We start from the raw sequence: 66,706 nt of genomic DNA, 5'->3' as shown, positions 1-66,706 counted from the left end.
TTCCACAAAAGCATCCACCTGTGGGGAAACATGGACAGTCCAAACTAGCATTGGTCGGTGATGTCGCAGATGAGCCCACCCCGCCTGTCAGTGAGGATACGGACTGGTCCGCAATACCAATTTTGTTTCCTTTGCAGGACTTTGTTCGAGACCAACTTAATGATGCCACTTTGGAACATGCCTTTAAAAGTGTGACTGAGGTAAATGGGGTAGCAAAAGCCGCCCAGCCTGCAGAAGGTATACCATATTTTATTGTTAAAAATAATTTCTTGTAAAGAGTTGCTACTGTACATGGGGAAAAAGTAGAACAATTAATGGTTCCTCAGGTCCATGTACCCCTAGTGTTAAAAGCAGCACATACACATGTCTGTGGGGGACACCTAAGGGAGGATAAAACACGGGAACGAGTTCTGCTTAGGTTTTACTGGCCCGGTGTACACATGGCAGTGAAAAAGTATTGCCGGTCCTGTCCCATTTGTCAGTAAATCTGTTCCAAACCCATGTACAGGGCACCTCTCATTCCAATTCCAATAGTACAAGTTCCCTTTGAATAGATAGCTATGGACCTTGTGGGGCCACTGGAAAAATCAGCATGTGGGCACCAATATATACTAGTGGTAATTGACTATGCAACCAGGTATCCAGAGGCAATTCCCCTGCGAAACATAAAGTCCAGCACCATAGCTAAAGAACTTGTATTGATGTTTACACGCTTGGGAATACCCAAAGAAATTCTCACAGACCAGGGTACTCCATTCATGTCTAAACTGATGATTGACATGTGCCAGTTGCTAGGAGTTACGGCTCTTCACACCTCTGTATACCATCCACAAACAGATGGCTTGGTGGAACGCTTTAACCGCACATTAAAGCACATGCTCAGGAAAGCAGTGGCTCAAGAGAAAAAAGATTGGGACACTCTTATTCCCTATTTGATGTTTGCCATCTGTGAGGTACCTCAAGCTTCAACAGGGTTTAGTCCCTTTGAGTTATTGTTTGGGAGACAGCCCAGGGGTATCTTAGATATGTTAAAAGAAGGCTGGGAGCAGCAAGGTCCCAGGGAGCCAAATCTGGTACAATTTGTGTCCCAAATGTATGAGAGGCTAGGGAAGATAGGACCCATTGTGCAGCAACATGTAAAAGAGGCTCAGGAACGACAGAAGAAAAGTTATGACAAAAGTGCTGTTGTTCAATCTTTCAAGCCTGGGGACAAGGTCCTAGTCCTGGTTCCTACCCAGGAAAGCAAACTTTTTGCCCATTGGCAGGGTCCATATGAAGTTCTAGAGGCTGTCGGTCCTGTCAATTACAGAGTCCGCCAGTTAGGTAGGAGAAGGGAGGAGCAAATATATCATGTGAACCTCCTTAAACCCTGGCATGATGAGGAAACCTCTCCTCAGGTAGTGAGTACTGCCATTGAAAATTCTGAAGTGCCCATAGAGCCAGCCTTGTCCATTCAGCAGAGACAACAGACTGAAGAAATGATTCGCCGGAACAGTGATGTCTTCTCTTCCATTCCTGGGCGCACTACCTTAATCGAACACGACATTGTCACTGCGCCAGGAGTCATTGTAGAGCAGAAGCCGTATCGTATTCCAGAAGCCAGATGGGTGGACGTGAGAAAGGAGGTCAAGAAGATGCTCCAGTTAGATGTAATTGAAGAGTCCACGAGTGAATGGAATAGTCCCATTGTGCTTGTCCCGAAACCCAATGGGACAATTAGGTTCTGGAATGAATTTAGGCGCCTAAACAGTATGTCGCAGTTTAATGCCTATCCGATGCCACGTGTGGATGAACTAGTGGAAAATCTTGCTGGTAGCAATTATTTGACAACCCTTGATCTAACAAAGGGTTATTGGCAAGTTCCCCTGACTTCCACGGCCAAGCCAAAGACTGCATTTTCCACCCCTTATGGTCTCTATCAATATAAAGTCCTACCCTTTGGGTTGCATGGGGCACCTGCCACCTTCCAAAGGGCCATGTATAAATTGCTACGACCTCACACAGCTTATGCAGCCGCTTACTTGGACGACATAGTTATTTATACCCCAGACTGGGTATCACATTTAGCCAAAGTTGAGGCGGTCTTAGCTTCATTAAGGTCAACAGGGTTAACAGCTAACCCAGAGAAATGTGCCATAGCCATGAGAGTAGCCAAATATTTGGGGTACATTGTTGGCTGAGGGCATGTAAAACCACAGCTAGACAAAGTGGAGGCAGTCAAAAATTGGGCAAGACCAGAAAATAAGTCGCAGTTAAGAACCTTTCTAGGCTTAGTAGGTTACTACAGGCGGTTTGTAAGCCACTTCGCCACTAGAGCTGCTCCACTTACGGAGGTTCTTCCTCCAAACTGATGCTTCTGGTGTTGGCTTAGGTGCAGTCTTGTCACAGGAGAAGAATGGAGTAGAAAATCCTGTCCTGTACCTAAGTCGTAAGTTGCTTCCAAGGGAACAAAAATATGCCACTGTGGAGAAAGAATGTCTCGCCATAAAATGGGCTACAGAAGCTCTGCGCTATTATCTCCTAGGCAGAGAGTTCACCCTAATAACAGACCATGCACCATTAAGATGGATGCAAAACAACCGGGAGGTAAATGCCAAGGTAACCCACTGTTTCTTGGCACTACAACCTTTCAAGTTCTCAGTAGAACATAGACCTGGGATTCTACACAAAAATGCTGATGCGTTGTCACGGAAATATGCGCTCCTCGCGAAGTCCGCGTCCCCCTACTTGGAGATGCTAGGGGGAGGGATATGTAACAAAAGGAGGCATTTAGCTGGCAATATGCAGAGAAGGCAGGGAAGTAGAGTAAAACATTGGCACAGTTATGTACCTAGGTGGAGATTAAACCAGGAAAAACATATGTGTAGTAAAAGTTGGTTTACTTACAAGATTTAAAAAGCTGCTTCCTCTCAGCAAACAGACAGGGTGTATCTGAAAGTCTAAACAGAGACAGGGATGGGCGTGTCCTTTTTAAAGAGAAGGTGAGTGTGTCACCTGTCCATCAAGCTAGGCCTGTGGGAGGAGTGTCAGGTATAAAACCCTGCTTGTTTTATTGTTCAGGAAGTGTCAAACAATTATTACCATCCTGACAATAAAGAACCATAAAAAGGAAGAAGTTGTACACGTGTGCTTCACCAGTAGCGGGCTCTTGCCACAATATATATATATATATATATATATATATATATATATATATATATATATATATATATATATATATATATATATATATATATATATATCTATATATATATTATAAGAACACAGTCGTGCCCTTATATTAAGGTTACATCTAAAAAACTACATTCTGCCATTGGAAATCTGTGAGAGGGGGGGCATGGTGTTTGAGGGTCTACATTTTAAAACGTATTAAAGCTATTAAGCTGAAATTTGGCATGCGAATGGAGAACTGTCCACAGATGCTGCTTGCCAAATTTCAGAAAAAAAGAATACAAAATGACAAATTAGGAATAATGTAAAATTCAAAATCTCGCCGTTTTTTCTACTTCCTGTTTCACAAAAGTCACAGTTTTTCTGGGTTTTTTGGGAGAGCGTAACTTGGTGTACAGTGCGTTCAAAGACATGCAGTAAGTTTTGTTAGAAAGCTATTAGGGCTGAGGAGTGCCTTTGAGGGTTCACAAAGTTACAGTTTTTTTACAATTTGGTAAAATATGCCCCATTATAAGGATTTCAGAAATGTTCATAACGTTGCGCATGTCAGATAGAGGCTTCTGCTGGGTGTAGTATATGTGGCTTCACTTAGGAGCACAAATATGGCTGTGCTTTACTCGCATACTGATTTTCTTTTGTAAACAGCAGACAAATTAGAGATATTTATTGGCTGTAGATGGGCTGGTTAGTGTTTTGGGTATGAAGGGGGGCACATTGAATCATTTTTAGCCCTGGCACCGCTCTTATTTCAAAATTTAATCTCTTTGTGCAGTGCCAGAGGCGGCTGTTAGGGAATCCATGTTAAACTTCCTGAACCCTCAGTGATGTCAGATAATTTATTCACTGCACTGAGGGGGGAGGCGGGAAGTTTAAAACTGCTCTGGGCTTCACCAGCCCAGTAAGAAGTAGTAACTGTGCTGAATTAGCAGCATTAGTTATAAGTGGGCAAATGGTGGTGTCGTTGGCATAGAAGGTTTCTGGTGCCACTAGAGCTACTTGTCCTCATCCCCCGGGAACCCTCACTCGCGGCCGGTGCTTGCACTATAAGGCTTTGTACAATAGTCCTACAGGGGGGCAGTTGTCGGTCAGTACCCAGTAATAGCAGGGTGAAGGCTTCAGGGCCCAGTGTCGGAGATCGGAGGAGATGAGAAGAGCCTGATAACAGAGCGCTGGACACAGGAGGGGGGGGGCGAAAGGTTGGACACACGGTAACCGAGGCTGGAAGAAAGCACCATGGCAAGGGTTGCAGCTGTATCATAGAGTTACACTGAAATACTCAGAGTGATCCCGGGGCAGATAGACTAAGTTTTCCTCCCCTGGGTTTGATGATGAATCCGCAGCAGGAATCTGAACCTTCCCCGGCAGCGCCTCTCACCAGCAGCTGAGCAACAGCCTGTCTAGACTGCTCTCTGTACCCGCATCTCGTCTCCTATCTGACCCGGGCATGCAGTGTGCCAGAAGTAATAATTACACTTAATTATTAATTAACTTTTTATTATTTAAACAAATCCTCCAATAAGGAAAAAGCTAACAAAGTGTGTGTTAAGGTAAACCTAGAAGTTCTGTACCATTCTGGAAAGAGATTCTGGAAAATGTAAATATGCAGCCAGCAATTAGTGTTCATACTAAGCCAACAAGTGAACACACAAATCTGTGAATTAGCAGCTCCACCATTTTGTGAGTGACAGCAATCTCACTCCATGATAGTGCTGAATCTGCAGCTATCCACAGGATGTGTTGGCATACCATGTCTGTATTGCGCAAGTAACACGACCATTAAGGCTTCTGCCTTGATAGTTGTAATTTCATTGCTTTTTGGAGTTTGAGTTCAAGAGTGTCAATGGTTTTCTTACATTTTAAATGGTGTATAAGGTTTTTTGTCTATGTAATATATATATATATATATATATATATATATATATATATATATATCTATCATGAACCAATTGGGATGAGTTCAACGTGAGGTGGTCCAATTGAATTCTGGCCAGGTTTTAAGGGGATTAGAGTCCCAGACGAATCTCCCATTTGTGTACGCTGGGCAGAACTTTAACCCGGGGAGCCTGTTCTGAGCCTTCCACTGGATGGATTTGGCATGTTTGTCTGTCTGGTTACACCCCTGCAACGATTGGGATAAAACTAAGGTGAGCTGGTCCAGATGGATCCTGGCCAGGTTTTAGGCTGATTAGGGTCCCAGTCGGACCTCCTGTTGGTTTACATTGGCCAGAACTTTTGACCGAGGAGCTTGATCTAAGCCTTCCACTGGATGGATTTGGATGAAAATTTCAAAACCCATTAACATTGGATCCTAGAAGATATACTAGCGGTTGTAGGTTTCATTTGGACCTCCCATTGGTGGACGCTGGCCAGAACTTTGACACAGGGAACCTGTTCTGAGAGTTTGGTTTGTTTGCATGCGGAATCTCCTACACTGATTGGGATTAAACCAACGCGAGATGGTCCAAATGATTCTTGGGAAGGTTTAAAGGGGGTTAGAGTCCCGGTCAAAGCTTCTGTTGGTGTGCGCTGGGCAGAACTTTGACCCGGGGAGCCTGCTCTGAGCCTTCCACTGGATGGATTGAATGAAAACTTCATAGATTGGTAACATAGAATCCCAGAAGATATAACAGGGGATTGAAAACCCAGACAGATCTCCTGTTGGTGTACTCTGGCCAGAATTTTGTTCCAGAGAGCCTGTTCTGGGCCTTCCACTGAATGGATTTGGTTTGTTTGTCTGTACAGTTATTCACTCGGACTCCCTTGCACCGATTGGACCACAATGCAATGGTTTCATCCCAGTTGGATCCAGGGCAGGTTTAAAGGGGTCAAGGGTCCCAGTCGGACTTCCCATTGGAAAACGCTGGGCAGAACTTTGACCCGCGAATCCTGTTCTGAACCTTCCACTCGATGGATTTGGATGAAAACTTCACAGGCTGGTAACATTGGATCCCAGAAGACATACCAGGGGATTGAGGTCCCAGTCAGACCTCCCATTGGTGTACGTTGGCCTGAACTTAGACTCGGGGAGCCTTTTATGGGCATTCCAATGCATGAAACCTAATCTGAGCTTTCCAATGGATGAATTTTGGCGAAAATTTCAGAAGACTTTTAACATTGGATCCCAAAAAACATACTAGGGGGTGTGGGTCTCAGTCAGACCTCCTGTTGGTGTATGCTCGGCAGAACTTTGACCCGGTGAGCGTGTCCTGAGCTTTCCACTTGAGGGATTTGGATAAAAACTTCACAGACTGGTAACATTGGATCCCAGAAGTTCATATTAGGTGGTTAAGATCCCGGTCGAACCTCCCATTGGTGTATGCGGGGAAGAACTTTGACCCAGAGAGCCTGTTCTGGGCACTTCACTGGATAGATTTGGTTTATTTGACTGTCCTGTCAGACACCCCTGCACTGATTGGGATGAAACCAATGCGAGGTGGTCCAGTTCTTTTTTTTGGCAGGTTTTAAGGGGGTTAAGGTCCCGGTCGGACCTCCTTGTGGTGTTCTCTGGGCTGAATTTTGACCCGGGGAGCCTATTCTGAGACTTCCACTGGATGGATTGGATCAAAACTTCACATACTGGTAACATTTGATCCCAGAAGACATATTAGGGGGATAAGGTCCCGATTGGACCTCTCGTTGGTGTACGCTGGGCAGAACTTTGACCCTGGGCCTTCAACAGGATGGATTTGAATGACATTTAAAATAAAAACAAAAAAGACACTGGGCAGCCACCTAATGGGTGTGTTGGAAGAGCTGCTAAGCTGCTATTTTTTTTTTAAATGTGGACAGTTACATCCAACTCATTGATAGCTTAATAGCTTCAAGATTTAAAACTGGGCAACACTGGGGATTTCAACTAGTATATAGATAATCTTTATTGTGTTGTCAGAATCAGTTGAAGTTCAGCATAAACCAACTATTCACTTTAAAAATTTTATTCTTTTTCTTTTATTTTTTGGCATGGTACCTTTACGAAATTTTTTCAATTAATAAATTAGAATATATTTGATTATTCTGATAATTTGGCTGTTGCTGTTCATTTTCTGGTAAAACTACTGATTATTTTTTGTTGTTTCTCAATAACCCATTCATAGTGTGAAACATTATATGTCTTATCTTGATACTATTATTAATGACATATTCCCTGATACTAAGTACAGTATCCATTATCATTGTGTAATACATCACTTATATATTTCTCTATCTGTAGTCAGATACAGAGCTTTGGTTACCAGGATACATTTTAGCACTACCTACAACTGGGAAATTACATCTGCACAATTATGTATTTTTTTTCCCACTAAACTATAATAGACCGCTGAGAATTCTACAAACTTATCTCATTATGATAAGTGAATGTTTCTATGAATAGAATGAGTCACTTATAGATCAGATCATTACATATAATTACAGCTATCTCTATAAAGCTGGGTGGCTGCAGTGACTAGGAAATAGAGATACTTGTGGGTATGTAAGTATAGCACATCTATTATAAGAATGCTATTGCAACAAAATGACATACTGTCTTAACTCATATCCCTATATATCACTATACCTCCACCACCCATCCTCAACTATACACATATCACTGTCACTAGAACTCAGTATTCAACTCATATATGCACATAACTGTCACTACACCTCTATCATACACTCTCATCTATATATACATTACTGTCACTACACCTCTAGCATTCACTCTCATCTATACATATATTACTGTCACTATACCTCTATCACACATCTCATCTATACACACATCACTGTCACTACACCTCCAGCATTCACCTGGTATATGCACATTATTGTCACTACACCTCTATAACACACTCTCAACTGTTCACACAACAATGTCACTATACCTCCATCATATCCCTCATATATACACATCACTGTCACCATATCTGCATCACACATCCTCATCTATACACACATCACTGTCACTACACCTCCAGCATTCACCTGATATAAGCACATTGCTGTTATTACACCTCTATCATACACTCTCATCTATACACATCACTGTCACTATACCTCCATCATACACCCTCATCTATATACATCACTGTCACTACACCTCTAGCATTCACTCTCATCTATACATATTTTACTGTCACTATACCTCTATCACACATCTAATCTATACACACATCACTGTCACTACACCTCCAGCATTCACCTGATATATGCACATTATTGTCACTACACCTCTATAACACACTCTCAACTGTTCACACAACAATGTCACTATACCTCCATCATATCCCTCATATATACACATCACTGTCACCATATCTGCATCACACATCCTCATCTATACACACATCACTGTCACTACACCTCCAGCATTCACCTGATATAAGCACATTGCTGTTATTACACCTCTATCATACACTCTCATCTATACACATCACTGTCACTATACCTCCATCATACACTTCATATATACACATCTATGTCATTATACCTCCAGAATTCACCTCATATATGCACATTACAGTCACCAATCCTCTATCATACACTCTCATCTATACACACAGATACACAAGTTAAATACTGGCTGTTTTTTTAATCTACCACACAAAATACTTGATAGTTTTATTTTTACACTAAAACTTAAAGTTGATCTAGGACATGCCCTACCCCAACTATAACTATGTCCCCACATTTTAAATTTACCTCCCCCTCTAATGCAGTGCACAGTTACCCCTTTTTTATTATTTACTCTCCTTAATGACTCAGGCCCATAGAAAACAGAGAAGGAACTTTTTTTATTTCTACGTAGTCTTCTGTGTTGTTGCTAATACGTTAATGAAAAATAAACGTTTCACCTAAAATTTTACTTAAGTATCTTTGAAAATTAAAACAATACAAAAACAAAATCAGTCTTACAACTAATCAGTTTCACCCATCTTATCACTACAATCGCTGCAATATGAAATCATGTGTTCAGGACACATAAATTTGTAGCACGCATGACATGTATGATTGTCTTATGATCTTTTTTGCTGGATGCACTTGACATCTTTTTCAAACTCCTGGTACTTTTGCTATTGGTTTCAGTGAAATCTCTAATTATTTTGCGCATTTCTATTGGTAAATGAAATACATCTTTGCCGATGCTCAAGTGTCCAATTAAGAGAGCAAGACCCAAGTTTTTGATGAATATATGTTGTTTTTGTGACACAATATTAATATTACACCAATATATCACATTGATTCCAGTCATATTTAGCATGGTATAAAAAGTAGTCAGGGGCCATTTTCTCAAATTGCGGCTCACATTATATGTTGAATAAAGTCCATTCTTCAACATCTACTCAAAGGAATAAATAGAACATCACATTCTAAAAGGGCACAAAATTGCTACAACAACCTTGAGGTTGGGTCATAATAACCTTTTTGGAGTTTGCGCCCATCTAGTGCACTGACGCTGGCTGACTGAGTGGTAGTGGGAGACAAACTACTGAGAGGTTTGGCAATGTTGCATAACTAAGTAAAAATATACACATAATTTAAATTGCTCTTGATCATTATGACCAACCTCAATGATGCCGGGTAAAGCTTGTTGTATACATTGTATAGTGCATGTCATTAGGTTCGGGTTGGGTAATATATTGTCTACCATGAAATATAGGAGAGACCAATTCTGAGTCATAATTAAAATTTGAAACACAGAACACACAGTATGTACAATAAAACACAAGAGATAGTTTAGGGGGAAAAATTACTTTAACATTGTTGCTATGCATTTGGGAGACTATTGTGGGTCACTTAGCGCTGTATAACACCAGTGTATAACCAGGTAACTTTAATTACCAGTCCAAGCCTATAAGTCACTGATTTCACAACAATCCTATAAGCACATTTCTAATACCTGACATCTGCACACATACACCCAGTACACAGCTGATGGCAGGTAATCATGACATTGTAAAGTAGGACTTAAACAGTGAAACATGTTTTTTTTTTACAGGTTATCTACTGGCTAATACACATAATATGGACCATACATATATTAATTGTTTGTACGTCATTATGTTCCTCATATTTATTGACTGTTCCATGGATCAGAGATGCAGACTGTCACCTCTGCCAGCGCTGGGGACGATAACACAACCTGGAGATATCATGATAGGAGTCCTATTAGGAATTCATACGGACAAAATCTACCAAAAACTTACATTCAATGTGAGACCACCCAAGACCTTGTGTACAGTGTAAGTGAATCTTATGATATAAGTGATGTTATTTTATAATTTGTTTATAATAATGAGTGAATCCAACTAGAAGGTGAAAAATGTTGGCAAATTTAAGATGTGCGGACAGATTTAGAATTGGTAGGGGGGGGGGGGGGGGTGTGCTAGCTGAAATCTAAATTCCAGTGTTAAAATAAAGTTGCACAATATTTGTGTCCTGCATTGTCCAAATGGGAATTTGAACCTTTTGCTGGTTTTGCTCTTAGCTCTAAATGAGGACTTTAGTTTCTGATATTTACCTGAATATACAGTGTATATATGCTATAGTTCAGTATGTTAGTCCTGTACTGTTGCATAATACAAGTAGGTGCTCTTCTACAGTACTGATGCGATGCTCATGCATCTAGATATATCAGTGTTTCTGGCTACATATCATCTTCTGCTCCCACAGCATTTAGAATTTAGCTGTGTGACTGCTAGATTATCTGACCAAGGGTTAATATCACTACACCCACAACACTCTATTTCAATGTTTGTTCAATCTGGTTTCATTAAGAAAATACCTCTCTCTACGCTCTCCGGTTTCTAAGTCTTCTTGACTTCACTGCCCAGCATGTTGTACTGATACATGCACCTTGCTCTCTATACTAATCTATATGTACAGTGTACTGCTCGGTCTGTGTACACAGAGTTTAACACCGTTCTATTTAAAGGGAATAACTGAGTGCAATTGTTTAATTTTTGTAATTTTAATTACGCAAACTGTGATAGTTTTCTCTTCCCGTTCAGGCAGAAATTAATATTAATTTTTTTTATTAAAAAATATCAATGTTAGTGGTTCCAATTACTACAAAATCATATACCAATCGCATCTGTTCAGTTAAACAAATATTGCAATAAGTGACTGTTATTATTTTAATATTTTTCTCTGGTTAACCAACTCTCTTAAGTGTCATATTCTGCAGTGCATGGTATTCTGGCCACCTTTGTTATTAGACTGCAGATTAGAGTTAAGATGGAAAGTCCATTCCTCCTAAATCTGCCCACACATTGTGCGGGTAAATAAAAGAAAAGTGTATCACAACAAATTCAAATTGCACATGGAGCAGGGTTTATTATAGTTTATGTCCCATGCACAACTCTTGTAATAAACTCACCAATCCCGAGGTAATCACTGCAAAACTATTTATAGACTCCCTGTCGAAGGCACACACTATAACGCTCACTTAAACCAGTGGAGGGCTGGCAAATTTTAGCCCAGGTTGCAAGACTCGACTGAGCAGCCTATTTAGAATATTTTAAAGGAAAAAAAATGCAAAAAGTAGCTCACTATGGGACCAGCCATGGGTGCAGATGCCCCCCCCCCCTGCCCCCCTGCCGAGCCTGCCCCTGGGTTACCCTAATACTAAAGGGATTTGCACAAAAGCTCATTTGAATTGCTACTTACCTACTGTTATATAATTTCTTCTAATTTTATGGAAATCACTTAATTAGGCATCCAAATGGTGAGTGTGAATCTGTGGAGTTGGACTCTTGTGTATAAAAACAAATAAATTGTTTTGTCGATTGGAACTATTTAAATTAACTGGATAGGGTGGAGAAGTTCCCTTTTGTGAGGCGTTCTCAGTTTTAACTGTGCGGCCACAACATTTTTCTCCCTACATAAGGATGAGGAGCGGTGGTAGTCATATTAATGACTACCACTATACCGACATCGACTAAACCTAGCAAAAAATGGTGATTTGAAGAATGCCTACAAGAGAAAATGATGACTAACATACTGATGCCTGTCAATGTTGGCACTTTCAATTTACGTCAGTGTTCATAGCCATAGTGATATCTCTGTATTTAAAGCAGCAATGCCAGGACCCCATGACTTTAAGATGTTATTTACAAATTAGGCTTAGGCATGGCCGCTTTAAATACAAAGATTTCACTGTTGCTATGAACACTGACGTAAATTGAAAATTTCGGCATTGACAGGAATCGGTATGTAGCGGAAGAATGCCGAGCATGTATAGTGTAATTTTTATTGTAAGTCATCATTTTCTCTTTGTAGGCATTCTTCAAATCGCCTCTTTTTTGTAGGTATGCACAGTGTCGCTATTACTATCAGCATAAAATGGTACCCAACCCATGAGGTGTAAACCAAGCCTTGACAATGGGATGGATTTTGCAACTTCCAGGTTCTCTTTGTCAGATTTCTAACCTCACTTTGAACATTGAATGTACAAAATTCATAAAGGTTAAAGTGACTCATGTAATTATGACAGTCCTGATGCCCTCTCACTTTCATGATCAATTGAAGCCATCAATAAGAATTTGGGGCCTGATTCATTAAGGATCTTAACTTGAGGAACTTCTTATTTCAGTCTCCTGGACAAAACCATGTTACAATGCAAGGGGTGCAATTTAGTATTCTGTTTTGCACATAGGTTAAATACTGACTATTAATTCATGTAACACACACATATCAACTTTAAATTTCAGTGTACAAATAAGCTATTGAGTATTTGTGTGCTACATGAATAAAACAGTCAGTATTTAACTTATGGGCAAAACAGAATACTAATTTGCACCCCTTGCATTGTAACATGGTTTTGTCCAGGAGACTGAAATAAGAAGTTTGTCAAGTTAAGATCCTTAATGAATCAGGCCCTTGGTGAGCAGTATTTTAAGCAAAAAAAGAAACACTTTAAATTAATGAAGTGGTTAATCCTAAATGGAAGTAGCTTAGACTTTAATCTGATGTTTTTACTGTTCTCACCCTCCACATTTTCTGGAGAATTAAAAACATGCAAGTATAATATAGGTGCACCAATCTTTTATGGGGTTGCTCATGGACCAGAATGTCAGCATGAACTTTGTAATTAGCCAGATGGGTATGTGTGCTCTTGTACAGGTGGAGAAGATGAATAGCATTACCAGCACCGATTTATGCCCCAAAAGTTAAATTATTTTTAAGAACTATGATTATTTTTGTTAGCCAATAGTGTTCAAGCTATTTAATGTAATGTAAATGAAAATTAACGAACAAAGAAAAATCAGAATAATCTATTATATATCCTAAAGGTTCAGTTTGGACTTCTTCCATCAAATTCACACTCTGATATACTCAATTGAAGGGATCAACAAGGATCTGAATATTCTCTCAAATGTCACATTAGGTTTCCAGTTGTATGATACATGTGATATACCACATTATGAATTACAAGGAGCTTTACAATTCCTAACCGAGATAACCACACTCACCTCCAACACCCGGTGTAACACTAGATCATCTTTCTCTGCAGTTATTGGCTCCACAATTTCTGCAAACTCAATCATCTTGGCTCATGTTTTGGGGACTTTCAGATACCCACAGGTAAGAATTTTTAATGAACATTTATTTAATAACCATAAAATGATCTTTACTATGTTAAAAAAAATCCCAAATATACTCAACAAGTAAATGTGATTACTACAATGTGGACAGGTATTCAGTGCAGTAAAATAAAACTATGTGTTGGTAACATATTTCCTGGCTTTGTTTCTGAGGTTCTTATGGATATGATTTTGATCTGTTTCTTTTTTAGCAACTTTGTGTCAATGAGCTAGTCAGTTATATTTAGAGATGAGCGGGCTCGGATATCTGAAATCCGAGCCCAACCGAACGTTGCCGATCCGAGCCGGATCCGAGACAGATCCGGGTATTCCCGCCAATTGCAAAACTGAAACCGAGGCTCTGAGTCATAATCCCGCTGTCGGATCTCGCGATACTCGGATCCTTTACATTCCCCGCTAGTCGTCGCCATCTTCACTCGGGCATTGATCAGGGTAGAGGGAGGTTGTGTTAGGTGGTCCTCTGTCCTGCTATATCTCGTGCTGTGCTGTGCTGTGCTGTTCAGTTCTGTGCTGTGCTGTGCTGTGTTGTGCTGTTCAGTTCTGTGCTGTGCTGTGCTGTGTTCTGCTCAGTCCAGTGGTGCTGTGTCCTGTGCTCTGTCCTTCTGAGTTCAGTGGTGCTGCTGGGTCCTGTGCTGTGTCCTGTTCAGTCCAGTGGTGCTGTGTCCTGTGCTCTGTCCTTCTGAGTTCAGTGGTGCTGCTGGGTCCTGTGCTGTGTCCTGTTCAGTCCAGTGGTGCTGTGTCCTGTGCTCTGTCCTTCTAAGGGCATTGTTATTTCCCCATTATTTCCAAATTATAAAAAATTTCAAAAAAAGTTATAAAAAAAATTACAAAAAAGTAATTATAAAAAAAAAAAATATCCCAAAACAATCCTGCAGTATAAGTCCATTGGTACTGCTATATTACAAAGTTCACTGATTCTGCAGTATAAGTCCAGTGGTATTGCTATATTACAAAGTTCACTGATTCAGCAGTATAAGTCCAGTGGTACTGCTATATTACAAAGTTCACTGATTCAGCAGTATAATTCCAGTGGTACTGCTATATTACAAAGTTCACTGATTCTGCAGTATAAGTCCAGTGGTACTGCTATTACAAAGTTCACTGATTCAGCAGTATAAGTCCAGTGGTATTGCTATTACAAAGTTCACAGATTCAGCAGTATAAGTCCAGTGGTACTGATATATTACAAAGTTCACTGATTCAGCAGTATAAGTCCAGTGGTACTGCTATTACAAAGTTCACTGATTCAGCAGTATAAGTCCAGTGGTACTGATATATTACAAAGTTCACTGATTCAGCAGTATAAGTCCAGTGGTACTGCTATATTACAAAGTTCACTGATTCAGCAGTATAAGTCCAGTGGTACTGATATATTACAAAGTTCACTGATTCAGCAGTATAAGTCCAGTGGTACTCTCCTGTGCCGCATATCATTTTTAAAGGCTTTGCAGAGTGTGTGTGGCTTCGGGGTACGCTCTCTTGTGCTACATATAATGTAAAACAAAAATTTGGAGAATAAAGTAGGGAAAGATCAAGACCCACTTCCTCCTAATGCTGAAGCTGCTCCCACTAGTCATGACATAGACGATGAAATGCCATCAACGTCGTCTGGCAAGCCCGATGCCCAATCTCCTAGTACAGGGCATGTAAAATCCAAAAAGCCCAAGTTCTCAAAAAGTAGCAAAAAGAGAAACTTAAAATCATCTGAGGAGAAACGTAAAGTTGGCAATATGCCATTCACGACACGTAGTGGCAAGGAACGGATTAGGCCCTGGCCCGTGTTCATGAATAGTGGTCCAGCTTCACCCAAGGATCTAAGCCCTCCTCCTCCCCCCCTACAAAAAATTTAAGAGAGTTATGCTGTCAGCAACAACAACAAAACAGCAAAGAACTCTGCCTTCGAAACAGATGACATCACAAATCCCCAAGGCGAGTCCAAGGGTGTTGGTGGTTGTGAAGCCTGACCTTTCCATCACTGTACGGGAAGAGGTGACTCCATCCAGCATTTGCAGCACACCCTCTGCATATGCTGGAAGGATCACCCACAGTCCAGTTACAGATTTGGCTAATGAAGGTGTGAATGTTGTACACCGGGAGGAGGATATTGTTGTAGCTGGCGCTGAGGAGGATGTTGATGATTATGATGCAGACAGATACCAAATTGCCTTTCTCAATTTCTATTTATATTCTAGATTATATAACGGCTGAATAGTTTTCTATTTTACTCCTAGTGGAGAGGGGATCTGATGCAGACAGATACCAAACTGCCTTTGTCCATTTCTTTGTATATTTGTTGAGTTTCTAGTTCTACAGTCTATGCAGGCTGCTTTTTTTATATTCAACTACAAGTGTAGGGCGGGGGGGGGGCATAGATAGCCACCAAAGTAACGTGGTGAATTTAATTTCACTTTCTAGCTCCACAGTCTGTGCAGCCTGCTTTTTTTATCTTCAAAGTATTTACAAGCCTTGCAATCTAAATTAACAAGAGGTAGTGACGTGCTAGAACTCCACCCTCTATATGCTGCAGAGGATGGAGGAGCATCAAAAGGCCATTCAAGCCTACACAGCCACCTACGACATAGGAAAAGGAGTGGGGATGCGCCTGAGTCAAGCGCACTGAAGAATGATTTCCGTGTTGTGCAAGGTTCTGCAGCCATTTGAACTTGCCACACGAGAAGTCAGTTCCGACACTGCCAGCTTGAGTCAGATGATTCCCCTGATCAGGCTTTTGCAGAAGCAGCTGGAGAAAGTGAGGGAGGAGCTGGTACACCATTGTGATTCCACCAAGCATGTAGCTCTTGTAGATGAAGCCCTTCGTACGCTTTGCCAGGATCCGAGGGTGGTCAGTCTTTTAAAGTCAGAGGAATACATTCTGCCCACCGTTCTCGATCCTTGGTTTAAAGCGTATGTTGTGTCTCTGTTTCCGGCGAACACAAGTCATCACTGTTTTGTGCAGTTACAAAAAAGAGGAACTGCCATTTCTATTGCTACCTTCTTTCTTTCTGTATTTCCTGTGTCCTGTGGTCTGTTCTGCTAAGGGCATTGTTATTTCCAAGTTATCCAAAAGTTAAATAAATATATATATATTTTTATGAAAAAAAATTATAAAAAATTAATTTTAAAAAAATAAATACAATTTTTTCCAAAAATAATTGGAAAAAATTATTACAAAATTTTAAAAAATCTAGCTTGTACTGCTATTTTAAAGTCTAACTACGATTATTCACTGTTGCTGTACCCAAAAATAATAGGTACTGCTATTAAAGTACAGTCCAGTGGTACTCTCCTGTGCCGCAGATAATTTGTAAAAGCTTTGCCGAGTGTGTGTAGTTATGTATCACAGGTTTTAAGAAGAGGCACAACACTGACAACCTGTTAGAGAAACTGAGGGAAATAATCTCTCTGTGGCTCACCCCACTTAGACTCTCCTGGGGATTCGAATAACTGCCATTTCTATTACTACCTTCTTTCTTTCTCTATTTAAAACAAAAAAAAACCTGTCATTTCTATTACTACGTTAATTGTTTGTGCAGTCACAAAAAAGAGGAACTGCGCCCTTAACTGCTATGTTGGTTTTAGATGTCCATCCGGTGTCCGCCATCTGTTCCCTGGAATTCAGACCAGTTGAGGTTTTTTTTTATTATATTGTGGGGACCACTCCACTACGTAGTCCAGATACTTTTTTGGTAAAATTCAGACCAGTTGAGGGTTTTTTTATTATATTGTGGCCCCGGTATCAAATTGGGTACCGGGACCACTCCACTACGCAGTCCAGATACTTGTTTGGTGGAATTCAGACCAGTTGAGGTTTTTTTTATTATATTGTGGGGACCACTCCACTACGCAGTCCAGATACTTTTTTGGTAAAATTCAGACCAGTTGAGGGTTTTTTTATTATATTGTGGCCCCGGTATCAAATTGGGTACCGGGGCCACTCCACTACGCAGTCCAGATACTTTTTTGGTAAAATTCAGACCAGTTGAGGGTTTTTTTATTTTATTGTGGCCCCGGTATCAAATTGGGTTCCGGGGCCACTCCACTACGCAGTCCAGATACTTTTTTGGTGGAATTCAGACCAGTTGAGGTTTTTCTTATTATATTGTGGGGACCACTCCACTACGCAGTCCAGATACTTTTTTGGTAAAATTCAGACCAGTTGAGGTTTTTTTTATTATATTGTGGCCCCGGTATCAAATTGGGTACCGGGGCCACTCCACTACGCAGTCCAGATACTTGTTTGGTGGAATTCAGACCAGTTGAGGTTTTTTTTATTATATTGTGGGGACCACTCCACTACGCAGTCCAGATACTTTTTTGGTAAAATTCAGACCAGTTGAGTTTTTTTTTATTATATTGTGGCCCCGCTATCAAATTGGGTACCAGGGCCACTCCACTACGCAGTCCAGATACTTGTTTGGTGGAATTCAGACCAGTTGAGGGTTTTTTTATTATATTGTGGGGACCACTCCACTACGCAGTCCAGATACTTGTTTGGTGGAATTTAGACCAGTTGAGGGTTTTTTTATTATATTGTGGGGACCACTCTACTACGCAGTCCAGATACTTTTTTGGTAAAATTCAGACTAGTTGAGGTTTTTTTTATTATATTGTGGCCCCGGTATCAAATTGGGTACCGGGGCCACTCCACTACGCAGTCCAGATACTTGTTTGGTGGAATTCAGACCAGTTGAGGGTTTTTTTATTATATTGTGGTGACCACTCCACTACGCAGTCCAGATACTTGTTTGGTAAAATTCAGACTAGTTGCGGGTTTTTTTTATTATATTGTGGCCCCGGTATCAAATTGGGTACCGGGGCCACTCCACTACGCAGTCCAGATACTTGTTTGGTGGAATTCAGACCAGTTGAGGGTTTTTTTATTATATTGTGGGGACCACTCCACTACGCAGTCCAGATACTTGTTTGGTGGAATTCAGACCAGTTGAGGTTTTTTTTATTATATTGTAGGGACCACTCCACTACGCAGCCCAGATACTTTTTTGGTGGAATTCAGACCAGTTGAGGGTTTTTTTATTATATTGTGGGGACCACTCCACTACGCAGCCCAGATACTTTTTTGGTGGAATTCAGACCATTTGAGGGTTTTTTTATTATATTGTGGGGACCACTCCACTGCGCAGTCCAGATACTTTTTTGGTGGAATTGAGACCAGTTGAGGGTGATATATTGTGGCCCCGGTACCACATTGTGTACCGGGACCACTGCACTATGCAGTCCAGAAAGCTACCTCTGTGAAACTTTTTGGACTAAAAACAATATTGTGAGGTGTAAAGTATTCAGAATAGACTGGGAATTAGTGGAAATGATTGCTTATGAATGTTATTGAGGTTAATAATAGCGTAGGAGTGAAAATAAACCAAAAAAACTTGATTTTAATACTTTTTATGTTTTTTTCAAAATAAATTTGAATCCAAAACCTTAAATCCGAACCAAAACCTTTCGTCAGGTGTTTTGCGAAACAAATCCGAACCCAAAACCTCAAGCAAATCCGAATCCAAAACACAAAACACGAGACACCAAAAGTGGCCGGTGCACATCCCTAGTTATATTATGTACAGGATATAAGTCATAATATTCTTTCTTAGCAGAACACAATAGTTATACAAAGCTTCTCCATTGGAATAATATTCTAAAAGGCGATGCCACCAAAAACTTAAATTTAAATTTGAATGGAAAGTGAAAGTGCCACCTGGACTCTAGACTTCGGGATATGTGGTGTGCACAAACCTGCGTCTGCTCCGTTCACTCCTGCATACTCCTGTTGGTAGGGTGTAATTTGCACCTTAGCTAAGTAAACTTTTTGGACCGAGTTATACTTAGGATATTCCACCCTAAACTGAATTATCATTCAATCCCAAAATTGTTTATGATTTATTTTGACTGAATGTGGCCCAAATGCAACAGGCATGTATGTGTCCCAAATTCAACAGGCATGTGTTCTACTTGTTTACATAAGATAAGATAAATAATGATAACAGAGTATAATGAAAAGAAAAGTATAAATACAGGCCTGAGACCACCTTGTACTCTGCTTCTGATGTCTTCAGGATTCTTGACAACCTAGTATGGTAGTAGTGTTTAGATCTTCTGCAACAAGCAGATTTTTCAGTCAATCTGACAGCTACAGTACACTCTGTGTCCCCAATATATATGACTGCCTTATGTTTTCTTTAAATTAATTTCTTCTTTTCCATTTAAAATATTGTCCATCTTCTTCACTACAATAAATATAGAGGCACATTTAATAGGAGCTTCAGCTGCTGATACATCTAAGAGATTTTCTTTGATATGGAAGACTCCGCTATTCTCCTGCTCTCTCTCCACCTGGAGCACTTGAGGAAGCCCTGGTTTCTGGAGTCCTGTGAATGTGTTATTTATGTGCACACAGCTATTATCTAAGGGGCAGCACAGTGGCCTAGTGATTAGCACTTCTGTCTCACAGCACTAGGGTCATGAGTTCGATTCTCATCTAGCAAAATGAAAACATGAGGTATTAGTTCATATTTGATCAAAACATTTAAGCCTGCATCCCAACGTCAAGGGCACCTCATTATATGCAGGTCAGAGTGCATATAATTTTAACTGCATTTTAATGGTGCTTAATGCATATAGGTCAGTGAAGGACCTGCATATAATGAGGTGCCCTTGAAGCTGAGATGCAGACTGAAATCTTTTGATCAAAATATGAACTAATACCTCATGTTTTCATTTTGCTAGACCCACAAAGATATGCAGTGTAAAGGATAAGCGCTGACAATTGTCTTTTTGTTTTGTATACATTCATGGGCATTTATATTGCCACAAAACTGGTACCATATTCAATATGGGATATAGCGAGCGCGGGCTTACTGCCAAGCAGCTGGTACCATATACAATATGGGATATACCGAGTGCGGGCTTACTGCCAAGCAGTTGTTACCATATATAATGTGGGATATACCGAGCGTGGGCTTGTTTTTTCTCTTGTTAACCCATGTATACTTGTTAGACCTGGCGGATGTATAATAGTTTAGTAAAGTATTGAACAGTATTGAAATGTAATTCACTAGTTGGCTGAAAATAAACATATTAAACTCTTTTGGTAGTTTTACAAGGCCTGCAACATAAGGCACAACACCCAAGGTAAATGTACACTCTCTAGCAACCGTGGGTGTTAATCTCTAATGTTCCTTAATGGAAATAAATGTCATGTGTGTGTGCAAGTGTCTGTATGGCTCATTCTCTATAACTATCACCTGACACTGTATAACACAAAGGATCAAACTCATCTGTCTGTAATGGTTTCAGCAAAAGTTCAAGGGAGCAGTACAAGGGATCTTGACTGTAGCCCAGCTCACATGCCATTCATCCAGGATAGGAGAATCCCCTTTCTGACCAGGGACTCACTTTAGACTAGAGATGGGCGGGTCCGGTTCTCCGAGAACCGAACCCACCCGAACTTTGGGTATCCGAGTACCGAGCTGAGCAGCTCGGTACTCTCCCGCCCATTCCGAATCCAAATCGAGGCCGAACGTCATTGTGACGTCGTCGGATCTCGGGGCTCGGTTCTCCCGATACTTCAACTTTATAAATACACGCCTCCACAGCAATCCATCGCCATTTGACAGAGGGAGAGAGCAGGGTGTAGTCATAGGCTAATTAGAGCAGGGACAGAGAATACAATATTGTTCTTGCAATTGCTCTAACCAAAATCGCTAGTGCAGAGAGGAGGATAGAGGTTTATTATTTTTTCTTCATATTTGGCACTCCCCAGCGCTTTTGGGGTGTCCCCCATAATTGTGCATAAATATTTCTGGCTGTCAAAAGTCATATCTGTCAGCAGTATCTACTAAATTTTTTTTTGGCACTCCTCAGTGCTTTTGGGGTGTCCTCCCTAATTGTGCATTAATATTTCTGGCTGTCAAAAGTCATATCTGTCAGCAGTATCTACTAAATAATTTGTAGCACTCCTCAGTGCTTTTGGGGTGTCCTCCCTAATTGTGCATTAATATTTCTGGCTGTCAAAAGTCATATCTGTCAGCAGTATCTACTAAATAATTTTTAGCACTCCTCAGTGCTTTTGGGGTGTCCTCCCTAATTGTGCATTAATATTTCTGGCTGTCAAAAGTCATATCTGTCAGCAGTATCTACTAAATAATTTTTAGCACTCCTCAGTGCTTTTGGGGTGTCCTCCCTAATTGTGCATTAAGATTTCTGGCTGTCAAAAGTCATATCTGTCAGCAGTATCTACTAAATAATTTTTAGCACTCCTCAGTGCTTTTGGGGTGTCCTCCCTAATTGTGCATTAATATTTCTGGCTGTCAAAAGTCATATCTGTCAGCAGTATCTACTAAATAATTTGTAGCACTCCTCAGTGCTTTTGGGGTGTCCTCCCTAATTGTGCATTAATATTTCTGGCTGTCAAAAGTCATAACTGTCAGCAGAATCTACTAAATAATTTTTAGCACTCCCCAGTGGTTTGCGCTCAGAATGGATTCAAAGCAGTCCACATATGATCTGAATGAGCAACCAGGTTCTGTCACCAGTCCTGATGTCAGTGTTCCCAGTACGTCATCTGGCCAAGGCGATGTCAAACAACAGAGTGTTTTCAAATTAGTGCAAAAAACAAAAACCAAAAAAAAATTTACTGTATTGAAGCGAAAAAGAAGTGTAACTGAGCAAAAGTTAAGTGACGATAAAAAAAAAAATTGCAAGCATGCCATTCTACACACGCAGTGGCAAAGAGAGAATGAGGCCTTCACCTTTGGCTATTAGTGGCAGATCCCAAAAAGTTACCCAGCCTACAATTGGTGCACAACTACTGTTACGCGTCAAAGCCGAGCTGCAAGATAACAGAGAGGCATTACAGGAGAATATTTGCTCTGATTCACAAATGACAACAATCCCTGTGGAGAGTCCATCCAACAGTGGGATGTCTAATCGTGAGCATTCTGCTGATGTGTGCCTTAATAGCCCGAGTGTAGCCGGTGATACCCAAATTGAGGATGCCACTTTGGAATTAGAAGAGGATGAGGGGGAGATTTGTGTAGGCGACGAGGGCGCTAATGATGATGTTGATGATTATGATGCAGACAGATACCAAATTGCCTTTCTCAATTTCTATTTATATTCTAGATTATATAACGGCTGAATAGTTTTCTATTTTACTCCTAGTGGAGAGAGGATCTGATGCACACAGATACCAAACTGCCTTTGTCCATTTCAATTTATATTGTACAGTCTATAATGGCTGAATTTTTTAGTATTTTATACAAGTGGAGGGGGGCCTTGAGAGACAGAAACCAAACTGGCTTTTTCCATTTCTTTACATATTTAACTATAAGTGTAGGGTGTAATATACATTCAAAGACGATGGCTGCATTGCCAATATGCATAGATGGAGAGGAAGACAATCTGTTTTGTGTGTAGAATAGGCCTACCAACGAAGAATTAAACTGTTTTTTTGGATGATTTATTACCTCAACAATTAGATTACTTGTCTCTAAAACAGTTGGAGCACTAAATTGGGTTAATTTAGGCCCAAAAACATGGATTTTCCCAAAAAATAGCAGAACAAAACCAAACAAAACCAAAACCAAAATCAAAGCACGCAATGGCGGTTTTGCAAAACCAAAACCAAAACCAAAACACGACGGTAATCCAGATCCAAAACCGAATTAAAAACCAAAACACGGGGGTCAGTGACCATCTCTACTTTAGACACACATTAGAAATACTCACAGGCTCTTCAGTGCAGGGAAGATGCAGTTAATACATTTCCAATGTCCAGAGCAAGGGTGCAATCACTTCCTTCTCTGACACTTTCTCAGTCTATAGTATTCTTCACTCACTAACTAGACATGTGCAGTCTTGTTCCACTGCATGCTGGACTGGGCACTGTCCTCTCTCTTGGCCATTTGATTCTCTCTCTCTACAATACGGCATCTAGCGATGGCTCTACCCGTTACTCTCCAGTCCTCTCTTCTCCAGGCCAGTCTCTGTTAAAATCTACTACTTACACTTGGCTGTTATGGGTATGGGTGTATGTGTGCTGCAGATACAGGTTCCACCTCGTAGTAAAACTAGAAAAGAGTAATACTTATCTGTATGCAGCTGTTGAGCGCAGGCTGTAGTTGGCTGACAGTGTGTAGTGTCTTGGTTGTTGTCTGTGCGGTCTAGTTTTGGTCATTTGGTCCTAGTCTGTGGAACAGGGTTGTTCCTTATGCGTCAAACTCTGGTTAAAAGAGTACAGTTAGTTCCTGTTTATGCCGAGGAAAAGGATGTGTGGGTATTAGTGGGCCGGGGTTAAGGTTATGGGAGTTTGAAATGTGGGTGTAGGTGGGAGAGAAGGGTTGTTTAATTGGCTTGTAGTTTATGGAGCAGAGAGTGGATGTGTAGGCACAGATATGAGGGATTCTTATATTTGAATTGTGTCAAAGTCATTCAATTTAAATAGGCAGCTGTGACATGTGGGGGATGGCAGGATAGATATTCAGAAGAGGGGATAACAAGTGAGAGGTTCAACGATCTGTGACAGTGGGTGAGAAAGTGGGTGTATAGGTAAGACATATATAGGGGATAATATATGAATGCTATACAAGGATAAATAAATGAAATGAAATAAAACAGAATGAGATATAAATAACAGACTTCTTCTTGGGGTGTACAGTAGGTAGGTGCAAACACGTTAGACCACATGTAGTGGCTTCCTCAGTGGGTTCTGCAGAAAGAATGGCCGCCTAGCTTGAAACACAGCCTATTTGAATGTTCTGGACTATTTTTGCGCCAAATTCTGCTTTTGTTATTGGTTGTTAAAATTGTGGGTGGTGTAGTGGTCAGTGATTGGTCCAGTTATAGTTTCAATAATTTATTTTTCGTTAGTGGTGTAGTGGGCGATTAGAGCATTTTAAGTAAGTTGCTGAACATGTACTTTACATGTCTGGTTATGTGGGATACTAGCGCAAGTGGTATAGTGTGCTGGGCATGCACGCCAGACAGATAGGGGAGATGCAAGCGCATCTCTCACCAAAAACACTGCACCTGCATCCAGTCTAAGTGATGCGCGCACACATCAATCATTACCAAAATAGTGCCCGCGTCTCCAGCTTGGAAGACGCGTGCACATCCATCTGTTCCACGTGCCCAGTTGGGCATATGTGTAGGGGAACATTTTGGATGTGGGTGAATGAATGTGGGCATGATTGTGATAATAAAGTGGATGTATGTGTGTATGGATGTGATGGTCATGAGAATGTATAGGTGATTGTGGAGAGTATATATACGTGAGACAGAAGATTGAAGTGGGAATGAGTGAATGTAATAATGGGTAGTAGAAATAAGGATATGAAACCTCACATATGTGGAAATAAGATATATGTATTAAGGAGTAGGGAGATGAATATTATATATATATATATATATATATATATATATATATATATATATAGAGGGAAGTAGGGGAACATATATAAAAATCAGTGTATATTTGTCACGGGCACTAGGAGTCTTTACCCAGGGATCACCAGGTGATAGGCTTACCAGAGCAGTATAGGTGGTAATATGGTACTCTGGTAGCAGGGTGATCACGGAACAGGAAATAGCAGATGATGAGATGCTCAGGAAAGTCTATGACTAGCAGCACTGGCAATATGGAGGTAGTAATACACGAGGAACTGTATGGACAAAGGACACGTGAAGGTAGTCAGTGGTCTGCGGTAGCAAGTTGTACCACTGCTATAGTGAGGAGGAATGTCCAACAGAAACGAGGAGGTGATGAGAGTCAGCGGTCTGCGGATAGCAAGTTGTACCGCTGTCTGAGTGAAGGAATGGAATCCAAGTGGAGGTATCCGGGGAGTCAGTGGTCTGCGTTAGCAAGTTGTACCACTGCTATGTGAGAGGATACTGGAACAGGTGAAACTGTAAACAGGAGTCAGTGGTCTGCCACTAGCAAGTTGTACTACTGAATATATATGTGAGGAGGTGCACGGGGAGAGACTGCAACACAATATATACACGGGCACCTTGACTTTGATCCACAGTAATATGCACAATATAAATGTATAAATGACTGAACAACACTGCCAATATAGAAAGTCTCTTGAAGTAATCCGGCATGAGATAACACAGTCAATGATGGCAGTAGAGTCAGCAGATAGTACACTCCAGAGGAGAACCAACACAGTCAATGATGGCAATAGACTCAGCGGATAGTACACTCCAGAGGAGAACCAACACAGTCCAGCAAGGTATGCAATACACAGCACAGTCAATGGGAAGTATGCATACCGTGGTTCAGGAGAAGGCAGTCAGACAGGAGTGCAGAGATACCTGAAGGGCAGGAGGCCAGCAGGATACAAGTCCCTGGATGGGTGAAGCAGGGGTCTAGCAGGTGCAGCGCACAGGTAGGTAGACCAGCAGGGAACACAGGAAGGCGTGGAGAGCGGATCAGCAGTAGATGGATGAGTAGCGCTGAGAAGTAACAGCAGCGGGTCTCTGCGGGAACACGGAGGTAACCAATAGCAACCAGCAGGTGCAGTAACGATGGGACACCGGAGCAGAGTTGAACTGGAACAGATGATCACGGAGAGTAGCGGGTAGCAATAGTGGCAGCAGACTCAAGGAAACACGGTAGAGTAGACAAGGACTGAAGACTGAAGCGCACAGAGGCCGCGGATAGGAATCAGCTAAACAGTCACGATGAAACACAGACGGGTTGCAGGTTGAAGACTGTAGTGCACGGAGGCAGCGGGTAGGAATCAGCTAGCAGTCACGATGATGAAACACAGACGAGTTGTAGGTTGAAGACTGTAGTGCACGGAGGCAGCGGATAGGAATCAGCCAAACAGTCACGATGATGAAACACAGACGAGTTGCAGGTTGAAGCCTGTAGTGCACGGAGGCAGCGGATAGGAATCAGCTGGCAGTCACAATCATGAACAGGTGAGTGGATGTGGTTGAAGCCTGTAATGCACGGAGGCAGCGGATAGGCATCAGCTAACAGTCCCAATGATACATGGTAGAGTTGAAGTGATTAGAAGACTGTAGTGCACGGAGGCAGCGGATAGGAATCAGCTCACAGTCACGATGATACAGTAGATGGTAGAAGTGGTATGGGAACCACAGTAGCAGAAGTGGTTTGGAAACCACAGAGGTAGAAGTGGTTTGGAAACCACAGGAATCAGCAGGGCTGAATAAACAAGGAAACACAGGAACACCTTCAGAGACTCATGGGGAATGAGACTCCAAGATCAGGCCACGTGGTGTTGACCACAGGTGCTTAATATAGGGAGGTTGCCTGATCTGCCAATTAAGTTAAAGGAACATACACTGGAGGTATAGAAAGGGCTGCGCATGCGCAGTCCCTCAGGATGGAGGACGGCCACGGTTCCTAAATGTCCGGGAAGAAGCACTCACAGTCCGGTGAGTGACAGTACCCCCCCTTTTAAAGGTGGGCACAGAACGCCTGGAACCGGGCTTGTCCGGATTTTTGGAATAAAACTTCTTCAGAAGGGCAGGAGCATTAAGATCTTCAGCTTTGATCCATGAACGCTCTTCAGGACCAAAGCCCTTCCAATGAACGAGGAAACGGAGGACTCCTCGCGAAATTTTTGCATCCAATACCTCAGTAATCTCGAAATCCTCCTCCTGATGAACTTGAACTGGCTGCGGTGCTGAGGAAGGAGTCGAGAAACGGTTGATGATGAGAGGTTTGAGCAAGGACACATGGAAGGCATTGGAGATCCGAAGATTCTTAGGAAGAAGAAGTTTAACACATACTGGATTGATAACTTGAATGATCCTATATGGACCAATAAAACGAGGGGCGAATTTCATAGATGGAACCTTCAAACGAATATTTTTGGTAGATAACCAGACACGATCTCCAATTTTTAGTGGTGGAATAGCCCGCCTCTTCTTATCTGCGAAAGACTTATATTTGTTAGATGTCTTCTTTAAACAGGTTTTGACCTGAGACCAGATATTTTTGAAGGTCTGACAAGCAGTCTCCACAGCAGGAACTTGGGTGGGCGGGAGGGCAGGAAATTCCGGAAAAGACGGATGGTGACCGTAGACCACAAAGAATGGAGTTTTGGATGATGACTCATGGTACATGTTGTTATGGGCGAATTCAGCCCAAGGGAGCAATTCTACCCAGTTGTCTTGGTTGGCTGAAGAGAACATCCTAATAAAAGTCTCAAGATCTTGATTGACTCGTTCCGTTTGTCCGTTAGATTGCGGATGGTAAGACGATGAGAGTGCTAATCGTATGCCCAAGGTTTTACAAAGGGCCCGCCAGAATCTGGAAACGAATTGTACTCCTCTATCTGACACAATCTCAAACGGACATCCATGGATGCGGAAGATTTCTTTAATGAAATGTTCAGCCAGAGTAGACGAGGAAGGTAAACCGGACAGAGGGACGAAATGAGCCATCTTCGAAAATCTGTCTACCACTACCCAAATAGTATTGTGATTCTTACTTGGTGGCAAATCAGTAACGAAATCCATACTAATATGGGTCCAAGGTTTGGACGGAATGGGTAGTGGTCGCAGCAACCCTGCTGGAGTTCTGCGGGAGGATTTGAACTGAGAACATAAATCACAGGAAGCAATAAACTCTTTGACGTCTCTCCTCATTGAAGGCCACCAGTAACTTCGAGAGAGAATCTCAAAGGTCTTGTGTTCACCGGCGTGTCCGGAAAAACGAGAGGCATGGAACCACGAAAGGATTTTCCTCCTCAGAGTAGGAGGCACGAGGGTCTTCCCAAATGGTAGCATTTTGGTGGATGAAGCAGCCAGAGAAATACATTTGGGGTCTAGAATAGCATGGTTGGGAACCTCTTCTACATCAGAGGACGTCACCAAAGCTCGAGATAGAGCGTCAGCTTTCTTGTTCTTAGCGGCTGGTTTGAAGGTTATAATTAATTCAAAACGGGAAAAGAAAAGAGACCATCTTGCTTGACGAGGGTTCAAGCATTGAGCAGATTGCAAATATGACAAGTTCTTATGATCCGTGAAGATCGTCACCGGATGGCGAGCTCCTTCCAACAAGTATCTCCATTCCTCCAATGCAGCTTTGATGGCCAGCAACTCCTTGTCCCCGATAGTATAGTTTTTCTCTGCGGGCAGAAGACCCCAAAAATAGAAGGCACAAGGATGTAATTTTTGTTGCTCCGAGCGTTGGGAGAGAATGGCTCCTAAGCCCACATTAGAGGCATCTACTTCTAGGAAGAAGGGAAGTGTCACATCAGGCTGTCGAAGAATGGGAGCAGACGAGAAGGACTCTTTGAGAATTTGAAAGGCTTGGAGAGCCTCAGATGACCATTGCTTAGTATTAGCCCCTTTCCGAGTTAGGGCCACAATAGGAGATGCAATGGATGAAAAGTCTTGAATGAAGCGTCTATAGTAATTGGCAAAACCTAAAAAACGCTGGATGGCACGAAGAGTAGTTGGCTGAGGCCAATGTAGTACAGCATTTACTTTGTCTGGATCCATCTTCAGGCCAACTCCGGAAACTATATACCCCAAGAATGGAATCTGGGGTAACTCGAATGAACATTTTTCCAATTTACAGAACAACGAGTTTTTCCGTAGTCTGGAGAGGACCTCTGCCACATGTTGGTGATGAGAAGGCAGGTCCTGTGAGAAGATCAATATGTCGTCCAGGTAGACAACGACACATACATATAATAAGTCCCGAAAGATCTCATTGATGAAACCCTGGAAAACCGCGGGGGCATTACACAGCCCGAAGGGCATTACTAAATATTCGTAATGCCCATCTCTGGTGTTAAACGCGGTCTTCCATTCGTCACCGGAACGGATTCTAATTAAATTGTAGGCACCACGAAGATCCAACTTAGTAAATATCCGAGCTCCCTTGATGCGATCAAATAGCTCAGTGATCAGCGGAATGGGATACCGATTCTTGATAGTAATGGCGTTGAGTCCACGAAAATCTATACAAGGGCGTAATGATCCATCCTTCTTTTTGACGAAGAAGAACCCAGCTCCAGCGGGAGAGGTGGAAGGTCGAATGAACCCACGCTGGAGATTCTCCTGTATGTACTCAGATGTGGCTTGAGTTTCAGGTAACGAGAGAGGATAGACCCGACCCCTGGGAGGAGTCTTGCCAGGTAGAAGGTCGATCGGACAATCCCAAGAACGATGAGGAGGAAGACGTTCAGACTGAGCTTTATCAAACACATCGGCAAATGAAGCATACTGAGGAGGGAGTCCCGGGGAGGACGATGAGATGGAAGATTGCTGTACTTTAAGAGGAATAACTTGAGAGAGACAACGATGGTGACATTCAGGCCCCCAAGACGTAACTTGAGGGGTGCGCCAGTCAATCTGGGGAGAGTGACATTGAAGCCATGGAAGGCCTAAAACAATCGGACTTGTCGTAACAGGAAGAATTAAAAACGAAATTTCTTCATGGTGTAGTACACCAATCTGAAGGGTTACTGAAGACGTACTCTGGGTGATGAGACCATTGATGAGACGTGATCCATCTATAGCCGTCACAGTAATGGGTGTTTTTAAAGTGATCACTGGTAGGGACCATTGATTCACTAGTGATTTAGAAATGAAATTTCCTGCTGCTCCGGAATCAATCAATGCCTGTGACTCAAAGGATTTGGTAGCAAAGGAAATCGTAACATCGAAAGCGCAGACTTTAGATTTCATAGACAATGGAGAGGACTCCAGGGACCCTAACTTCACCTCTCCAGAACTAGTTAGGGCCTGGCATTTCCCGATTTCTTAGGGCAAGAACTGAGCATATGTGTGGAATCAGCACAATAGATACAGAGTCTATTCTTTACTCTTCGTTTCCTCTCTTCTAAAGATAATTTGGAACGTCCTATCTCCATGGGAATCACAGAAGGTGAAACTGGACGAAATTGAGGGTTTAAACGAAGAGGTGCTTTAGCAGAAGTTGTTTTCTCAGATTCTCTTTCACGAAATCTCATGTCTACACGATGGCAAAGAGAGATCAAATCTTCTAGTGACGAAGGAAGCTCTTGGGTAGTCAGTGCATCTTTAATTTTATCGGAGAGCCCCTGCCAGAAGGCGGCAACTAATGCTTCAGTGTTCCACTGAAGTTCAGAGGCTAAGATCCTAAATTGAATGACATACTGTCCTACTGTATGGGAGCCTTGTCGCAAACGAAGAATGCTGGAAGCAGCGGAGGTCACACGACCTGGTTCATCGAACACACTTCGGAACGTGGAAATGAATTTGGCACTATCTTGTAGAATTGGATCGTTTCTTTCCCACAGAGGGGAGGCCCAAGCCAGGGCTTGTCCAGAAAACAATGAGATAAGATAGGCCACTCTGGAACGATGGGTAGAAAAATTTTGAGGTTGGAGTTCAAAATGGACTGAACATTGGTTAAGGAAACCTCTACAAGTTTTGGGGTCCCCGTCATATTTTGACGGAGTAGGCAGGTGAAGCGTAGGAGCTGTAGACACCTGGGATGGCACTGGGGAAACGGAGGAAAGCACAGGAGCTTCAATACTAGCTGTAACAGTCTGTCCAGATGTTCCTTGGGAGGTTAACGATTGGTAACATTGAAGTAACAGCTGTTGGCGAGCATCCTGTTGCTCCACACGGCTGACCAGATGCTGCAGCATCTCTTTAGCAGTAGGTTCCGTATCTGGGTCTGTCATGGCCTGATCTTACTGTCACGGGCACTAGGAGTCTTTACCCAGGGATCACCAGGTGATAGGCTTACCAGAGCAGTATAGGTGGTAATATGGTACTCTGGTAGCAGGGTGATCACGGAACAGGAAATAGCAGATGATGAGATGCTCAGGAAAGTCTATGACTAGCAGCACTGGCAATATGGAGGTAGTAATACACGAGGAACTGTATGGACAAAGGACACGTGAAGGTAGTCAGTGGTCTGCGGTAGCAAGTTGTACCACTGCTATAGTGAGGAGGAATGTCCAACAGAAACGAGGAGGTGATGAGAGTCAGCGGTCTGCGGATAGCAAGTTGTACCGCTGTCTGAGTGAAGGAATGGAATCCAAGTGGAGGTATCCGGGGAGTCAGTGGTCTGCGTTAGCAAGTTGTACCACTGCTATGTGAGAGGATACTGGAACAGGTGAAACTGTAAACAGGAGTCAGTGGTCTGCCACTAGCAAGTTGTACTACTGAATATATATGTGAGGAGGTGCACGGGGAGAGACTGCAACACAATATATACACGGGCACCTTGACTTTGATCCACAGTAATATGCACAATATAAATGTATAAATGACTGAACAACACTGCCAATATAGAAAGTCTCTTGAAGTAATCCGGCATGAGATAACACAGTCAATGATGGCAGTAGAGTCAGCAGATAGTACACTCCAGAGGAGAACCAACACAGTCAATGATGGCAATAGACTCAGCGGATAGTACACTCCAGAGGAGAACCAACACAGTCCAGCAAGGTATGCAATACACAGCACAGTCAATGGGAAGTATGCATACCGTGGTTCAGGAGAAGGCAGTCAGACAGGAGTGCAGAGATACCTGAAGGGCAGGAGGCCAGCAGGATACAAGTCCCTGGATGGGTGAAGCAGGGGTCTAGCAGGTGCAGCGCACAGGTAGGTAGACCAGCAGGGAACACAGGAAGGCGTGGAGAGCGGATCAGCAGTAGATGGATGAGTAGCGCTGAGAAGTAACAGCAGCGGGTCTCTGCGGGAACACGGAGGTAACCAATAGCAACCAGCAGGTGCAGTAACGATGGGACACCGGAGCAGAGTTGAACTGGAACAGATGATCACGGAGAGTAGCGGGTAGCAATAGTGGCAGCAGACTCAAGGAAACACGGTAGAGTAGACAAGGACTGAAGACTGAAGCGCACAGAGGCCGCGGATAGGAATCAGCTAAACAGTCACGATGAAACACAGACGGGTTGCAGGTTGAAGACTGTAGTGCACGGAGGCAGCGGGTAGGAATCAGCTAGCAGTCACGATGATGAAACACAGACGAGTTGTAGGTTGAAGACTGTAGTGCACGGAGGCAGCGGATAGGAATCAGCCAAACAGTCACGATGATGAAACACAGACGAGTTGCAGGTTGAAGCCTGTAGTGCACGGAGGCAGCGGATAGGAATCAGCTGGCAGTCACAATCATGAACAGGTGAGTGGATGTGGTTGAAGCCTGTAATGCACGGAGGCAGCGGATAGGCATCAGCTAACAGTCCCAATGATACATGGTAGAGTTGAAGTGATTAGAAGACTGTAGTGCACGGAGGCAGCGGATAGGAATCAGCTCACAGTCACGATGATACAGTAGATGGTAGAAGTGGTATGGGAACCACAGTAGCAGAAGTGGTTTGGAAACCACAGAGGTAGAAGTGGTTTGGAAACCACAGGAATCAGCAGGGCTGAATAAACAAGGAAACACAGGAACACCTTCAGAGACTCATGGGGAATGAGACTCCAAGATCAGGCCACGTGGTGTTGACCACAGGTGCTTAATATAGGGAGGTTGCCTGATCTGCCAATTAAGTTAAAGGAACATACACTGGAGGTATAGAAAGGGCTGCGCATGCGCAGTCCCTCAGGATGGAGGACGGCCACGGTTCCTAAATGTCCGGGAAGAAGCACTCACAGTCCGGTGAGTGACAATATTATATATAATGTGACTGTAGGGGGATGGAGATGCGATGTGGAAGGGTAAAAGTAAAGGTTAAAGATGATGTTAAGTATCTCTTAATTGTGATAATATGGTTGGTGGAAGGGGAGAAGTGGAAGGCCAAGGGGAGGGGTACGGGGAATTAAGGTACTGTAAGTGGGAAAGTAGATGGGAGTCTACGCAGGTAAAACTAGATTGATGGTGGGAGAAAGGAGGGGTGAATTATGGTAGTTGTAGTAAGAAGGAGGGTTCATGTTAGATGTTAAATATTAGATAATATAGTTTCAGATATTCTTGGAAGTTCTAAAGATCTATTTCCATTATTCAGAATGTTTGGTGTTAATGTTTTAATCTGTATATCCATTTGGTCTCTAGTCTTGACAGAACCTTCTGAATATCCGTTTCTTTAAGGCGTTTTGATAGTGTCTATTCCTACAAATTGGAAGTTGTCAATTTTTCTACTGTGCGCTGTTTGGAAGTGTTTGACTAGATTTTGAGTTGTTATATTTTTTTGGATGTTCTTCATGTGTTTTACCATCCTAACATTTAGAGGTCTTGCTGTGTGTCCAACATATTGTAAGTGGCAGGGGCATCAGGTAGACCACATTTGTGGATTTGCAGTTTATGTTTTTCGTGATATGGATTAATTCTCCGGTTGTTGTGGAGGTGAAAGTGTTACATTTTTCAAAGATGTTGTTGCAGTTTCTGCAGTTTCTATATGCTTTGGGGGCAGCCGTGTTTACCTTGTTTTTAGCAGTTTTATGGGTTTTAGGTGGCTGACTACTAGTAGATTTTGTAGGTCCCTGGCTTTTTCTTTGTGTTATGTGTGGTCTATCTGGTAGCAGAGGGCCTATGTATTGGGCAGTTTTTAGGATGTTCCAGTGTGCCTGGTGTACCTTTTTAATTTTGAAGCTGTTATTGTTGCATTGGGTGATGGATTGGATGGTGCTGTCTTTTGGTTGTTTTAAGGTAGAGAGGGTCCAGTTTTATAAGGTCTAAACTATCTATTTGTTCAAGTCTAGTTTTAGTTTCTGTTAATGTTGGGGAGCTATAACCTCTCTCATTGAAACTAATTCTCATATCATAGTCTTGATTTGAATACATGGGGGTATATTTACCAAACTGCGGGTTTGAAAAAGTGGAGATGTTGCCTATAGCAACCAATCAGTGTCTAGTTGTCATTTTGTAGATTGCACTAAATAAATGTCAGCTAGAACCTGAGGCAGCATCTCCACTTTTTCAAACCCGCAGTTTAGTAAATCTAGCCCATGGTGTTTATTGTGTAGTTATTTTTTATGTGTCTGTATTGGATAAAGGGGATGTAAACTAATCATGTATCATTGAGGTAACAACTGCTTCTGAAGATGTAGTTGTTGCTCTCTATTTGTTTGTAGAAAAGTTTTACAGTTGATCTCTGAGGTTTCAATGTATAGTGTTAGATATAGGAAGTTTATTCTCCTATTGCTCTGTTCTTCTGTGAAATTTAGATTAAGTCTGTTTTGGTTTGTGTGTTTTAGGAATTTGTTCATATATATATATATATATATATATATATATATATATATATATATACATACATATATATATATATACATATATGGCTTGTCATAACCCAGCGCCAACCCTCAGCCTTCAGTTTCTATTGGGAAAGAATACACTTGTAATGTGTGTGAGTGCGTTAAAGGATGACATCTGTATAGAACATGCAACCGTAAAAGGGGTTTGCATAGTGTCCAGTCTGGATGATCGCTGTTTCTCCTGTGGGCATTTATAACCGAAGTTACCTACTCAACTATATTTGGAAGATGGAGTGTTGTCCACGGATATGCATCATTTCTCTGTGTGTTTAATTTGATTTTAATTTTATGTCAGCACAGCCATCTACTAGCTTGGTTGTGACATAGGAATTGCCTGATCTCTTATATATGGTCTAAGAAAATCCATGGTCTTCTGACTATTTGGTACGCAGTTTTTATATATTTAGGGATGCACTCTGCACCTGTGTGCTACATTATTCACCTTTGGGTCCACTTCCTGATTTAGCACTCTTTCTCCTGGTGGAGGACCTTTTCCAGATTCGGTGCAGTTTAGCACATAACAATATCACACCATGTTAGTTTTTGTTCTGTTTTTTCTGCATTGTCGCTACATCTGATGGATATCGAGAGGGATTACCTCTGAAGAGGAACCTCCATATGACCATTTACTTCCTGATTACATCTTTACGGTACGCAGTTATTACATCTTCCCAAATTTCATATTTGATAATACACACTGGGGCGCCCTACTTGTTTTTCTGTTGCAGTATTATCGTTATCCGGACTAACCATCTGGTCACAAGTTCTCTGAGGCTGCCGCTCTCAACCGAGCTAAGTGTTGTTCTGGGACTGATCCCTCAAAACTGGACTTTATATATTATCTATACCAGTTGTCTATTTAAATTATATTTACATTGTAATTAGTGCCATTATATATATGTTTTTTGTTTGCTAATATATATATATATATATATATATATATATATATATGTTTATATATAAATATATGTATATATATATATATATATATATATATATATATATATATATATATATATATATATGTATATATATATATATATATATATATATATATATATATATATATATATATATATATATATATTTAATGTAATCAATGTACATACAATTCTGGGTCCCCACAAATTCTGGGCCTGCAGTCATTCCAAATAAAATTGGTACAGGAGGCCTGAAGAGCTGAGAGAGTGTCACACGCCGCTCTTCCGCAGCTGCCACCCGGTAACCTGAGCATCTACTCATTTCCAGATTCCCGCTTTCTCCTCCAGCTGTCAGGTCGGCAACAGCTCTGTGCATGCGCGAGTGACCGTCTCACTTGTTCTCACCTGCTCCACTCATCCATTGGTTGCCTCTCATTTATAAGGCCCCTCCCAGTACCTCTTAGAAGTGGTTCTTCTCGTCAGACTCCTGGCCTGGAAGCAGCTTATGCACCCCCGTTTGGATCTCAGCTCTCCTAGCGTGCTGCCATGGATCATCGCTTACCTCCTCTTCAAGCGTGCTGTCGCGGATCACCTATTACCTGCACCACTCATTAGTGGTAACTATTGCAGATCATCGCTTTCATCTCTCCAAGCGTGCTGTTGCGGATCACCTATTACATGCGCCACTCATTATTGGTATCTACTACAGATCATCGCTCTCATCTCTCCAAGTGTGCTGCTGCAAATCACCCATTACCTGCGCCACTCATTAGTGGTAACTACCACAGACCATCACATCTAACTCTCTATGAACTATCGCAGAGCATAGCTTGGCACTCCCACTCATTAGTGGCTATCTAGTGCCCACCTACTTCTCTGTACTCGGTTCTCTATCACTGCTCACTGGGAACTCCCCTAAAGGGCCGTGACCTGCAGGGTGGAAGCTGCAAAGCCCAAATTCCCTTGTGGGAATCCCTGGTAAAAACCTTCCACTTTGTTCGATTCCGCGACTCTGGGTGGAGTACCGCCAATCCCAGCTGAGACCAGAAGGATCCCACTGATCCTAGTGAGAGTCTGGGGTTTTACCACGATGGCCAGGATCTGAAAACGTAGAGAAATTTAGGTTGTACAGTCATCTTAATAGTATTAACTCTGCCGATCCATGATATGAAATGTTTCCGCCAATGGAGGAGGTCTTGATTAACTTATGGACTAAGGGTGGGAAATTTGCTTCATATAATAGGTCATACAACTTAATAATCTTTACCCCCAGATTCGTTATTGAGTTCGTTCTCCATTGGAAGTTAAAATTGAGCTTAAGAAGCTTTTTTAGAGAGCCGGGTAGATGGAAAGGCAGCGTTTCAGATTTGCTGTGTTACTCTTGTCTTTCGAGACCGTCCCAAAGTCGGACAGTACCTGAAATAGGTTCGGGACTGAGGCCAAGGGTTTAGGAAGTGTAGTCAGATAACCCAGTAATTCACTAGGTGCCGAGAATCAGAAAGCACACTGGGAGCCAGAAGCAAGGGTTAGCAATCTGTTGCTCTGACACAGATAGTGTGTTTTATGTAGTGCAGGGAGTTTTAAACTCCCCAACCAGAGTTGCATGATCGCAGCACAAAGCAGGATGGAAACAAGTGAGTGCTGTGATTAGGAGCATTGAGCAGCTAAATTCTTATAGGGCCGAGGTGAAGGGGTTGCGATAAAGGGCTCCAAAGCCTTCAAAAATCTTCCTGTGAAACTGCATCTCTGGAGGGTGAGAGCCATATAGAACCAGGAGACCCTATCAGAGGCCTTCTCTGCATCTAGAGCATGCAGCAAAGATTGGACCTTCAATTTGCTGATAAGATGAATCGAGTCAATGACCCGTCGGGTGTTGTCTAGTGCCTGCCTGGATGGGACAAAGCCCACCTGATTGGGGTGGATGTGACTTGGGAGGAGCGGATTCAGCAAATATTTTGAGATCTATGTTCAATAAAGTATAGGGTGATAATTAGAACAGTTTGGTTTGGGGATTACAATTATTGTGGCATTGGAGGTGTCTGGATGGAAATGTTCAACGTCCAGGACTCGTTTGAACAGGGAGCAAAGGTGAGGGGTTAAGTTAAGCGTGAACGACTAATAAGACATCGGATAGCCATCCAGTTCCGGGACCTTGGAAAGCTTTTGGGACTTGATGGCCGCTTCCATCTCCTTGTCAGTTACGTTTTCGCTCAAAGATGCTGCCGCCATAGAGGTGAGTTTAGGAAGTCAACAATAGGATACATATTGACGTATGGTGGGGCAGTGTTTGTTCCCCTAGGGCTCGGCCGTTTGAAGGTTGTAGAGTGTTGCGCAAAATGTTTTGGCTGCAGGGCCGTATTGTGGAGTTTATGAGCAGGATAGCTTGTAGTGCAGCGTGCTTTAAGTTTGTTGGCAAACAGGGTGTCTGCCTTTTATTTGTTGTATAATAAGTTCAGCGCTTTGAAAAATTTCAATACTTGTTGGTTGTAGTGTAGTAGGTAGAGTTCCTGCCATTATGAGAGCTGCAGATCTATTGGGCACCAATTATTATTGATATTAACAATATTTATATCCACAAGTGCCTGAAATATTTTCTTTATTTGATCTACTAAACCCATATTCTTCACTTTGTCAGCTTGAATGTAACTTGAATGTACCTCCGGATCAATCAGCATCACATCGAAGGAAGCAGAAAGTCCCAACTACAGGAAACAATCATAGGATTTAGTAACATGAACAGCTAACACACATGTACATAAAGCTCCAGCTCCAGTCTTGGTACCATACAGTCAGGGACTGAGGATACAGTGACTGAGAAACATGCCAGTCCTCTTCAGCATTCAGCGAGTAACCTGCTCTGACATAGAATATAATGGGAGTCAGTGCAACTTTTTACCCTCTACAGATATCTACGTATGTACGTTCCATTATGACACTTGTGGGAGCAGCCATTAAGCCTACTCAGCAGATGTGGAATAACATCTCTCATATTTCAGTGAAACATTCTCAAGACACGTCCAATCTCTCGTCACCCTGATACCTGTCCTCTTGCCGAGCTTGGTCAGCTCTCAGATGCTGGCCTGACATGGCCAGACCAATCCCATCAGCTTTTCTCTTACGTCTCACCCACTGCTTACTAGCTTTCTGACATATGCCCCTCCGTGTCCACCAGCTTTATTCTCACAAACCACCCCCTTGCAAACCAACTTTACTCTCACATGCCACATCTTGCCCACCAGTGATTATTTTACATTACACCCCCAACACACCAGATTATCTTTCACATCACCCCCTGCGCACTAGCTTCACAATTGCATGACACCCACTTACCAATAGCTCTTCTATCACATGTTGACCCACCCCTACCCACAAGATCTTCTTTCACATGCCCCCCTGCATACCATGTTTCCTCTCACATGCCACCACCTGCCCACAATCTTTTCTCTCTATGGCCAACCCCAGCCCATTAGATTTTTTCTGACATGACACACTCTGCCCACTAAATTTACTATCACATAACACTATCTACCTTCCAGCTTTTGTATATCATGCCACCCTCTGCCCACCAACTTTTCTCTCTCGCATACCACCACCTGCCTACCAACATTACTATCACATGCCCACTATCTTCTCTCACATGCCATCCTCTACCTACAAGCTTTACTGTCACTTGGCTTTCCCTGCCTACTCTCTGACACCTTGCATCTAGTGAGCAGCTCATCACATTGCTCCCCGTTTTTGGCCACGAGTGAAACGCGTTGGAAATTACACCGACATTTATCCATTCAGCACTGCCAAGTGCTCAACATTTCCACTCTTTTCACTCTAGCATGCTAGATCGCTCATTTCAGCTCACCGAACCACTGTTTGTGAGGGATACCTAGAGCGTGCATACGCTACCTCCGTTACACACAGGCTGTGTGTCTGCGCCTTGCACCACTGTATAAACTGAAGGCAGGAGAAGCTGTCAGTCTGTAGGAGGGACCCCCGCCCAGCGTACATCCACTACCAAGTGACATCAAGTAAGTTGCCCTGGATTTCCAAACAGACTGTTTTGGGACATTTCTCTACATACAAATTTTCTTTCAACATTGCCTCCATGAACATGACCTCTAGGTCCGCTTAGTGCACTCATTCAAATGTCAGTACTGTTTTTGGGACATTTGGGATATTTGATCCATTTTTTCCAACAGGGTTGAAAGGGCATCTGTCTATATTGACGAATTGGACATTTTATAACACGGGTTACACCACCCAGTGGACATTGATGTGTACGGACTGATACCATTTCATCATTTGTCTATATATGTACATTTTTGTTTGATTCATAAATTGTGTACATAGTGTCTTCTTTGGTTCCGGCCGGAACACTGATTCTATACATTATGTTAAATAAATAACATCAACCACCCCCTTTTTTTGCCACACATGCTTTACCTTCTTACAAAAAACAACTAGCCTTAAAACACCCGGTTTACAGAGTTATGCTTTCCACCAAATAAATGTAAAAACTGTGTCATTTTGCAAGACAGGAAGTGGTGGAAAAGGTATGACTTTGAATTTGAACTCAATACTTGCAATTATTTATTTTTTTGTCCTGAAGTTTGGCCCCCACAGGCAGCCTTCTGTAAACATACCACATTTCAGTTTAATAGCTTCAACACTTTTTGAGATATAGTCCTGCAAACACCAAAGCCACATCCCAAAAGCTTAACATGGTGGAAAGAGATTTGTGCTCTTAAGGGCACAAAAAAATGTGCCCTTATATTAATTACAAATGCGTGTACAACTTTAAGGGGTATATTTACTAAACTGCGGGTTTGAAAAAGTGGAGATGTTACCTTTAGCAACCAATCAGATTCTAGTTAGCACTTATTTAGTACATTCTACAAAATGACAGCTAGAATCTGATTGATTGCTATAGGCCACATCTCCACTTCTTCAAGCCAGTAGTTTAGTAAATATACCCCTAAGTGTTTCTGCAATAAGTCTAATATAATGTTATGACTTATATAATATCACTTTTCTTTTACTTTCAGATCAGTCCATATTCAAGTGTTTCTCTACTAAGCAATCAGAAAATGTTTCCATCTTTCTTCAGGACGGTTTCAAGTGATAAATTTCAATCTATGGGACTGGCTCAGCTTGTTTTGAGATTTGGTTGGACCTGGATTGGTCTTGTGGCAACAGACAATGATTATGGTTTTCTAGGAATTCAGATAATAAAGCAAGAGATAATCAACGCAGGAGCATGTGTAGCTTTTACCGAATATATTCGTTTAGGTCAACCAAATCGCAATGCTCCACATATAGTAAATGCTATTAAAGGGTCAACCGTTAAGGTTATCGTTGTATTCTCTGTTGATGTTGAATTTGTTCCTCTTGTGAATGAAATGTTGAAACAGAACATAATAGGAAGGATATTTATTGGAAATGCAGGATGGTCCAGGTCTCCCTTATTATCAATAAAAAACTATATTCAGATTTTAAATGGTGCTCTTGGTTTAAATGGAGATGATTATCAAGTTCCAGGATTAAGTCAGCTCCTCAGCAAGATACGTCCTTCTGAGTCAATGGGGGAGAGCTGGGTGAATGTGTATTGGGAGACAATTTTCAATTGCAAATTTCTGTATGGGAAAAATCTTACTGGTTCTTTGGAGACCCCAGGAAAAATATGCACAGGAGAAGAAAGCTTAGATGATGTGAAGAACAGCTCCATCTATATCAGCAGCTTAAGATATTCTCATTATATATACATGTCTGTAAATGTTTTGGCTAAAGCTTTGCAAGATCTGAAGAGCTGCAAGGAGGTTGAAGGATCTTTTTCTCATGGAACCTGTGCAGACATTTGGAATTTCAAACCATGGCAGGTAATAAAATGTCTAAGGTTTAGGTGGAAATATAATTATGTATTATACTGTGTCAGGGATAAGCCCCTCTAGCTACTCCCTGATTAAATATCTTATCATATATTCCAACAGTCATACAATATATCACCTCTATTTTGTCAGGAAACCACACCTGAACCCCTTTATTTGTCGCAAACCGCCCTCTGCGCACTTGTGACTTGGAAGCTTACTGTAAGGGAACACACAGGATTCCAATGCAAATCTCCCACTTACCTCTCTCTAAGGCTACAGATTTCACTGGTCCCTTTTCTCAACACAGATGCACGATTCCCACCACTCAGCAACTGAAACCAGCTACGAATAAGGCCCGTAGCAAGCCTATGACTTAATCACTCAATTGCGCACCCTCTGTGCTCTGGTAGCTAAATAGTTAAACCTTCACAAACTGGTTTCTAAAGAGTTAATCCAGCCAAGCAATCTGTCTCTTCTAAATTGGCAATGGATTCTTTTAGAGCAATAAGGGCAGAACTATTACATTTTAGATTTAATATACAAAAAGTACAATGCTTACAGATAATAAAAACAGTTAGATAAAGATTTGACATACAAATAAAAAATGGCAAACAGTATAAAGACAAAAGGGATAAAAGTACAGAGCATAACCTACTTATAATAATCTGTATGCCTGGGGGTAGGCAGAAAAGATGGACAGTCCTTCAATTAGATTGATTCCCCGAGAAGGTTACCCTTTGTCCCTTCAGAACACAGGTTTTTAAGCAACATGAAATGGGATGGTTCTCACAGGGGCAGCGTTTAATGCTAATCGGGTGTTGTGGCCTTTGACACTTTTTCAATCACCATTTACATGTTGCCTGATTTACTAACCAATTCTACTATGTGATCTTTTTTTCTGTAGAGCGTTACATTGATCCAATTTTATCATTAATAAATCCCCTATGACTCTATTCACATTTGTTATCAAACACGCCTAACTACAGTGTATTCGCAGAGCTTACACTCATTTACTTCCTTTCTCTGTGGGGCAGAATTCTTAATTTAACATATGAGCTGCCCTTCATCATGCTTTTGTGGAATATGTGGTTGATCACTACTTTTATTGATTTTAAGGGGCATATTTTAAAACTGAATTCTTTTGGTCTATATTGCATATAGTCTATGTCAGCACATGGCCTCTTTGAGCCAGACCACATGCTGAGTGGTACCTAAATGTCTATTCAGGTGTCACAAATAGGCTATATCTCACCTCAGGAGCTCTTTGAAGCTGCCCCCAGGTGACACTTCTATCTTCTCACACTGGCATGTGCAAAGCCATCCAATAAATTTACATCAGACTCTCTGACTTGACATTTTACACTTTAACTAAACTTATCAATGGACTAATTTGATATAACCTATTTACACTGCAGTTATGATTTACCCCTTATATATAACTGCAAGCTCTCTATGTTCACGACATGCTGTATAAACATTGTGGGCCTGATTAATCTTTGATTGCAATGTGAAGCCAACTTGCATTTAAAATAATGCACCTATCTTGTACACATGTATGCCCATATCCAAATACAAGCAGAACTCAAGAAATGTTTCCATTTCAACATGGGAATAAGTATCCTCAGACTATACTGTCACAAATCAATGTAGAAATACAGCTAAGCCATGGATAAGGTGAAAAAACAAACAATGTTTTTTGCTGGAGAGTATGAACAGATGATGAAATAATGAGCTTGCAGAAATTACCAGATATATAGCAGTTGCAGGTAAATTGGGAGGTGAGGAAAGATTCCAGGCAGCATGTACAGGGAAATGCACAAGTAAGTCCCAGGTTCACATAAGAAACAGGTCAGCAGAATGTTTGTTGAGAAAGATCTCCAGCAGCATAAATCCAGGAGCACAACAGGAGGAAGTGACCACAGAGTATAACATCAGGATGTGACAACAATAACCAGCAATGAATGCTGGGAGAGACAGGTTTAAGAAGGTACACACCCAGGTGCATGGAAAAATTGGTGAACAGGTTAACCCCTAAAGCAAACAAGAAAGGCACAATAGCAGCACCTCTGGTAATCAGAGGTACTGCTGCAATAATAATAAAGGACAAAAGGCAGGAGCTGCCAGGCAAGCAGCATGTAATGCATAAGCAACAGGCAGATCCTGACATATACATTACTTGCCGTATGCAGACTGACAAAACACGCATGAAATACATAAATCATGATGTTCTTAATCTGGGTAAATACTGATGCAATTATTGTGCAGATCAAACAATAAACACTCTTTTATTCAGATATTGCAACAATGTATACACTCCCGCAGTCATGTTTTATCATCAAAGCAAATTGAATCATTTGCTTTGGTTTTAGAAAGTTACTAAAAATCACATTCAATGATAGAATAATGTCAAGCAAATGTGGGAGTCTATATGCACTCAAGATCAGTAGCGTATGCAAATACATGTAGAGTGTGTACAGTCACAATCTTTTCAGCAGATGGTTATGAGAGATGAACACCACAGATCAGAAAAGAAAATTGTGTAGGTATGTACACATGAATTGTCATGGTCAACGTAAATTTCAGTTGTTGGTAAAATCGTTACAGAAATCTCCTCTGAAGTAATTTTCAATAGTGTGTATACTCATCCTCGAGGCTGAACATTGCCTACGTTAGTCCACTCCTTCCCACCCTTGCTCCTCCCTTCAAACAGCAAATGAAAGTGTCATTTGCGTGTGAACATGAATTGCATGCAATTGCGTTCACTTGCAGAAGTCCCGTTCTGTGCATGAGCAATTTTATGTAATATACTGCACGCAAATGGACTTGTGTTTGAACATTAATCAGTCTCTGTATGTACATATGTTCTAATTATATTTAGCAGGTGCATACATGTATAAAATATATCATTTTCAAATTAGTAATAATTGCGCCAATTTCCCTGTACAGAATGTTCTTTAAATATTATCCTGTTGCATCATATACTTTAAACAAATTAAATGCGAAATTATTTTTTGGCTTTCTTATCAGACTTTTAAAATAGCAAGGTGATTGAGCACTTTATATTGTCTTCTTAGTCTAATCTATTAGGGATTAATCAATTTTCCAGAACAAGACTCATCATTTGTGGAGCATTAAGTAGATTTAATTTATTATTCTGTTACTGTTAACAAATAATCTTCTTTTTCTACCACACTACACAGCTTACACACTATATAAGGAGAGTCAATTTCACACTAAACAGTGGTAAACACATTTACTTTGATAAGAATGGAGACCTACCTACAGTCTATCGTATTGTGAACTGGCAACTGAGTCCAGGAGGAACTGTAAAGCTGATTGACATTGGCAAATATAGTAGTTTAGCGATTCCTGATCAAGCTCTGACCATCAACTCAAGTCTGTTGCTGTGGCCTAAAGGAGATCAACAGGTGAGAGTCCAGAATAAACTGCAAGGGATATGCATCTATCCTCAATATTAAATGATCAAAGTCAACAAAAGTTTAAACAGAATTGTCACAAACACATTCCCAGTTGCCGTGACTTTGGGGTGGTTGCTATATGAGGTCAAACGATTCCAGCCCACAGTCTCTCTTTACCTGTCCAACAGGTTATAGACCTATTGAATTGCCCCAAACAGCGCTCACACCCCCACACACTTAAGGTTTGCCACCACCTATTAAATACGGGCAATAAGACCCCAATATACTGTCCCACGCTTGCATTCAAGGCTTCTAGCTGCTCACAGACTAGCAAGACCCATACAAGCAAGCAAAGGGTTAACTCTTCACACCCTCAAACTGTTACACAAATGTAAATGCAGCACACACAGCTTGTTAATCTAATATATCAACAAATCACACACATTCTTCTTAACAGGCTAATGGATTCGTTAGAGTATTAAGGATGCAACATATTAAATTATAGATTTAATATACAAAATTATAGGGCCTACAGTTATAAAAAAATAATGAATAAACAATGAATAGATTGACATAACAAGCAAAGCAGGTTAAAATAAAAGGGGTTACATTCAGAATAGCAATTACTTGAGTTGCCTAATCTGTGGCATGGGAATTGGCTAGGAAGATGGACAGTTTATCAAAGTGAATTGATTTTAGAAAAAGTCTGACAATTTTCTGTATCTCATCTCAGCATTTTAAAAACACCTTTACACCCTCTCCCTGCCCCCAGGGGGTTGTGGCCTGTGACATTTTTTCAATCACCATTTGCATGTTGTCTGATTTACTACTCAATTCTACTATGTGACCTAACTTTTCTGTGGAGCGTCACACAGAGTCAATTTTATTATTAATAAATCCCTTCTGAATCTGTCCATTTTTTGATACAGTGTATTCGCAGAGCTTACACTCATTTCCTTCATTTCTCTGTGGGGCAGAATTCTTAATTGAATATATGAGCTGCTCTTCAACATGCTATTGAGGAATATGTGGTTGATGACTAGTTTTATTTATTTTAAGTGGCATATTTTAAAATTGAATTATTTTTGTCTACATCACATATATAGCGCACGTCAGCACATGGCCTCTTTCAGCCAGACCACATGCTGAGCGGTACCTAAGCGTCTATTCAGGTGTCACAACCAGGATATATCTCCCCGCAGGAGCTCTTTGAAGCTGCCCCAGGTGACACTTCTATCTTCTCACACTGGGATGTGCAAAGCCATTAAATACATTTGCATCAGAATCTCTGTCTTCACATTTTACACTTTAACTAAACTTATCAATGGATTCATTTGATATAACATATTTACACAGCCGTTATGATTTTTCCCTTATAAAAATCTGTAAGTTCTCTATGTTCACAACAAGAATATATAGCAAAGTTGTTAAATCCTTAGCTCGTCCTTATTGAATGGCCGCTCCTTATCAACAAAAAAATGAAAACAGCACTACTGGGACTTCTTTTTAGTAGCAAAAGTTAAATGGTCATATTGTAATTTTTATGAATGAAAGAGATACATTAAAAGTATCCTGATGAGGATGTTTTCCTTTACAAGCTGAGGAATTCAAGTCCATAAACATAGAGGACGATTTTATGCACCTACCCGTAAAATAGGAATCACCTTCTAAAATACAACTTCTCCACTCCTACCAACTCATTTAAATAATCAGATCTCGCATCAAACCACCTTACTTTTACACACTACAAATATGTGCACTTCTGCATACAACACAATCTAGGCCCACAAATGCTCTTCCTCATAAAAAAAGGGAGAGTTTGGGCAAAACAAGACACATGATATCAGAAAACTTTCGCAATGCACTGTTGCAAATACTAAATGACCTTTATTGTGTCAGGAGAAGAAATACTTCATAATATGGTAGAGAAGAGTGAAAAACTTCAGCAGTGAATCACAGATTAAATTTGAGAACTAGAGAAACACACACAGAGGCTCAAACTGCAGACACAAACAAATGCACAGTATATGGAATCTCATACAGATACACATACAGTAAACACAGAGATACATATATAGATATGAGACTTATTACAGATACACATAAACCATAGATACTCTGGGTACATGAGATCTCCCTTTCCAGCCTCTGTCCCACCTCTCATGGAGGCACAAGTGTAAGATGCAAGCATGCAGCTTCTATTTTTGGGTTTGTGCAGTAAAAATGGTTGGATTTCCCTCAACACAAATGGCCAAGTTCAACTTAGCATCAGCCTCTCAGTTTTCGTTGTAACTAATATGTCTGTAATGCTTCCTTTATTTATGGTTAAGTAAATAATGCTTTCGGAACACAGCAAAATGGCACCAACAAGTCATGATATTGACTATACTTAAATAATATATATTTTTAAAGAACATTAATACAATAAGATGACATATTATCCCCAGGTCCCTCGCTCGGTCTGCAGTGAGAGTTGTCCTCCAGGATTCAGGAAGGCTGCTAGAAAAGGACAACCTGTCTGCTGCTTTGATTGTGTTCAATGTCTACAAGGAGAGATATCTAACCAGACAGGCAAGTCAAGAGTTTTCTGACCTACATATCATCATCATAATCATCACCACCTTTTTATATAGAGCCACTAATTCTGCAGCGCTGTACAGAGAACTCACTAACATCAGTCCCTGCCCCATTAGGGCTTACAGTCTAAATTCCCAAACATACACACACAGACTAGGGTCAATTTGTTATCAGCCAATTAACCAGCCAGTATGTTTTTTGGAATGTGGGAGGAAACTGGACCATGCAAACACGGGGAGAACATACAAACTCCTCACAGATAAGGCCATGGTTGGGAATTGAACTCCTGACCCCAGTGCTGTAAAGCAGAAGTGCTATCCACTTAGCCATCATGCTGCCACATACGTATTTTGTGAGGAATAGGAATAACAAGGTTGTTTTGTAGTGATTAACATTATGGAGATTATTGCACAATCAAGAACAAACTGGAAACATTGAAGTAAAGCAAAAATGAGTAAATGCTACAATGAAATGCTGTGGTTAAACAGTCTTTTGTTGCATCACTGATACATACTAAATCTCTTGAAGTATTCCTGGGGCAGATTTACAGCCTTTAGACAAGGCAAGACAATTCACAATGTCTTTTGAAGCAATGCTGAAGCAAATTAACACAGAGTCCAGTAATTATGGCAAAGGGATTGTGAGTGGAGCTATGTGTAAATATTTTGTGGATGCCAACCAGTAGACAAAAGCCAGGAGACGAACAGAAACAGACTTCAATGATGCCACTGGATATCAGCAGGGGCAAACGCAGGATTTGTAGAGGGGGGTTTCCACACCATGTCGCCAGTGGGCGTGACCAGCATGCATGGGGGTGTGGCTATAATTTTAGACAGTGCTTGGCTGCTCTCCAACTCTTCCTATCCCCATCATATACACGGGCAATGCTGCATGCACTACTGTTAGGTGCACACAGCTCTCCCTTTTCAAGCAGAGCTGTGTGAAGCAGGAGCAGGGTCCAGCCACCTCAATTATACAGTGCCCCAGGCTTGGAGGTGGTTTCCAGGCACTAGGAAACCCCCCCTCGGTTTGCCTATGATCAGGAGTCCAACATGGACACAGCCAGAACCCAGCAGATTTGTAAGATGCAATTCAAACATCAGAATACAAATCATGTAGAACCAGAAACTGGTGCAAGGTCTGTTACAAACTTGGACAGGATACAGGAGCTAAGAAGAATGCAAGTCAAATGCTAACCAATTTTATCACTGGTCAGGCATGAAGGCAATAGTGCAGCTCACCAATCAGATATTAATGGAAGGCACACCTGCGCCACAGTTCAGACTTGATTAAAAGTAAGGATGCAGAGAACAACCAACTGAATTCTAACAGACAGGCAGTATAGACACTAGAACTGGGAAAACTTTACATGTGAAAGTGACAGTAGATAATATATCTTGAGGGCTTGTATGAACACATTACCCCTCCAACTGATTACTATTTATACTCTGCTCACTTAAAGACTGTACATTTACTTTGAGTATTGCAGGAGATATATGTTAATTCTTAAATTATTATGAAAATCCTTCAGATATGAAACTTTTAATAGATTGCATTTTTTATTTTATTGAAGATTTGAAAATGTAATGCTAATTTTTCATAAGAATATATTACAATTCGGTCCTGTGTTCACTTTAGATCATCTGGAATACATAGACATTAACTATTACAAAGATATTTATATAGGCATTTACCACACTTGGCTGTGGAATTTCACACTTTCACCAGTGAAATTTTGCCTTAAGTGTTACTAGTAGAATGACTTGACTATCGTGGTCTCAGCACCAGTCATAGATTATAGCTAAATTTAAGATTGTTTCTCCTGAAATTTTCACCTTTGCAAATCAGCTTGTTCTGCCACAAAATGTGATATTTATGCATACTTGCCTGCTCTCCTGGAATTCCCAGTAGGCTTCCGAATTTTTGGGAGTCCACTCGGACTCCCGGAAGAGTTGGGAAACCTCCCGAATTCGCCGAAGTTCACGGCATTGAATGGCAGGGCTTAATTGCGTCATTAAGCCCCGGCCCCGCTGTTCAATGCCGTGAATTTTGGCATTCTATAGTGGGAGTGGGGCTATGGTGACGCAACAACATCCAACGCCACTACGCCCACTCCTACCCTCTGTCACATGACTTCTCCCCCGGATGTATTTATGTATTCATTTTACCACAGCTTTGTTTTCAACTCTAATATGGTAAATAAAAGCAGCAGCAGGCTCTGGGTGCCATTAATATCTACACAATGCAACACATTAGATCTGCAAATGTTGCAATGTCATGATTTACACTTTTTGTACAGATCTATTGGGGTCACTAATTGCGATGGTAGTCTTCAAAGAGACGCTGTAAACTCCGACAGCACATATCCCGACATAATGACACCGATGGTGTCATCCCCGAAAGAATTTTTAGACCGACTGCTTGAAAAATTGATTGTCGGGGTTTACAGCGTTGCTTTCATGTACCCAACTCACTAATTGATATGTGGAACAAGGTGGGTGTTTTTGTTTAGGATGACGGATAGAGGTGATTAGAGTTTTTTTGAGACTATGTTAAAATGCGTTGATAAAGATGGATAATGTAAATATTTTAAAGTGTTTTGGAACACGTGGTACTTCACACATGTGCCACACTATACCAAAGACTTACAGGGCCTTTAGGGTTTTACCAGGGTTCCGAGTTCAGTAATTATGAACAGTAAAAGAGCTGTGTAGCGATTCTATCAGATATAGTCGATTCACTTTTGCCAACCTGATTTAGCTCTGGCAGTAGCAGAGGCACAAAATGTAACAAATCCCCAGTCTATGCCAGGGACCTCCACAAGGAGGTTTGGGTTATGCTGATGGTGGGTTTACAGATTGCGGCCCTTTGCGCTGCCTACAGGTGTAACAAGCTGATATCAATAGCAGGAAGAGTCTGGTAAATGTAGCCAGGACTGGTACAGAAATGGGCTGCAGGGTGCTAAATCAGCTAACTGAATCAGTATCAGAACAAGCTGGGTGAGATACAATCAGGTATAAACAGTACCAAACGACAGGCAGAGGAGATGTCAGGAACGATCTGGGTCAGAATACCCAGGAATCAGTCACAATATTTCTGGAGCAAAGGTTTGGAGCCAAATACTCCTGCACAGGCCTATGCACAGAGCAGGTTTAATAGCTAAGCTGATGAATAGGGCAGATCACAGTTCAGAACACATGATTACAGGTTCAGTGCTGCTCTTAAAGGGCCATTATTATTATTATTATTATTATCTTTGACTTATAAGGCGCCACAAAGGGACCGCAGCGCCGTAAATTACATATACAGAAAACAGAACCAAGACACAACATGATACAAAAATATATATAAACACGGGTAACAGGGTAAAGCAAATCATATTATATCTGGGACAGATAGGGAAAGGGATGATAGAAATCAGCGAGAAGAAGGCAAAAGCTTAAGAAAACAGGGAAAACAGGGCTAGCAAAGCAGGCCAAGAGGTACAGAGGGTGAAGGAACAGTAGAGGTAGCACACAAAGAAAGAGGGCCCTGCTCATGAGAGCTTACATCCTAAAGGGAAGGGGTAGACACAAATAGGGTGGTACTAACTGGGGGAGAGAGCCAGGACAAGGACGTTAGGAGGAGGACTGATAGACTTGAATAAAGAAATGAGTCTTTCGGGCACGCTTGAAGCCTTTGAGAGTAGATGCTAACCTGATGGGACATGGAAGATCGTTCCACAGCAGGGGAGCAGCCCGGGCAAAGTCTTGAAGACGAGAGTGAGAGGAGGGGGTCAGTGAAGTAATGAGGCGGCGGTCACAGGCAGAGCGGAGGGGGAGGCTAGGAGTGTAGGTAGAGATGAGATTTGACATGTAGGGAGGGGAACATTGACTAAGAGCTTTAAAGGTGAGGGTGAGGAGTTTAAATGCACTTTTTGTTGCACGGAGTAGGAGTGTGGCACATGGTTCTGAATCTGTAGCAAAGAGAAGAGTAGAGGGAGCGTGCCAGAATGGTTTGAGAAGTAACAGGAGAGTAAAGTGTGACAAGCTGACAGACAAAATGCCTTAAGGTTGGTCAAAGCCTGCACAGAGGGATATTAGATAATCATGTCTAGATTATGATTCCCTGTGTATAAGTTGTTATTAAATAACAAAACATTTTTGGGTGAGTTTGCTTTCAATAGACTATACCATAGCATTGCTTAGATATGTTGTTTTAGGTGCTATACCTGACTATTACTTTCATGGTACGGGGTACTAGAGTGATAGCTCACACTATAAACCATAGAGTATCTTTATTGCAAAATACAACAATATAATGCAAAACAGTAACAACACTTTATACAAACAGACTTAACAACAGTTAGGTGAGTCACCAACCTCTTAGGTAATACCTTTACTCACACAGTCTCTGTAAGAATGACAGCAGTAAAATCCTCATAAGTAGTGTATGATGTAAGAGTCAAATTGTTGCACAAATAATCATCCCTGATGTCATTCCTGGGCATTTCCTTATGGATAGAGATGTCAAATTGCAGACACCAGCCCCTCAGCCACGACACCCTCAACCAGCTTTGTAGGGAAGTGACACTCAGTCAACCTTCTCCTGTAGTCACATTTGGATATCAAAACCAAAGGTATCTACTGATGGAGATCAGTGGTTTATGCACGACTTGCATAAAAAAGGTATTCCTGACAATCCATTCAACAGAGCTGGTATAATCTGAAACTCATTCACAGCATTCAGCATAGAACAACTGAGATCCATCCAGTTCCTTATTTAAAAGGGACTCAAATTCCTATGATGTTGGGATACATTAGACAAAAATTGGGTAATGTACCACTTATACCTAATAGTTTCGGTAGGTGTATGAAATCAGTATTATAAACTCTTAAATCACTGCTTCCTTTTAGCATGATACAACACATTGATAACAAATTAATGTGTAACGGTACCATATATGTTCTATCTTTCAGATTCTATTAACTGCATAAGATGTCCTTGGGATCAGTGGCCAAATTCTGAGAAATCAAAATGCCTCCCAAAGTCGATGGAGTTTCTTTCTTATGATGATGCATTGGGAAAAACGTTAGCTACAATCAGCATAATATCTTCACTTTTCCCCCCTATTATTTTGGGTCTTTTCATCTTACATAGACAAACACCTATAGTGAAAGCCAATAACTACTCTCTAAGTTGTCTTGTATTGATGTCACTGTGTCTTTGCTTCTTGTGCTCTTTAGTATTTATAGGTTTCCCCCACCACCAGAAATGTCTCCTACGTCAGGTATTATTTGGCCTGGCCTTTACTTTGTGTGTCTCAAGCATTTTGGCTAAGACTATCATGGTGGTGTTTGCTTTTATGGCCACTAGACCAGGCAGCAACCTGAGGAAATGGACGAATCCACAAGTCTCCTATATGATTATTTTTTCTTGTTTCCTGATACAATTCATTTTATGCATCACTTGGGTGTCTATAGATTCTCCATTCCAACAACATAACACTAAAGCTAATCCTGAACTTATCATTGTTGAGTGCAATGAGGGATCACCTATTGCATTCTGGACCATGCTAGGTTATCTGTTTCTTCTGGCCACCATTAGTTTCATTGTAGCTTTCCTGGCTCGAAAACTTCCAGACAGGTTCAACGAGGCTCAGTTTATTACTTTCAGCATGTTGGCCTTCCTCAGTGTCTGGGTGGCTTTCATCCCAGCCTCGCTCAGTGCTCAGGGACAATACACTGTGGCAATGGAAATCTTTGCCATTTTGGCATCCAGTTGGGCTCTGGTGATCTGCATGTTTCTTCCTAAATGTTTCATCATATTATTTAGACCAGATAAGAACTGTCGACATCTCATAATAAAAACCAAAGATTAAGGTCAACAGCTCTTTTCTAAATATGTAATACATAGAAGTTCGAAAAAATATAATTTTATTTATTAATGGATTGGTCTCTGTTTTTCGTGTAAAATGATCAAAGTCTATATCTATTATTAGCAGGGGAGGGCTGGCAAATTTTAGCCAGGGTGGCAAGACTTTACCGAGATGACTTCTGCAATTTCCTTAGGTCTTGAGCCCTTCTATGGATAGTTGGAACCATTCCACTTACTAGACGGAAGGCTGGTTAATAGTATTAGGGAAAACCCGTTGCAGGTTCCGTAGTGATCATGTTCATCAGACTAGAGACTTGTTTTACAAATAGAGGATGGGCCCCACATGCTGCATCTAGCTTTGTTTTATGCAGTATATGGGCCTGATTCATAAAGGAATGTAAACTGCGATTTTGTCCGCAAAATCACTCTGCGCATGCCCAGAACTGGCTCATACGCCAAAGAAAGCAGCTACATTCAATTCAACTTGAAGTGCATAGGTCACTTAGTACAAGTTATGATTTCAGGGACGGAACGGGACGTTTGTCTGTAGTCAATGTACAGTAAGGATGTGCCAATCTCGAGCATACGTAGCATCGTCTGATCCAATCTCTGGGCATCTCAAGAGTACTTGCTTTTAAGCCATATCTCTTGCTCTAGCTACAGGTCTAGTCTAAGTGCCGATTACTGGTGATGACGGTTGAGTATGCATGCTATTACATGTGTTTGCATTCAGGAGCAACTATAAAACTTATTTTTATGTACAGTAGACATTCATTACAAACTAATAAATGTATTTTATGGAAAGAAAAAAACTGACATTAATGGAAAGGTTTTTCCTTCCTATGCGTTCTTTTTGTGATTTTATATTCCACATCGTTATTGGACGTACCCTGTCTTGTCCAGTAAAGCAGAGCAATTCTACACCCTTATTCATCACTGCACGAATCTTCACATCCATTCCTTGTTTTTATTATTATTTATTAATATCTTTTATTTATAAAACGCCACAAGGGATCTGCAATGCCGTACATGACACATACAGAAAGTAGTGTTTCATAATACACATTATACATGAAGAACAAAATACAAAGACCAGACACACTGAATGAAAATCAATACAGGTAACACCGTAATGCAGATCAAGTAATTTGTGGGACTTCTAGTGAGAGTGAAAGTAGTAAAAAGCGAGAACCAGACCTAAGCTTAAAAAAAAGGCTAGAGAACCAAGTCAAGAGGTACACAGGGTGATGAAATATTAAAAGGAGAACACAAGGAAAGAGGGCCCTGCTTACATCCTAAAAGGAACAGGGGAGAAACAAATAGAGTAGTATTGATTGGGGGAGTGGGAGTGAAAGCCTGAATATGGGTGGTAGGAGGAAGACTGATAGGCTTGAATAAAGAAATAAGTGTTAAGGGAACGCTTGAAGCCTTTGAGAGTAAAGGTGAACCTGATGGAGCGTGGGAGATCATTCCACAGCTGGGGAGCAGCCCAGACAAAGCCATGGAGGTTGTAGTGGGTGGAGGTGATCAGTGAAGTAGTGTGGCGATGGTCATTGGCAGAGTGAGGGGTTAGCGAGGAGTGTAGGTAGAGATGAAGGTGGAGATGTATGGGGAGGATTTATTGAGAGCTTTGAAGGTGAGAATGAGGAGGTTAAATTTAATTCTGTAGGCCTTGGGGAGCCAATATAAGGACTGGTGGAGGGGAACATCAGAGTTAGAGTGGTGGGAGAAAAAAATGAAGTGGGCAGCAGCATTAAGGATAGACTTTAGAGAGGCAAGGTGAGAGTCATGCAGGCCAAAGAGAAGGAGGTTTCAGTAGTTGAGGTGAGAGATTACAACAGAGTGAAAAAAGTTTTGGTGCCTTCTGTGGTGAGTGGAAGTATCAGGATTTTGAGAGGGACAGAATCTGAGATTTAAAGGAGAGGGATAAGTCGAGGATGACCCCAAGCCATCAGACTTGAGGGAAAGAAATAAGAGTAGTATTAGGGGGGAGATGGGAGAGTCCTTTAAAGGGGGAAGAGAATTAGTTAATTCTTGGAAATATTGGGCCTGAATCATTAAGGAAAGTAATGCACAGAAAACGAGTAACTTTGTACCTTGGCAAAACCGTGTTGCATTGGAATGAGAGTCAAATTTAAAATGGGATGATTTATAGTTGGGGTAAGGCATGTTCTAAATCAACTTTAAATTTCAGTGTACAAAAATAGCTATCAAGCAATTGTGTGCTACATGAAAATCATCTTATATGCAAAATAATAAACTAATTTGCACCCCTTGCATTGTAATATGGTTTTATCTATGAGAAAACTCATTGTTTGCCTTACTTTTCTTAATGAATAAGGCCCATTAAGTTTAAGAAAACGCTGCGACATCCGAGATGAGATGGCTGAGAGGCAGCAGGAGACATGAGACATAAGGGAAGAGGAAAGGTCAGGGGATGAAAGATAGATTTATGTATCATTAGCATAGAGGTGGTACTGAGCAGATGAGGACACCAAGGGAGGAGGTGTAGAGGGAGAAGAGCAGGGGGCCAAGAACGGAATCTTGGCGAACTCCAACAGGTAAGGGAAGAGGAGGGATGTGGAGCCACATGTATAGTCTGAAAAAGGAACGCTTGTGGAATTCGGGCCTATGTATACCCAATTTACATGCATTTTAACCAAACGCACATTGCGGTCAGTATGCATGTCATAATGAATCAGGCCCTACATCTATACAGCACTGAAACAACTATTTTTTATTTAAGTAAATTTTTCAGTTAAGATCAGTTACCGTAGACAATAAACAAACTTACCAGTGCAAGTGGAACAGCCCTCATACCTTTGGTACATGGTTTTCTGAATGTCTTACTCCATTTTACTCACCCTCACTCTTTACTTGCATTGCTTTTTGCTTCTATTTACATTATACTGGTATATTTTTGTTCATTGAGTACAGTATACCATTACAATTAACATTTCATATTATGCTATTGTTGCATTTGCTACAATTCCTTCTGTGCTTTTTGCTTTTGTGCAAAAATATTGATCTAAAATATGATGACTTTTTTCTGAAGTTTTTTCTGAACATCATTTTACATCACCAATTTTATACTACTTGATTTTAAAAAAATCTAAAAATTCATATTACATATTATAATATTATTGATTTAAACAAATGAAACATATCTTATAATCTAAAGGACACCACTGAAGAGCAATATTATTCTTTCTGTACTCCATGTATGCAGTCAAATGGAGTATATCAGAATCAAAATCTGTATTCAGCCCTATATAAATGCACATATATATATATATATATATATATATATATATATATATATATATATATATAATGTTAGGACTGACCAGAATGGGAAGACTTTGGCGTCAGTTGGTCAGCTTAAACATATATTGCAATATGTGGAACTAACATTCCCTGTTTGTAATATAGAACAGTACTTTTGCCAAAGTTGCCGTTTTTCTGGGTTTTTTGGGAGTACAGGGCGTTTAAAAACCTGGGGTTTGTTTTGTAAGAAAGCTACTAGGGCTGAGGAGTGCCTTTAAGGGCTTTTAATTTGGATAAATTTACAGTTTTTTTACAATTTGGTAAAATATGCCTCATTTTAAAGATAGGGGATTTCACAACGTTGTGCATGTCAGATAGAAGTGTGTGCTGTGTGTACTCAAAGTGGCTTCACTTGAGAGTACAAATATGGCTGACTGACCCTCTTGCTAAGAAATTTTCTTCTGTGAGCAGGAGAATTTAGCCATATTTATTGGGTATAGGGGGGCTAGTTTGTGTTTTGGGGCTACTGGGAGGCACACTATACTAGTATTAGGGCTGTGTTACAGAGCCTGTTTAAACTTCCCACCCCTCAGTGACGTTAATTTATTCACTGCACTGAGCTGGGTGCGGGAAATTTAAAAGTGCTCTGAGGTTCCTGCAGTGATTTAAAAAAAAAAAGCGTGTGCCCCCTCCCTCTATCCAGTATTAACCCTAGTGCTGAAAGACTACTCCTGGTTCCGTGAAATTCGGGGAAAACATTTGCGTGGGGTCTCTCCGATTTTCACGGAACCAGCACTTGGCAAACCAGCCGGGGTTGGTGGCACTATAGCAGGGGGACATGCCTCAAGGGTCCACATGCCATAATGACAAACCAACCCCAGGCTGTTCAGTGCTGGGCTGGATTCCCTAGGGAGTGGGGTCCGTCGAATAAAATGAGCGTCCCCGTCCCCCCAGTAAAACTAGTACTGTAGAACTGTAATTAATTAATGTGGCAGGCTCCCCCTGTAGAACTGTACCCCTATGTTTACACTGTTCAGTTAATTCTCTACACTGCATCTCAAGCACCCCTCCCCCACTGCATATCTCATTTCACTGTATCCCTCCCACACTGAATCATATGCACCCCTCATACACTGCACTCTCATTTCACTGCTCCACCTCTGCATCCATCACACTACACTCTCACCCACTTCTCTGCTCTTTCACCCACTTCCAGGGTTGCCATCAGGAAGGGGTACAGCCAGTACAGCTGTAAGGGGCCCAGACAGGAGTGTCTATCCGGGCACCCTGAACTGTCCGGTCCCCTTAGTCTGACAAATCTGCCCCTCGCAATGCTGTGGCTCCAAGACACCGTTAGACTGGGAGTGTGCGGCGCACTGATGTCATCACTGTGCATCATGCTCAGATTCTATCAGTGACCAGGAGCCGTGGCATCGCTTCAAGAACAAGGTAAGTTTATTGAGCATTTATTATGATGGAGGGGCATTTATTATGATAGGGGAGGGGGGAGCTGAGCATTTTCTGTGATGAGATGGTGAGGAGGGAAGTGGAATATTTACTGTAATGGGTTGGTGAGGGGAGGAGTGGAGCTTTTGCTGTGATGGAATGATGAGAGGGCATTTACTATGATAGGGAGGGAGCAGAGAATATACTGTGCCGAGGGAGGGGACACATGTACGGTGCAGAGGGACGGGGGGGAGCCTGCCACATTAATTAATAACGGGTCCCACAAATTCTGATGGCAGCCCTGTCGATTCTGATAGCAACCCTGTCTAGAGGACACATTCATTTTTAGACTACAGAGAAGCTACAATTAAAGTGCTTGGTAATCTGCCAGTACAGCAATATGTGTGTGAGAGATTGGCAGTACTGTTAGAGATCGTGCAGTAATGATTTTAGTGAAATCTGTAGGCAGGATTCTCACGTCCTATTCAATGCAGCACATCAGCAGTTCTTTAGAATGAAATATAATACTCACTGAAGCATAGATTTTTTTATTTTTTTTTTAATTATTCACCTGCCTTGCATTTTTAAAGGATTTGTGCACTTATGCCGGGCACTGTCGTGATAGCACACGGCCGGAGGGGAGCATTAAGTGCTGTAGAGACACAACCAATGAGAGGCTGCCATGCTGCTTGCTCTCACTGTCACTGCTGACAGTGAGAGCACGCAGCACGATCGGTGCTCGGGTCAACAATCTGCCTACCCCACATACTTCTTAATCCAATCTGCCCTTCTACCTGCGCCCTGTACCTTCCCCGTGTCTCCCCTGTCCCGGGGCCCCAGCCAGCACCTTTGAGCAGGATTGGGACCACCACTGTCTCCCTGCTCTCCTGAGACTCCAGCACAACCCTTTCTAAAGCACATTGTACATAGCTGCATACTTACATTACACCCTTAAGAGCAGCGTTACCAGCGTCGCCTATCTCACTGATGTCATCAAGTTGCGCCGGAGTCTTTCTGCATCGGGATTGGCTGAAACCGGTCGTCATGGATGGTCGTCGGGAATCAGTCGTCCGGACTAAAGATGTTGGGGTGAGTGTTGTCGGTGTACTCAGCACCATTAGGCCGTACCCCACCCCGAGACCCTGGGCGCTGTGGTGTTGGTGATTGCGACTTCAGGCAAGCGGAGCTTTTTGGTTCTGCTGCTCCTAACAGCTGTTTGGTCCTTTCATCTCAGCCAAACTGAAAATGCAGAGCCATACCTATGGTACATGTCAAAGAGAGTGGGTGTATTCAGCCTGGCATCACATGAGAATACAATAATGGCTGACTATTTTCGCTAAGAGATTTTCATTTCTGAGCTGGAGAAATTTGCCATATTTTCTATCCACAGGGTGGCTGGTTAGTGTTTTGGGGCTGAGAGGAGGCACCCTGTAGTATTATTAGTGCTCTCATTTCAAAGTTTAATCTCTCTGAGTGGTGCCAGAGTGGCTGTAACAGAGCAATTTAAACTTCCCGCCCCTAAGTGACGTCAGTTAATTTATTCACTTCACTGAGCTGGGGGCGGAAGATTTAAAAGTGCTCTGAGGTTCCTGCTGTGATCACCTATCTATCATCTGTGTTCTGTGATGAAAGCCAGTGAGGTATGTAGCGAGCAACATAACACAGCTCTCCTTATAGTAGCCCACTCGCTTTACTCCTGCTGGCCTCGGAACCTGAATTTGGGGAGAACACGATATTCTCAAGCTGTGCTTCACAGCTGGAAAACATGAGCCACTTGGTGTACGCCATTGTGTGGCTCACTAATATGTCACACACTCGCTGTCTTCATACTGCCCTACCTGTCACTCACTGCCCTGGAAATTGCACTGTTTTACAAATATTATAATTACATAATATTCTCTTTCATTTCGGACCTCGTTTAACTGTACGTCAATAGATGCACAGGTGTAGACATGTTTACATATACAGGAGCAAACGCAGGATTTGTAGACGGGGGTTTCCACACCACGCCAACAGTGGGCGTGACCAGCATGCATAAGGGCGTAGCTATAAAATTAGACAGTGCTTGGCAGCTCTCCAACTCTTCCTATCCCTGTAATATACATGGGCAATGCTGCGTGCACTACTGTTAGGTGCACGCAGCTCTCCCTTTTCAAGCAGAGCTGTGTGAAGTGGGGGCAGGGTCCAGACACCTCAACTATACAGTGCCCTAGTGCCTGGATACCCCTCCTTGGTTTGCCTATGATATATTTACTATATCCTGTCTCACATTCATTAAATTCACAAAACGTCTTGCTGTGTCTGCGAGATATGAAAGGATCAGTGGTAGTATATCCAATTTGTCTTCGTGGGTGGACTTGGGTTGAAAAGAATCGAAGCATGTGTGCTTGATTTTGCCTTTGTTATTGCAAAGATATGATGATTTTGTTTCAGTTGTATGGCTCTATGTGCTGGGGTTTCTTGCATTCCCGAGCTCAGTTACGTTTATCTCTGCTAGAAGATGGGAAAGTCGGACTGCTATAGATGGACATACACTTCAAGTTGTCACACTGGCTGCACTCTGGAGCGATGTGTCAGATAGTGTGCAGTATACTACAATGCGCAGTATTAATCTCTATGAAGTCCACTGCACTGTGGAAAAATTTCTTCTAAAGTACTGTCAATCTCAGTGCATTGCACTATATAACTGCTGAACGCATGTATATCTAACCAAGTGCCCATCTCATTCACTGCAGTATCTGGAAGTAATGGTTCTCAGTGGAATGCATAGGATATAGAGAGATGCACTCTGCCAGAGACATTCAGAAGTGCAAGCTGACTGTAATCATCTGATAGTGGAGACAACATGGCAGCGTGTGGACACAGAGAAAACTCCGTTGGAAAACACGAGCTAAACTTCTGTCAACTAGGAAAACCACCAATAGCTAGACTTTGGTTAAGACAGCACAATTTACGTTTACAATTTTAGGGTCTAATAGAAGTCAGCTTGTATGATACAGATCAATTTATTCTCTTATTGTTTCGATGGAGAGTCTCTGAGGTGATTCTATTCAGAATGTTCATATTGACAAGAACTTTTCTACCTTTGGGAAACTAATTTGTGTCCATAGGTGAGTGGCACTTGTTTGTACTGAACTTTATATTTGTTGTAATCAAGGATGCTGGATACTGGTGCATAGGCTGTGACAATTGAGAGAACAGCTGGTGCGCAGGTGGTGATGTGTGATAAAAGCTGGGGCACAATGTGTGACATGATAAAAAATCATGGGCACATAGGAGTAATGTAAAAGAAAATTATATTGCTGCATAGGCTGTGACAATTGAAAGAAAAGCTGGTGAGCAGTGGGTGACATGTGAAAGAAAAGCTGGTACGCACGGGGTGACATGTGAAAACAAAGCTGGTACGCAAGTTGTAGCATGTAAGAAAAGCTGGGGTACGCTGTGACATGAAAAAGAAAAGTTTGTGTGCAGGGGGTGACAATTAAGAGAAAATTAGGGGCACAGGGTGTAATGTGATAAAAAAAAACTTGAGCACATAGTAGTGACGTGAGAGAAAAATTGGTGCACAGGGGTGGCGTGAAAGAAAAGCTGGTGTGCAAGGGATGATATGTGAAAGAAAAGCTGGTGCACAAGTGGTGATGTGAGATAAAATCTGGTGCATAGGCAGTGACAAGTGAGAGAAAACCTGGTGCATATTTGGTGACGTGATAGAAAAGCTGGTGCGCAGGGGGTGACATGAGAATAAAGCTGGTGCACTTGGCGATGGCATGTGTGTATGCGATCACAAAGCTGGTGGACATTGGAGTATGTGTGAGAGAAAGCCATGCACTGGAAATGGAGGGTGCCAGGATTAGAGGAAATCTTAGCAAAAATTACTTTATCAAAACAGTAGTGGATAGTTGGGACAGTCATCCAACAGAGGTGGTAGAGGTAAGTATAATAGAGCAATATTAAAACTCTTGTTTTTTAGGGATTAAGAAAAATTGTGGAAATTAGATGGGCAAAGTTATTCTTAATGGGCGTACAAATCTAGGCTTATAAATTTATTATTAATATTTTTACTTTACAAAAAGCCATGAAATTCCATAGACATAAAACCCTACAGTTTAACATGTCCGATTGAGGTTCCTTACACACCATCTAAAATGAAAGAAAGGAATGCTGTCGCACTTTTTTATGAAGTTGCTCTATAGTCTCTTTCTAAGACACACAGGCCCTAAACTGTGATAAAGCTAAACTAAGAAAATGTAATAGTACTGCATGTGTGTATTCTAGTGAACACACAAATCTGGGAATTAGCAGCTCCACCATTTTGTGAGTGACATCAATCTCACTCCATGATAGTGCTGAATCTGCAGCTAACCACAGGATGTGATGGCAAACAATGTCTGTATTGCACAAGTAACACATCCATTAAGGTTTCTGCAGCCAGCCAGCACAATCTCCCTGCCTGTCTGGGCCGAACTGACCTGTACACAGTGTGCAGCCGCCGGCAGCAAGCCACTGCAATCTCCACACAGTTTTTGACAGCTAATATATATTGTTTCAAATTTCGGGGCCAAAATTAAGGTGCGGCTTATACATTGGAGCACCTTATACATGGGGAAATATGGTATAAAAAAATATATATATATATATTGTAACAAAAGGAGGCATTTAGCTGGTAATATGCAGAGAAAGCATGGAAGTAGTGTAAAACATTTGTGCAGTAATGCACCTAGATTGAATGTAAAGACTTATGTATGAAAAGCAATAGTTTAAGATTTGTTAACTTACATGATTTGAAATCCTTCCTCTCAGCAAACAGACAGGGTGTGTCTGTTAATGCAAACAGAGCCAGTGATGGGAGTGTCCTTTTAAAGAGAAGGTGGGTGTGTCACCTGCCCATCAAGCTAGGGCTGGGGGAGGAGTATCATGCATAATAGCTTGTTTGTGTCATTTGGGCACTGAGACCAACGCTGGGGAAGCTGGCTGGTCTTGAGAGAGCTGGTCTATGTATAGCTAGCGTTTAGGGTCTCCATAGTTGCTGTGAAAGTTATATGGTGTCAAATACATTTAAACCATCCTGACAATAAAGCTGCATAAAAAGAAGAAGTGGTTCACGTGTGCTTCAGCAGTTGCGGGCCGTTGCCACAATATATATATATATATATATATATATATATATATATATATATATAAACTGGGATACTCTGCACTCTCCAACCACATTATTAATGCTGTGCTAAATACTTTTCTATGTTAAAAACCGAGAATGTTAGTTGCACATATTGCAATATATGTTAAGCTGACCAACTCACGCCAAAATCATGTTAGCACTCACCCGAATGGGAAGATTTTGGCGTGAGTTGGTCAGCTTAACAGCTGACAGCTGTCCAAATCCATTCCGTGGAAGGCTTAGAACAGGCTCTGCTGGTCAAATTTCTTGTCAGTGTACTCCCAACGGAAGGTCCCCTTAATATCTGCCTGGGATCCAACTGGACCACCTTGCATTAGTTTCATCTGAATTGGAGCAGGAGTGTATAAGATGTTTGCCTACAAACAGTCAATCAAACAAACAAACAAATAAACGAACACAATTCTTCATATATATATATATATATATATATATATATATATATATATATATATACATATATATATATATATTTATGAATATATAAATATATATATATACCATGAACCAATTGGGATGAAATCAATGTGAGGTGGTCCAGTTGGATCTTTGCCAGGATTTAAGGGAATTAGAGTTCCGGATGGATCTCCCATTTGTGTACGCTGGGCAGATCTTTGACCCGGGGAGACTGCTCTGAGCCTTCCACTGGATTGATTGAATGAAAACTTCACAGAGTGGTAACAGAAGATCCTAGAAGACATACCAAGGGGTTGAGGTCCCAGTCAGACCTCCCATTAGTGTAAGTTGGCCTGAACTTAGACTCGGGGAGCCTTTTCAGGGCATTCCACTGGATGGATTTGGTTTGATTGCATTCGGAAACCCCTACACCGATTGGGATGAACCCAACGCAAGGTTGTCCAGTTGGATCCTAGAAGACATATTAGGGGGTTAAGGTCCCGGCCAGACCTCCACTTGGTGTATCCTGGATATTCTTCACTTTCCAATTATTGGATTTGGAAAACATATATATATGTATAAAATAAGTTTGTTTGTTTCTTTTGGCGAATATCTTCAACATCCCTTCACCGATTGTGATGAAACCAAAGCAAGGTGGTCCAATTGGATCCTGGCCTGGTTTTAAGAGGGTTAGAGTCCATGTCTTACTTCCCGTAGGTGTACGTGGGGTATAACTTTAACTCGGGTACCTGTTCTAAGCTTTCCACTTGATGGATTTGGGCAAAAATTTCAGAAGACTTTTAACATTGGATCCCAAAAGACATACTAGGGGGTATAGGTCTCAGTCAGACCTCCTGTTGGTGTATGCTCGGCAGAACTTTAACCCGGGGAGCGTGTTCTGTGCACTCCACTGGATAGATTTGATTTGTTTGACTGTCCTGTCAGAAACCCCTGCACTGATTGGGATGAAACCAATGCGAGGTGGCCCATTTTTTTTTTTGGCAGGTTTTTGAGGGGGTTAAGGTCCCAGTTGGACCTTCTTGAGGTGTTCTCTGGGCTGAATTTTGATCCGGGGAGCCTATTCTGAGCTTTCCACTGGATGGATTGGATGAAAACTTCACATACTGGTAACATTTGATCCCAGAAGACATATTAGGGGAATAAGGTCCCGCTTGGACCTCTCGTTGGTGTGCGCTCTGCAGAACTTTGACCCTGGGCCTTCTACTGGATGGATTTGAATGACGTTTAAAGTAAAAACAAAAACAACACTGAGCAGCCACCTAATGTGTGTGTTGGAAGAGCTGCTAAGCTGCTAATTATTTTTAAAATGTGGACAGTTACATCCAACTCATTGATAGCTTAATAACTTCAAGATTTAAACCCGATCAACACTGGGGATTTCAACTAGTATATAGATAATATGTATTGTGTTGTCAGAATCAGTTGAAGTTCCGCATAAACCAACTATTCACTTTAAATGTTTTTTTCTTTTTCTTTTATTTTTTGGCATGGAACCTTTACAAAGTTTTTTCAATTAGTAAATTAGAATATATTTGATTATTCTGATAATTTGGCTGTTACTGCTCATTTTCTGGCAAAACTACTGATTACTTTTTTTTTGTGTCTCAACAATCCATTCATATTGTAAATACTGTGAAACATTATATGTCTTATCTTGATACTATTATTAATGACATATACCCTGCTACTAAGTATCCATTATCATTGTGTAATACATCACTTATATATTTCTCTATCTGTAGTCAGATACAGAGCTTTGGTTACCAGGATACATTTTAGCACTACTTACAACTGGGAAATCACATCTGTCCAATTATGTATTTTTTCTTCCACTAAACTATAATGGCCACAGATCTCATCTAGAATAGGCCGCTGAGAATTCTACAAACTTATCTCATTATGATAAGTGAATGTTTCTATGACTAGAATGAGTCACTTATAGATCAGATCATTACATATAATTACAGTTATCTCTATAAATCTGGGTGGCTGCAGTGATTAGGAAATAGAGATACTTGTGGGTATGTAAGTATAGCACATTTATTATAAGAATGCTATTGCAACAAAATGACATACTGTCTTAACTCATATCCCTATATATCACTATACCTCCACCACCCATCCTCATCTATACACATTACTGTCACTAGAACTCAGCATTCAACTCATATATGCACATTACTGTCACTACACCTCTATAACTCACTCTTAACTGTTCACACATCAATGTCACTATACCTCCATCATACACCCCCATATATACACATCACTGTCACCATATCTGCATCACACATCCTCATCTATACACACATCACTGTCACTACAACTCCAGCATTCACCTGATATAAGCACATTGCTGTTATTACACCTCTATCATACACTCTCATCTATACACATCACTGTCACTACACCTCCAGCATACACACACATCTATACACATCACTGTCACTAAACCTCTATAATACACCCTCATCTATACACATCACTGTCACAATACCTCGATCATACACTTCATATATACACATCTATGTCATTATACCTCCAGAAATCACCTTATATATGCAAATTACAGTCACCAATACTCTATCAAACACTCTCATCTATACACACATATACACAGGCTAAATGCTGGCTTTTTTTTTATCTAGCAAACAAATACTTGATAGCTTTATTTTTACACTGAAATGTAAATTTGATCTAGGACATGCCCTACTCCAACCATAACTCTGTCCCCACATTTTAAAAATTTTTCCCCCTCCAATGCAGTGAAAAGTTACTCCTTTTTTTATGCTTACAGAGA

The 66,706-nt window shown here is 41.4% G+C and overlaps 1 protein-coding gene across 1 annotated transcript; it reads left to right on the top strand.

Moving 5' to 3' along the window:
- The first annotated feature begins 10,302 nt into the window (after positions 1 to 10,302).
- On the top strand, positions 10,303 to 53,604 carry LOC142150554 (extracellular calcium-sensing receptor-like). Its single transcript, XM_075205751.1, has 5 exons — positions 10,303 to 10,391; positions 13,443 to 13,734; positions 40,927 to 41,757; positions 47,615 to 47,738; positions 52,703 to 53,604. The coding sequence occupies exons 1-5, from the start codon at positions 10,303 to 10,305 to the stop codon at positions 53,602 to 53,604; spliced, it is 2,238 nt and encodes a 745-aa protein (XP_075061852.1).
- The last annotated feature ends 13,102 nt before the right edge of the window (positions 53,605 to 66,706 follow it).

The sequence above is a fragment of the Mixophyes fleayi genome, chromosome 4 (assembly GCF_038048845.1).
Source record: "Mixophyes fleayi isolate aMixFle1 chromosome 4, aMixFle1.hap1, whole genome shotgun sequence".
In the NCBI taxonomy this organism is placed as follows: domain Eukaryota; kingdom Metazoa; phylum Chordata; class Amphibia; order Anura; family Limnodynastidae; genus Mixophyes; species Mixophyes fleayi.
This window is presented reverse-complemented; position numbering and strand designations above follow the sequence as displayed.

Excerpts from the sequence above, each read along its gene's own strand:
- LOC142150554 (XM_075205751.1), top strand. The coding sequence starts at position 10,303 with ATGATAGGAGTCCTATTAGGAATTCATACGGACAAAATCTACCAAAAA. Across the intron at positions 41,758-47,614 it reads GGAATTTCAAACCATGGCAG|GTCCCTCGCTCGGTCTGCAG; the intron begins GTAATAAAATGT and ends TATTATCCCCAG. Across the intron at positions 47,739-52,702 it reads AGAGATATCTAACCAGACAG|ATTCTATTAACTGCATAAGA; the intron begins GCAAGTCAAGAG and ends TCTATCTTTCAG.